This window comes from Pseudophryne corroboree, chromosome 10 (genome assembly GCF_028390025.1).
Source record: "Pseudophryne corroboree isolate aPseCor3 chromosome 10, aPseCor3.hap2, whole genome shotgun sequence".
Lineage (NCBI taxonomy): Eukaryota > Metazoa > Chordata > Amphibia > Anura > Myobatrachidae > Pseudophryne > Pseudophryne corroboree.
Genome location: NC_086453.1, coordinates 36372671 through 36444759, shown reverse-complemented (window position 1 = coordinate 36444759; position 72089 = coordinate 36372671). Strand labels below are relative to the sequence as shown.

Genomic DNA, 72089 nt, shown 5'->3' with positions numbered 1-72089 from the left:
GGCCACTCAGAGTCTTGGGTTCAAAATACAGAAACCAGAAATATAAATTATGGAATTTAATTTCAAGAAACACACAAAAGAACAGCGCTGGCACTTTTACACTACAAACTTATTGATTTAATATCATATATAAAAATACATCTTACACACCCATACCATATAAAACAATTAAAGTATATGACAATTAAGCTATATAACTTGCAGGATAGATCCTGCTTTATATACCAAACCAAAGAACTTTAACTGCCCCTCACACTGAGGAAGCCGCTGAGCTGTATATCTAAGCGGGGAAACGCGTTTGTCGGACGTACTGCTGAGGAGTTTTTATGAGACATCTCTACCCTATTACTGGCCGGCCAGAGACAGCTGTACATGCGGGTAATATCTGACACTAAACCTGCCATCCACCAGACAGTGGACTCCGGATAAGGCTGTATTTAAAAGTGACAGCTGGGAGAGGTATCAATTTGACGCGTGTAAAGCTGAACACTCTTGCGCAGATAATTATCCTTACTAAAAGCCATAATCACGATAGATTATAAGTGGAGTTCACACTGGTTGTGAGGAACTTTATCTGGATAGTATATCTAATTGGCTGCATGCTAAAGAACTGTAACCTGTGAGATTAATCCAGGCTTGCTGAGTGACCGGACAATCTCCTATTATAAACAATTAAAGAAACAGAGTCATAAATCGGACATATGTATTGAATGGTACCATTCAGCTTAAATACTCAGCTGCACATATATAAGTAACTAGTGAGGGGCAGTTAAAGTTCTCTGGTTTGGTATATAAAGCAGGATTTATCCTGCAAGTTATAAAGCTTAATTGTCATATACTTTAATTGTTTTATATGGTATGGGTGTGTAAGATGTATTTTTATATATGATATTAAATCGATAAGTTTGTAGTGTAAAAGTGCCAGCGCTGCTCTTTTGTGTATTTTAAGGCTATGAACCAAGCCTTTGGAACGTAGCAGCAGGCACTCTTACAGTAACAATAGCGCCAGACTATCTCTATATAATTTCAAGAAAATCTTCAAAGTTTACAGTTGCAAAAAAGGTTACAAGATTATAATAGTTTAAATAGTCACACAAGTAATAACAGTTTCAATTTAAATAAAATAGGGAGAAAACAATGTTCAAGTCACCTGCAGTACAGAACGCTGTAGAGTGAGGCCTCTCTTCATAACCTGGTGTCACTATAAGACCCAGTCTCTCACTGGACACACCTCAATGACAATGAACAATTCACATGCAGCCCCCACCCCCTTGGGATACCCTTTTAACCCTTCCAAAACCAGATTTGATTGATTCTAAGGTTTAGGCTCTGGGGCCTCTGGGTCATTTGAGCAGGGGCGGATTCTCTTATCTTTATGGCTTGTTTGAAGCTGGGGAACTGGTCTTGTAATCAGCCTGGACTAGTGTTTACAACATGCTCTGGGAATACCAAGCAGTACTGTGTTAACAAATTCTAGCCGTTTCACACTTTGATAGACATGGTGTCTTCTCTGGACTGCAGGCTCAACCCCTGCTGTGTTATTTACAGATTCCAGCCTCTGATCAGTGTCCCCTACAAGATTCCAGCCAAGAAATTACCTTCTCAACCATTTGTCATGCACAGACATTTAACTTGTACAATACATTGATACATCAATACACCACCCAATGCGAATAATACAATTTTTAATCATGCCCATTCCGATCTAAAATTGGATGTCCCTTATAGTCTTTAGAACAGTGGACGGGATAGGCTTTAGAACAGTGGATGGGATAGGCTTTAGAACAGTGGTCAGAATAGGCTTTAGAACAGTGGACAGTATAATCTTTAGAACAGTGAATGGAATAGGCTTTAGAACAGTGGACGGTATAGTCTTTAGAACAGTGGACAGTATAGTCTTTAGAACAGTGGACTGGATAGGCTTTAGAACAGTGGACTGGATAGGCTTTAAAACAGTTGATGGTATAGTCTTTAGAACAGTGGTCGGAAAAGGCTTTAGGACATTTGATGGGATAGTCTTTAGAATAGTGGACGGTATAGTCTTTAGAACAGAGGACGGGGTTGTATTTCTAATAGGGCATGACTATTCCTCCTGCAATAAGGCCATGCCCCCAAAAATACCTGGACCCAACCCAGCTTTCTTCACCCCTTCTTACACAATGTGCCACAAATCATTCTACATGAACTTTGTACACATATTAGTGGTAGGTGGAATGTCCTTAAGAAATACTATTGGGACATAGGCCAGAAGCTTAAGGCAAGGACATCTAAGGTAACATTCTCTGAAATATTACCTGTGCCACAGGCTAGCCCAGGGAGGCAGAGGGAGATTAAGGAGGTAATCGTATGGCTTAGAGACTGGTGTGGGAAAGAAGGGTTTGTGTTCCTGGAACACTGGTCGGTCTTCTCAGTCAGGCGTCATATTTTTGTCGTGATGGATTGCACCTGAATGAGGAGGAGGCTGCGGTGCTGGGGGGCAGGATGGTTAGAAGGTTGGAGGAGCTTTTAAACTAGATGTCTGGGGGAGGGTTTAGAAAGAAACTATAGGTTCTTTAGGGAATACAGGAAAGGGGGAGGTAGTAAGTATAATGGGGGGGAGAAAGGGGGAGAGGAAGAACAGCAAGAATTGGAAACCCAGGGAATACTAAAGTAAGAATGGAAAGGATACCAATGAATAGACAAGTAGATAAGGGTATCACTAACTTAAAATGTATGCTTACAAACACAAGAAGCCTTTCAGGCAAAATGGGGGAACTAGAAATGCTTGTAATGAAGGAACAATATGATATAGGTATCACGGAGACATGGTGGGATGACTCCCACAATTGGGTAACTAACTTGGAGGGATATACTCTTTTCAGGAGAGACAGGGCTATTAAAAGAGAGGGTGGTGTATGTCTTTACGTTAAACCATTTCTTAAACCATACTTAAAGGAGGGTATTTTCGAGGGAACTGGTGATATTGTGGAGACACTATGGGTTGAAATTTCTATGGGAAAGAAAAGTACAAAAAACTTTTAATAGGGACATGTTATAAACTGCCTGATATTAGAGCGATTGAGGAAGTGCAACTCTTGATGCAAATCGAGAAAGCTACAGGGCTGGGGGAGGTCCTAATCATTGGGGACTTTAATTATCCGGACATAAATTGGGCTAGCGAATCATGTAATACAGCTAGGGGAAAAAGTTTCTTAAGTATTCTAAAGGATAACTACCTGTCGCAAATACTCGAGGAACCAATCAGATTAGGGACTATACTAGACTTAGTACTAACAACATGGAGATAATAGTGAATACTGCAGTATGCGAGTCCTTGGGTAATAGTGATCATAATATGATCACATTCGACATTAGCATTCAATAGCAGCACTCTAAGGGTACAACTAAGACTCTTAACTATAAAAAAGCAAATTTTAACATGCTGAAACATGCACTAAAGGACATAGATTGGGAAAATTTGTTTCAGGGAAAAAACACGGCCGAAATGTGGGATGTTTTTAAAACGATGCTTGTCAAATATACCCATAAGTGCATCCCCTTGGGCAGTAAAAATAAGAGCACTAAATTTAAACCAATGTGGTTAAATAAAAAAGGAAGAAATGGATAAAAAGAGGCGAGCATTCAAAGCTTTCAAATCAGATGGGAAGGTGGAGTCAGTACAGTACTACAAGGAATGTAACAAAAATGCAAAAAGGAAATCAGAGCAGCTAAAATAGAAAACAAAAAACAAATCACTAAAGAGAGTAGATCTAACCCTAAAAAATTCTATAAATACATAAATGGTAAGAGGCTAAAAAAAGAGAATATAGGACCATTAAAAAGCGAGCTGGGATTCCTGATAAATGACGACAAAGATAAAGCTGAAATATTGAAAAAAAATTCTCATCCGTGTTTGCTAGAGAGGACCAGATTTTGGGATTAGTGAGTAAAAAAATCAATTGTATTGATAAAGGCCCTCTACTTAATACCTATCTGTCTGAGGAAGGAGTCCGTGAACGACTAAAAAAAATTAAGACTAATAAATCCCCGGTCCAGCTGGCCTACATCCTATGGTTCTGATTGAGCTAAATGCTGAAATAGCAACGCCACTGTATCTGATTTTCACTGAGTCACTTACTGTAGATCAGGCATGGTACCAAAGGACTGGCAAATAGCGGATGTAGTCCCAATATTTAAAAAGGGTATTAAACTTCATCCTGGTAACTATAGACCTGTTAGTCTGACATCAATAGTGGGGAAACTATTGGAGAGTATACTAGTGTTCTATCTTCGCTCAGCATGTAGGACCTGGAGCAGGTATTTCTGCTAATTACTCCTTTACTGCACAGATGGGGCGGGAGAACACTAAACTGTAGATGGGGGAATTGCGCTGAATGAAGGGTCCCTGGTACATGACTGCCAGGGTGGTAGGGGGTGTTTAATACGTAGGGGAGGGGTTGATAGTGGAGTGGGCTTAATGTTTATCATTTTCTGGTGGGAGGGCAGCTTGCTTGACTGCAGATATCTCAAGTTCCTGGAAATTTCTTAGCTTTGGATGGGATAAAAAAGCTGTAGAGTCCCCCCTTTCAGGATGTACTGGGAGCTCAGGGATTAGAGTTCAGGAGCCAGAGCAATCCACCAATGAAAATATAAAACTGCATACCAGGCATGTGGATATGGAGCAGGGACCAGCTGCTTGAAGGCTGATATCTCTGGTTCTGGGCATAGTAGATGCAAGCTGCTAAGTTCTACCAAAAGGGGAGAGACCCAGCTTTTGCAGTATATCCTCAGAAAAACTCTATGTCAGACAGAACTTGAGATATCTGGCTGGGAAGAGCAATTGACAGGCTTGGATGGGAACCACTGCTTAGAAGTCGGATATCTCCGGTTCCCCAGTGACGATTTTCAAAAATATGGTACCCCTGGAAATAGCTTACACTCCTGGGTCCCTTGGGCAAGTGCCCATGGAGCCCATATGAAAAGACGGCCCTGATTATGTTACTATGTTAGTATGTATATTGTCAAAAGCTTTCGTATCATCATAAGGTTAGACAATTGCATTAAGAAAATTTGCTAATTAAATTCATTCATTTTGCAGCCCGCAAAGCTTATCTGCCTCTGCCGGTCCTCAGGGTAAGGCAGTAGCACGAACCAGAGCCCACGCAGCATGCGCGATCATCCCTGCGGGAGTGCAGTTAGCGAATCAGATAATGCAGCAGCGGCACTTAGCCCCAGCGGCGGGCAGGCGGAGGAAGGCAGTGTCTGGCACCCCTCCCAGCTGGAGCCTTGGTTAATAGATGGGCCTCTAAATATTATTGTTAGATGCATTAAATAATACATTAATAAGAATATACCATTTCAATTGATATATTTTAGGAAAAAATTAAAACTTTCAACAACAAGTATGTACAGTATCTGTGGAATAATAAGTGTTATCTTCCATTACAGCTGGGAACATCTCTGATACTTTCATCAGAACCTGTGCACCACAGAATGAATGCAATATCACCGGGAGTAGTACCTACAGTGACCGCACACTCAGCCTTCGCACCGCGTGTTGTTCAAGTGATGACTGTGATCCTGAATTCCCCAGCGGTAAGTGAGGATCAGTGTTCTGCATGTGTCCACAATATCATGTGTTTTGCCTGCAGAAAACAAGTTGAATGAAAGAACAGCCTTCAAGGAACAATTATTCAGCTTCATCAGTTTGGCAGGAACTTCATATCACTATATTATATGCTGTAATTCTTTACTCACTATTCTCTCTCTCTCTCTCTCTCTCTCTCTCTCTCTCTCTCTCTCTCTCTCTCTCTCCCTCTCTCCCCCCCCCCCCTCTCTCTCTCTCTCTCTCTCTCTCTCCCCCCCTCTCTCTCTCCCTCCCTCTCTCTCTCTCTCTCTCTCTCCCCCTCCGGGAGGATGTGAATCAAGCTTTGAACAGAGATAAAGTACCAACCAGTCAGCTCCTGTCAGTTTACAGACATTGGTGGTCATTCCGAGTTGATCGCTAGCTGCTTTCGTTCGCAGTGCAGCGATCAGGCAAAAAAACGTCAGTTCTGCGCATGCGTATGTGGCGCAATGCGCATGCGCGTCGTACTCTTACAACGAACTATGTAGTTTCACACAAGGTCTAGCAAAGCTTTTCAGTCGCACTGCTGGCCGCAGAGTGATTGACAGGAAGTGGGCGTTTCTGGGTGTCAACTGACCGTTTTCAGGGAGCGAGCGGAAAAACGCAGGCGTGCCAGATAAAAACGCAGGCATGGCTGGTGAAACGTAGGCGTGGCTGGCCGAACGCAGGGCATGTTCGTGATGTCAAAACAGGAACTAAATAGTCTGCAGTGATCGCAAGCTAGGAGTAGGTCTGGAGCTACTCTGAAGCTGCACAAAATTATTTTGCAGCCGCTCCGCGATCCTTTCATTCGCACTTCTGCTAAGCTAAAATACACTCCCAGTGGGAGGCGGCTTAGCGTTTGCACGGCTGCTAAAAACTGCTAGCGAGCTAACAACTCGGAATGAGGGCCATTGTTAGAAAAATAACAACTACTGACTGGTTGTTATTTTATCTCATAGTTGCCTACCCTCCCTCATTGTGCTGGGGACTCCCTGAAATAGTAGCAATCTCCTTCACTCCCTGAATAAACAAGCAATCTCCCTGATTGCACCTTACACCCATTATGCAGCTATTACATTCTTGGGGGGAAATAGATCAGAGATACATACATTCAAATGGGATCATTAGTGCCATTTTCCTGCATTGGTTATAATGCACAATGATCCCTATAGCCACTTACAGTATATGGAACCTCTTGTAAAACACAATACACAAACAAATCCTGCAAAATATCAGTGTCTTTCTTCAACAAGCAGATCTTAAAAACTTTGCGGCTCATTTACATTTGGATGTGAGTTATTCTCATGACACGCCTCTCCGATGTAGCAGTACATGTCCGCACTGATAGGTGTTACTTTCACAATCTCCCTTAAATTCTTTTTCAAAAGTAGGCAAGTATGTTTTATCTATGTCAATTTTTTCTCTCTCCAAGATATGATACACCTCCCCCACCCCCTCTTTCTCACTCTCTTGCACTCCTACATTTATATACAGTATATAGGAATGTCTGTGCACTCACAGGTCCTGATTCATGTTTGCAAATAAAGGAAAAAAGAACACAACTGGGCAACACCATGCTTCAATGCAGGTGGGGCAGAAGCAACACGTGCAGAGAACTGTGAAGTAACTAGACATTTTAGCGCTGTGTGCAAGAAACAGCATCAAGCATCACCCCCTTTCCCATCATATACAAAACAGGGCTAGTGCGTGCTATTGTCGCATGCCAAAAATATAGGGGCGTGGCTTCATGGGGAAGGGCGTGGCCACTAAATAATACCAATTCATATTATGCTGTACAGAAGTTTCCATTCAAATTACGCCACACTACAGTGCCATTTACACACATTACTCCAGGTAGAGCCCCATTTTACACATTACTCCAGGTAGAGCCCCTATCACACATTATGTCAGGCAGAATCCCCTTTTTACACATAACGGTAGGCAGAGTCCTCCTTTATTCACATTAGGCAGGCAGAGTCCCCCTTTTTTACACATTACAGCAGCAGAGTCCCCATTTTTACACATTAGGCAGGCAGGGTCCTCTTTTACATAGTACGGCAGGCACTGTAGAGTCCCCTTTTGCACATAATGTCAGACAGAGTCCCCCTTTTTTACACATTGCAGCAGCAGAGTCCCCCTTTTTACACATTAAGCAGGTAGAGTCCCCCTTTTATACATTAGGCAGGTAAAGTCCCCTTTTACACATAACATCAGGCAGAATCCCCCTTTTTTACACATTAGGTAGGCAGGTCCCCCTTTTTAAACATTAGGCAGCAGAGTACTCCTTTTTTACACATTAGGCATGCAGAGTCCCCTTTATAATGGGCAGCAGAATATTTATAAATAATAAGTATTATATTCTTAATTTCAGGGGATATTGGATTAATGAAAAACTGTATGTGCAGGGTTGTTGGTTTTTTTTTTTACAAAATCCTACACTGATGTACTTTATCTAAAATGTCACTGAGACAGTCCAAAATGACCAACCACAAGGCTAATCACTCACGGTGTTATCTATTTTATGTAAAAAATTATTAAAGCACATACCTACAATAAGCAACAGTTGTATTGAGACCTTTGCAATATGACTGTGCACTGGACAGTCATTTGATTATATGTCTGCATGAGGGGGCGGTGGAAGGAGGGAGGGAGTAGGAGAGAGAGAACCAGACTGTCTTTATGGGCTGAGCAGCAGCAGGAGCCATCTCCAGTACCCGGAAGTCGCTGTACAGCCTGAACATTGCAGGAGAGCAGGAGGGGGGGGGGCAGAGCAGAGCACATGGGGGAGAGAGAGGAACTCACAGACAGCTCGGTGCTGCTGCTGCTTGCTGTACCTGTTATGTATATTAGCAGCATTGCCTCTGGTAGGGAAGGAGCCGGGCGCAATGCTACTAATATACTGTGCTGCAGCTTAGGCGGCCTATCAGTGTGGGTGCGGATGGTGCGCTGTGTGCTAAGCACCATCCGCCCACACCTAGTTATGGCCCTGGCAGAGAGAGTTTGATTTGGGTGCGGGGTTTTCAAACAGAAATCTAAATTGCAGTATAAAAATAAAGCTTTCTAACATTTGTGGGCTACATGCAAAAGCAGCCAGTATTGACCCTGCACAGAAATAATATAGCCCACTCAAATCTAAATCTCTCTGCACATGTAACTGTACATCTGCCCCACCAAGGGGTAAATTTACTGAGATGGGAGTTCTATTTAAGATTGGATTTTGTGCATAGCAACCAGTCAGATTCTACTTCTCATTTATCTAGCATCTTATAGAAGATAATAGCTGGAATCTGATTGGTTGCTACGGGCAACTTTCCATCTTAAATAGAACTCCCATTTTAGTAACTTTACCCCTAACAGTGCAACATGGTTTTGCCCAGCTGCTTTACTTACACAAATGAATCAGGCCCACAGTTTATGAATAACTGCAGGGGCGGTCATCTCAACAGATCTCAAAGTCCATCCTTTGGAAGTTTAACCATCACATTAATTAGTAAAAAGGTACTTTCCAGACTTTTATATTTTATTTCAGCAGCATACAGTATACTGTACTTAGAAATAGCAGTGCATGCAATGATCGATGTTTTGACCCTATATCATCTTCTTTCTTCTTCTCCTTCTTCTTCTTCTTCAGAAATAATTTAATCGTATCAATAAATAAATATTAGTTGATGAGCAAAACAGGTAAAAATTCTATCAGAAAATAGATCCAGTTCCTAAGTACCCAGACATTCTAAAGTAATTTGAACTTTGAAGTTAGTTAAATGAAGGCATTGTATAATACAGTAGTTATAATTCAAAGATAGCTGATATTAAATATAGTTCTCTCTAGTATGCAGCCAGCAACACCTTATTCTGCATATCCCTTTTGTTCCATGGACTTTTTATAAACCGAATGGTAGCTAAATGCTTTGGACACATTACTGAGCTGTGTATAACAATACAGAGGGTTAAACCTGTGTTCTTTGTTTTATCATTCAAGTACCAGACAATAGCACCAGCAACAAAACCAATGACATTGTCTGTCGATCGTGTGTCTCTGAAACATCAAACTGGTGTTACACTTCTGACACAATGACCTGTACTGGAGAAGAGAAGAAGTGTATACGGGAAGAGAGAAAAATAACGCGTAATGGTACGTCCATTGTAAAGTAATTGTGTCATAAACCTATACTGGTATAAGTAATAAGCAAAGCCATTATTTTACATGGATTAGGACCTACACAGGGCAGCTGAGACATTGGGTGGGCACCGGTTTGAGGGTGTGGGTGCGTCCATTTGTGGACTCTTTGAGGGGAATTCAATTGATTGAAAAGTCGGTTGGGTGTCTGTTTTTTTCCTGTCCATTAGATAGGAAAAAACAGACACCCAACTGATTTTCAAACAATTGAATACCCCCTTTAAGTATAGTGCTCAGAGGGGGGCGTGGTCGTGGTAACCCATCGGGTTTACTTTACATACATCTCTGCATCGGGTCCTAAGACAACATTGAAAAACACATTTCAAAAACAAATTGGGTCATTATTTCTTATCACAAGTGGAAAAAGGTATAATGACATAAACTTTTATAATGACATCATGTACAGGTATTGCTTTAAAATGGAAATAATCAGTTCTTGGGTTTCTGTTTATTGAGTCTGACATCACCAGCTGCAGGACTACACATCAATCTCGTCAGATATAATGTATGATGTGTATAGGAGATTATAGCAGAGTACCCTATATATCATTTATTCTTTTTCTAAATAATAAGTAAATTCCTGTATAATGGATTTACAAACATATCAATAAATATATTTTTTTCTTCTAGGATCAAATACTGAATTACTGGCATTCCGTGGCTGTGCCACCGCAAGCATCTGTAACGTTAACCAAAAAATTGTGGAGTATGGTGGAAACACCTTCGATTCAAAATTCATCTGCACTGATGGAAATATTGGTCTTCATAATCATGCTTTCACATCTGTCATTATCTCTTTTGTGTTGCTGAAATGTTTGTTTTAGGACATACACGTTTCAGAATGAGCAGATTGCTACTAACTGCAGATAAATCAAACCAAGAACAGTGAAGTTGATGGCCTGTGGTCAACTGAACAATTGAAACAGTTGACAAACAAAATTTTGTATATATATATATCTCTATATATATCTCTATATATATCTCTATATATATCTATATATATATCTATATCTATATATATATATATATATATATATATATATATAAGAGAGAGAGAGAGAGAGAGAGGGCACAACTGGACAACTGCAACTGAAATGGCACTCCAAGACTTTTAAATGGTTAAGAAACTGGTGTGTGTGTCCTGACGAAGGGGAAAACCCAGTAACGTAGATATTAAAAGCATCAGTTTCTTGACCGCTTAAAAGTCTTGGAGTACCATTCCTGTCACAGTTTTCTCTACGTAGGGGTGTGCCATCCCCAGGAAGAGGCACCCGATCAAGTATGTATTTGCGTACGTTTCACAGAGTGCTGGATCAGTGGTTTGCTATATATATATATATATATATATATATATATATGTTTTTTATTAAATTGTATCTGTGAAACAATTTCAACCTCATATGTATAGTTTGTTCACAAATTTGAAGACGTTTTCACTGTTTCACATGTCACGTATTTGCATTTGAAAATTTGCACAGTACAAGAAAATATATCAGGGTGACATTAAAATTAGCTTTTCATTAGTATAATGATACATTTTTGCAAGTACTGTATAACATTAATGTAGGTAAACCAAATGTCGCTCAATTCTGAAATGTAAGCTTGTGTGTGGTAACAGCAGTAAAACCTGCATGTCAAACTTTTGGAAGAGAATCATCATCATCGTCATCACAAAATAAGCAGTAAAACAAAAAGATTTAGAAAAATAGAATTACATTTCAAACTTCGTTATGCAAATTGTTGCAAATACACAATGGTTCTCCTTTTAATGGATAATCTACATCTTCTCAAAATGTATGCTTTAGAAGGCATGATCAGATACAATTCTAAACTTTCGCAATGAAAGACAGCTCTTGGTTGGATGCTTGTTTAGAAAATAGCTGGGCGTGCCAATCTTAAATCATTTGTGCCATTAAAGCTTTACGTATCAGTCCGAACGCTTGATGAGGGTTTATTTTCCTATTCCCTTGAACTTTGGCCCTCATTCCGAGTTGTTCGCTCGCTAGCTGCTTTTAGCAGCATTGCACACGCTAAGCAGCCGCCCTCTGGGAGTGAATCTTAGCTTAGCAGAATTGCGAACGAAAGATTAGCAGAATTGCGAATAGAAATTTCTTAGCAGTTTCTGAGTAGCTCGAGACTTACTCCTACACTGCGATCAGTTCAGTCAGTTTTGTTCCTGGTTTGACGTCACAAACACACCAGCGTTCGCCCAGACACTCCCCCGTTTCTTCAGACACTCCCACGTTTTTCCCAGAAACGCCAGCGTTTTTTCGCACACACCCATAAAACGGCCAGTTTCCGCCCAGAAACACCCACTTCCTGTCAATCACACTCCGATCACCAGAACGATGACATTTCTTCGTTAAGCCGTGAGTAAAATACCAAACTTTTTTGCAAATTTACTTGGCGCAGGTGCACTGTGAACGTTGCGCATGCGCAGTTTGCGACTAATCGCTCCGTTGCGTAAAAAACTTACGAGCGAACAACTCGGAATGAGGGCCTATGTCAGGTCAAGAAAGTAGATAACCAACAATACAGTACAGGAATATTGTGGGTCATAAAAGCAACTGACTAAATAAGGTGTATCGATTTGTAAACATTAAAGACTCCATACAATATAAACAGGGCATATATTAGAAATTAAAATGATACATTGGACAAACATTATTTTTTATTTATTACACGGGGGGGTATTTATTTATTTATTTATATAGAGATGGAGGCAATTTTTTTCCCCTGGTACCTACTGATCAGCAGTAACAGGATGGGTCCCATGGTACTTAGGGGGTAATTCCAAGTTGATCGCAGCAGGAAATTTTTTTAGCAGTTGGGCAAAACCATGTGCACTGCAGGGGGGGCAGATATAACATGTGCAGAGAGAGTTAGATTTGGATGGGTTATTTTATTTCTGTGCAGGGTAAATACTGGCTGCTTTATTTTTACACTGCAAATTAGATTGCAGATTGAACTCACCACACCCAAATCTAACTCTCTCTGCACATGTTATATCTGCCTCCCCTGCAGTGCACATGGTTTTGCCCAACTGCTAAAAGATTTCCTGCTGCGATCAACTTGGAATTACCCCCTTAGTATTCATTTGGGCCCTCAGAAGAAGTGATTCTGGGACTACTAAAGCCATTGGATGGTGAATGGTCTTATAATGTGTATTGCTTGTAGAAATCCAGACATAAATGAAAATATATATATAGCTTACACAAGGGCGTAGCTACCATAGGTGCAAACAGTGCAGCTGCTATGGGGCACAGAGCTGAGAGGGGCCACCTTCCCTGTCACAGTTACATGTGTTATATACAGGGTGTAGCTACCATATGTGCAGGGAGTGCAGCTGCTATGGGGCCTAGAGCTGAGAGGGGCCCACCTTCCCTGTCACAGTTGCATGGCGTTATATACAGGGTGTAGCTACCATAGGTGCAGGGAGTGCAGCTGCTATGGGGCCAGAGCTGAGAGGGGCCACCTTCCCTGTCACAGTTACATGTGTTATATACAGGGTGTAGCTACCATAGGAGCAGGCAGTGCAGCTGCTATGGGGCCCAGAGCTGAGAGGGGCCACCTTCCCTGTCACAGTTACATGTGTTATATACAGGGTGTAGCTACCATAGGTGCAGGGAGTGCAGCTGCTATGGGGCCCAGAGCTGAGAGGGGCCCGCCTTCCCTGTCACAGTTACATGTGTTATATACATTTTTCGCCATTGGGTGGTACGTAGGCGTCCTTTCAAACTTTTTCCTTGTGGCCTGCAATATATCTAGGTATGCCCCTGGACCTTATATTGTAGTGTGGTATAAAATGAACTGGAGGGCATTTTAATGTTATATAATATGAACCGGGGCTCTGTAATGAGGCACAATATGAACGGAAAGCACTATATATCATAATGTGAATTGGGGGTACTGTGTGTCATAATGTGTACTGGCAGCTCTGAAATGTGGCATACTGTAGGGTGAACTTAAGCACTACTGCCATTCATAAAATAAACTAGGGCACTATTATTGGGCATACCATTAACAACTGCTGCAGAGAAGTGTCTTTCTAGAAGCATTAGGACGGGGGCCCCTTCAAAATGTTGCTATGGGGCCCTCAAAGTTCTGGCTACGCCCCTGAGCGTACACCGTTTTTTATATGAAAGGTGGTTTGTGAGATATTCAGTATTACACTCAACCTCTGATGGTGGTAGGTAAGAGTAGCACAAACTCATACTATTGTCCTGTGGTGATTGCACAGGACATGAAGTTGAATGCGGGGCGTGGTACAGAGGTTCTGATATCCGATACCCAGAAACAATATATAGTATGCACTGTATTTTAAAGGAGACAATTCTTTAAGTACAGAACTCACCCTTTATTCCATTTGATGGGCACCATAGACAATCTTGCACCCTTATCCTAGGGTGGTTGCAAAGAATGTATGTATCCTTTCTCCTGGGTTATCCAAGATTTAAAGAGCATCCCAATGAGACTTTGCTGCCATTGCACAAAAACAAATTAAATGCTAAAATGTGTCAATAGGGGAAGATATGGTGCCTATTGCATAGCGTAAAAGTCCATTAAATATCTTTAATGTATGACAAAAATATTTCAGAGACTTAGAAGCGAAAATGACAATTGTGAAACGTGCACTTGTATTTACTAAAAATCTGTAATTCTATGAATAAAGATCCTGTGACAATGGCCTCCTATCTCTTAATGCACTAAATGAGGTCACACCTCTGACATGGCATTTACAAGCCCGTCAGACAGATTTAGGCTCTACCAACATGCAATATTAAAACTAATCAATTTATCTATCCCATTATTCAGTGCAGGGGAGCTTGGAGTCACCTATAGTGTTTCTTCTTATTTGTCCTACAGTTGGGTGCATTTAATAAAACATGGGTGCATGACATGACAGCAAATACATTTTGCAACTTCAAAAAGGAACCTTCATATTTCCTCTAACCTCTACTCATACACAAGTAACATGAACAAATACTGTATTTTCTTTTTCACTTTTCTGCAGAACATTTTTGAATTTTCATGTAAATGACTGAAATTTATTTCAGTGTAACATTATTAAAATATTTACATAACACCTACTATAAATTACCTCTACAGCATGTTAGATTTATTGGTATATATGTATTTATACATTTTACACACAGATAATACAATAAAATGACCTTTGAAAACAAATGGGGGAGATTTATCATTTATCTTAGAACATTTGATAAATACCAAATATTTTGCCCTCTTCTGGAGTGGATTTAAAATGTAAGCCATGTATGCAATGCCCTCTAGTGGCCAGTGCTTCCACTTGCACTGAGTTATCATGTTTCATGGAGACTTGTCTGTTACTAGTCCGCAGGGGCGGATCCAGAAGAAAATTAAAGGGGGGGGCACCATGATAGGGTAACGGTAATAGTTATATTTAGATGCACCTAAGGCACGCGTTCTCCCAGATAAGGGGTGTGGTATCACATGGGGCGTGGCCTCACAGAATACACCATCAGCTAATGATTGGCTGTAGGAGCGCATCCTGGTTTATTGCCAATGTTTCACCATGATGAAAAGGCTGATTGGGCCTTGAAATGTTGGTCACCTGTTCCATTAGGTATGGGAGCCTGGAAGGCACCCCAGCACAATATAATTATTATAGTGTTTAGTTGGTGGTGGCAGGTACATCATACCTTGTTTTGGGCACTGCAGTGAGACTCAGACTGCAGGACATGAACTGCCCATCTTTAATTAGCAGAAGCAGCCAGCTGGATCTCCAACAAGCAGCATAAGACATCTGCAGGACAACCCTGTCACAGTCACACAGCATAAGACATCTGCAGGACAGCCCTGTCACAATCACACGGGCCGCCTTCTCAAAGCTGAGGCTGAGTATGACTGCACCTAGCATGGTGGTAAAGGAAGTGGAGGAGGGAGCGCTGGGAAACTGTGCGGTGCAGTGAGGGCTAATGAAGCCTTCTGCTCCATCATAAGTAACAGTCTTGCTCGATGCTGGCATTTGAACCCCACGCCTGGGCTGGCTGGCTGGCAGTTGGGGAGGTAGGTTGCAGTGTGAGCATTGGGAGGCTGGAGCTGCAGCTCCAGCCTCCCCATTGGTTACCACACGGACTTGCTGCTTGAGCCGCGGCGGGTCCTAGTGCCTGCCGGCTCTGTTATCAAATCTGACTGACGGAAATAGCAGTAGTGCTGCTGCTGTTCTCCTTTTGAAAAAAAGAAGAAGTCAGAAATGACAGGGGGGGCGCACTGGCCCGAGTGCCCCCCCCCTGGATCCGCCTATGCTAGTCCTCTTTAGTATATCACCGCTTGTAATATTATATTGCAGAAAACCCAACTGATGATTCCTTTTGGATGCAAACTAAACATGTGGGATGCAATTCAACGTGTTACTAATGGCAGTGTTCCAACCCACGCAAATACTAGGGCATTGTGGGCCATTATTCAGAAAGCATAGTGTATGGTATACTACTGTATCTACACTGTAATTCAGAGACCTTGTGGAGTCCATGCCTCACCATGTTGGTGCTGTAATCCAGCCAAAACGAGAACCTACATGAGCTTCTTTGGTTTGTCATGGTCACTTGAGTGGACATTGGTGCTTATTGATTGTAACACATGTTTAATAAATATTGTTACTTTTATTCTATGAGAGTAAACGCTTTCATTTAACACACCATTCTCCCTTAATTAAATATTACTAATTTGTTTATTACACCTACTGTATTGTGCTGTTCATTTTAACTATACATATATGGCATTAATATTGCCACGCAGCTGTACATTTAACTGCAATGTAATGGTGTGCTGAGCATACAGTGGCCCCCATTTATCAAGCCTTGGAGAGTGATAAATAGCATTGTAATAAAGTACCAACCAATCAGCTCCTAACTGCCATGTCACAGGCTGTGTTTGACAAATGACAGGAGCTGATTGGCTGGTACTTTATCATCATGATATTTATCACTCTCCAAGGCTTGATAAATCTGGGCCAGTATATGAAAGTTTAGGGACTTAAATGTTTTGATCTAAATATGACCAAGTCCCCTTATATTTGCTACATACACACAGATTTGCAGCTTATTATTCATAGCGCTGATAGCAAATGTTTTCCTGTTTTATATAAATAGGGGGAGATTCAAATGTTTGAAAAGTCGGTTGGGAGTCTGTCTATTAGATAGGAAAAAACAGACTCTCAACTGACTTTTCAAACATTTGAATCTCCCCCATAGTGTGTATATACTGTATTTATATAAAATCGGATATATGTATGTATGTATGTATGTATGTATGTATGTTAGAGATGAGCGGGTTCGGTTTCTCTGAATCCGGACCCGCACGAACTTCATGTTTTTTTTCACGGGTCCGAGCGACTCGGATCTTCCCGCCTTGCTCGGTTAACCCGAGCGCGCCCGAACGTCATCATGACGCTGTCGGATTCTCGCGAGACTCGGATTCTATATAAGGAGCCGCGCGTCGCCGCCATTTTCACACGTGCATTGAGATTGATAGGGAGAGGACGTGGCTGGCGTCCTCTCCATTTAGATTAGAAGAGAGAGAGAGAGAGATTGACCTGATTTACTGGAGCTTAGGAGTACTGTAGAACTGTAGAGAGTGCAGAGTTTACTAGTGACTGACCACAGTGACCACCAGACAGTGCAGTTTTATTTAATATATCCGTTCTCTGCCTGAAAAAAACGATACACAGTGACTCAGTCACATACCATATCTGTGTGCACTGCTCAGCCCAGTGTGCTGCATCATCTATGTATATATCTGACTGTGCTCAGCTCACACATCTTATAATTGTGGGGGAGACTGGGGAGCACTGCAGTGCCAGTTATAGGTTATAGCAGGAGCCAGGAGTACATATTATTATTAAAATTAAACAGTGCACACTTTTGCTGCAGGAGTGCCACTGCCAGTGTGACTGACCAGTGACCTGACCACACTGACCACCAGTATAGTTAGTAGTATAGTATACTATATTGTGATTGCCTGAAAAAGTTAAACACTCGTATCTGACTGTGCTCAGCTCACACATCTTATAATTGTGGGGGAGACTGGGGAGCACTGCAGTGCCAGTTATAGGTTATAGCAGGAGCCAGGAGTACATATTATTATTAAAATTAAACAGTGCACACTTTTGCTGCAGGAGTGCCACTGCCAGTGTGACTGACCAGTGACCTGACCACACTGACCACCAGTATAGTTAGTAGTATAGTATACTATATTGTGATTGCCTGAAAAAGTTAAACACTCGTCGTGTGACTTCACTTGTGTGGTGTTTTTTTTTTTATTCTATAAAAAACTCATTCTGCTGACAGACAGTGTCCAGCAGGTCCGTCATTATATAATATATACCTGTCCGGCTGCAGTAGTGATATATATATATTTTTTATATCATTATTTATCATCCAGTCGCAGCAGACACAGTACGGTAGTTCACGGCTGTAGCTACCTCTGTGTCGGCACTCGGCAGTCCGTCCATAATTGTATACCACCTACCCGTGGTTTTTTTTTCTTTCTTCTTTATACATACATACTACTACTACATCTCTTTATCAACCAGTCTATATTAGCAGCAGACACAGTACAGTACGGTAGTCCACGGCTGTAGCTACCTCTGTGTCGGCACTCGGCAGTCCGTCCATAATTGTATACCACCTACCCGTGTTTTTTTTTTCTTTCTTCTTTATACATACATACTACTACTACTACATCTCTTTATCAACCAGTCTATATTAGCAGCAGACACAGTACAGTACGGTAGTCCACGGCTGTAGCTACCTCTGTGTCGGCACTGGGCAGTCCGTCCATAATTGTATACCACCTACCCGTGGTTTTTTTTTCTTTCTTCTTTATACATACATACTACTACTACATCTCTTTATCAACCAGTCTATATTAGCAGCAGACACAGTACAGTACGGTAGTCCACGGCTGTAGCTACCTCTGTGTCGGCACTGGACAGTCCGTCCATAATTGTATACCACCTACCCGTGGTTTTTTTTTCTTTCTTCTTTATACATACATACTACTACTACTACATCTCTTTATCAACCAGTCTATATTAGCAGCAGACACAGTACAGTACGGTAGTCCACGGCTGTAGCTACCTCTGTGTCGGCACTGGGCAGTCCGTCCATAATTGTATACCACCTACCCGTGTTTTTTTTTTTCTTTCTTCTTTATACATACATACTACTACTACATCTCTTTATCAACCAGTCTATATTAGCAGCAGACACAGTACAGTACGGTAGTCCACGGCTGTAGCTACCTCTGTGTCGGCACTGGGCAGTCCGTCCATAATTGTATACCACCTACCCGTGTTTTTTTTTTCTTTCTTCTTTATACATACATACTACTACTACATCTCTTTATCAACCAGTCTATATTAGCAGCAGACACAGTACAGTACGGTAGTCCACGGCTGTAGCTACCTCTTTGTCGGCACTGGGCAGTCCGTCCATAATTGTATACCACCTACCCGTGGTTTTTTTTTCTTTCTTCTTTATACATACATACTACTACTACATCTCTTTATCAACCAGTCTATATTAGCAGCAGACACAGTACAGTACGGTAGTCCACGGCTGTAGCTACCTCTGTGTCGGCACTGGGCAGTCCGTCCATAATTGTATACCACCTACCCGTGGTTTTTTTTTCTTTCTTCTTTATACATACATACTACTACTACATCTCTTTATCAACCAGTCTATATTAGCAGCAGACACAGTACAGTACGGTAGTCCATGGCTGTAGCTACCTCTGTGTCGGCACTCGGCAGTCCGTCCATAATTGTATACCACCTACCCGTGGTTTTTTTTTCTTTCTTCTTTATACATACATACTACTACTACATCTCTTTATCAACCAGTCTATATTAGCAGCAGACACAGTACAGTACGGTAGTCCACGGCTGTAGCTACCTCTGTGTCGGCACTCGGCAGTCCATCCATAATTGTATACTAGTATCCATCCATCTCCATTGTTTACCTGAGGTGCCTTTTAGTTGTGCCTATTAAAATATGGAGAACAAAAATGTTGAGGTTCCAAAATTAGGGAAAGATCAAGATCCACTTCCACCTCGTGCTGAAGCTGCTGCCACTAGTCATGGCCGAGACGATGAAATGCCAGCAACGTCGTCTGCCAAGGCCGATGCCCAATGTCATAGTACAGAGCATGTCAAATCCAAAACACCAAATATCAGTAAAAAAAGGACTCCAAAACCTAAAATAAAATTGTCGGAGGAGAAGCGTAAACTTGCCAATATGCCATTTACCACACGGAGTGGCAAGGAACGGCTGAGGCCCTGGCCTATGTTCATGGCTAGTGGTTCAGCTTCACATGAGGATGGAGGCACTCAGCCTCTCGCTAGAAAAATGAAAAGACTCAAGCTGGCAAAAGCAGTAGCACCGCAAAGAACTGTGCGTTCTTCGAAATCCCAAATCCACAAGGAGAGTCCAATTGTGTCGGTTGCGATGCCTGACCTTCCCAACACTGGACGTGAAGAGCATGCGCCTTCCACCATTTGCACGCCCCCTGCAAGTGCTGGAAGGAGCACCCGCAGTCCAGTTCCTGATAGTCAGATTGAAGATGTCAGTGTTGAAGTACACCAGGATGAGGAGGATATGGGTGTTGCTGGCGCTGGGGAGGAAATTGACCAGGAGGATTCTGATGGTGAGGTGGTTTGTTTAAGTCAGGCACCCGGGGAGACACCTGTTGTCCGTGGGAGGAATAGGGCCGTTGACATGCCTGGTGAAAATACCAAAAAAATCAGCTCTTCGGTGTGGAAGTATTTCACCAGAAATGCGGACAACAGGTGTCAAGCCGTGTGTTCCCTTTGTCAAGCTGTAATAAGTAGGGGTAAGGACGTTAACCACCTCGGAACATCCTCCCTTATACGTCACCTGCAGCGCATTCATAATAAGTCAGTGACAAGTTCAAAAACTTGGGCCGACAGCGGAAGCAGTCCACTGACCAGTAAATCCCTTCCTCTTGTAACCAAGCTCACGCAAACCACCCCACCAACTCCCTCAGTGTCAATTTCCTCCTTCCCCAGGAATGCCAATAGTCCTGCAGGCCATGTCACTGGCAATTCTGACGAGTCCTCTCCTGCCTGGGATTCCTCCGATGCATCCTTGCGTGTAACGCCTACTGCTGCTGGCGCTGCTGTTGTTGCTGCTGGGAGTCGATGGTCATCCCAGAGGGGAAGTCGTAAGCCCACTTGTACTACTTCCAGTAAGCAATTGACTGTCCAACAGTCCTTTGCGAGGAAGATGAAATATCACAGCAGTCATCCTGTTGCAAAGCGGATAACTGAGTCCTTGACAACTATGTTGGTGTTAGACGTGCGTCCGGTATCCGCCGTTAGTTCACAGGGAACTAGACAATTTATTGAGGCAGTGTGCCCCCGTTACCAAATACCATCTAGGTTCCACTTCTGTAGGCAGGCGATACCGAGAATGTACACGGACGTCAGAAAAAGACTCACCAGTGTCCTAAAAAATGCAGTTGTACCCAATGTCCACTTAACCACGGACATGTGGACAAGTGGAGCAGGGCAGGGTCAGGACTATATGACTGTGACAGCCCACTGGGTAGATGTATGGACTCCCGCCGCAAGAACAGCAGCGGTGGCACCAGTAGCAGCATCTCGCAAACGCCAACTCTTTCCTAGGCAGGCTACGCTTTGTATCACCGCTTTCCAGAATACGCACACAGCTGAAAACCTCTTACGGCAACTGAGGAAGATCATCGCAGAATGGCTTACCCCAATTGGACTCTCCTGTGGATTTGTGGCATCGGACAACGCCAGCAATATTGTGTGTGCATTAAATATGGGCAAATTCCAGCACGTCCCATGTTTTGCACATACCTTGAATTTGGTGGTGCAGAATTTTTTAAAAAACGACAGGGGCGTGCAAGAGATGCTGTCGGTGACCAGAAGAATTGCGGGACACTTTCGGCGTACAGGCACCACGTACAGAAGACTGGAGCACCACCAAAAACTACTGAACCTGCCCTGCCATCATCTGAAGCAAGAAGTGGTAACGAGGTGGAATTCAACCCTCTATATGCTTCAGAGGTTGGAGGAGCAGCAAAAGGCCATTCAAGCCTATACAATTGAGCACGATATAGGAGGTGGAATGCACCGGTCTCAAGTGCAGTGGAGAATGATTTCAACGTTGTGCAAGGTTCTGATGCCCTTTGAACTTGCCACACGTGAAGTCAGTTCAGACACTGCCAGCCTGAGTCAGGTCATTCCCCTCATCAGGCTTTTGCAGAAGAAGCTGGAGGCATTGAAGAAGGAGCTAAAAGGGAGCGATTCCGCTAGGCATGTGGGACTTGTGGATGCAGCCCTTAATTCGCTTAACAAGGATTCACGGGTGGTCAATCTGTTGAAATCAGAGCACTACATTTTGGCCACCGTGCTCGATCCTAGATTTAAAACCTACCTTGGATCTCTCTTTCCGGCAGACACAAGTCTGCTGGGGTGCAAAGACCTGCTGGTGACAAAATTGTCAAGTCAAGCGGAACGCGACCTGTCAACATCTCCTCCTTCACATTCTCCCGCAACTGGGGGTGCGAGGAAAAGGCTCAGAATTCCGAGCCCACCCGCTGACGGTGATGCAGGGCAGTCTGGAGCGACTGCTGATGCTGACATCTGGTCCAGACTGAAGGACCTGACAACGATTACGGACATGTCGTCTACTGTCACTGCATATGATTCTCTCAAAATTGAAAGAATGGTGGAGGATTATATGAGTGACCGCATCCAAGTAGGCACATCACACAGTCCGTACTTATACTGGCAGGAAAAAGAGGCAATTTGGAGGCCCTTGCACAAACTGGCTTTATTCTACCTAAGTTGCCCTCCCACAAGTGTGTACTCCGAAAGAGTGTTTAGTGCCGCCGCTCACCTTGTCAGCAATCGGCGTACGAGGTTACATCCAGAAAATGTGGAGAAGATGATGTTCATTAAAATGAATTATAATCAATTCCTCCGCGGAGACATTGACCAGCAGCAATTGCCTCCACAAAGTACACAGGGAGCTGAGATGGTGGATTCCAGTGGGGACGAATTGATAATCTGTGAGGAGGGGGATGTACACGGTGATATATCGGAGGATGATGATGAGGTGGACAGCTACCTCATTGCGCCTCTTTTTTTCTTTGCGTCATGTGCTGTTTGGGGAGGGTTTTTTGGAAGGGACATCCTGCGTGACACTGCAGTGCCACTCCTAGATGGGCCAGGTGTTTGTGTCGGGCACTTGGGTCGCTGAGCTTAGTCACACAGCTACCTCATTGCACCTCTTTTTTTCTTTGCGTCATGTGCTGTTTGGGGAGTGTTTTTTGGAAGGGCCATCCTGCGTGACACTGCAGTGCCACTCCTAGATGGGCCAGGTGTTTGTGTCGGCCACTAGGGTCGCTTAGCTTAGTCATCCAGCGACCTCGGTGCAAATTTTAGGACTAAAAATAATATTGTGAGGTGTGAGGTATTCAGAATAGACTGAAAATGAGTGGAAATTATGGTTTTTGAGGTTAATAATAATATGGGATCAAAATGACCCCCAAATTCTATGATTTAAGCTGTTTTTTAGGGTTTTTTGAAAAAAACACCCGAATCCAAAACACACCCGAATCCGACAAAAAAAATTCGGTGAGGTTTTGCCAAAACGCGGTCGAACCCAAAACACGGCCGCGGAACCGAACCCAAAACCAAAACACAAAACCCGAAAAATTTCAGGCGCTCATCTCTATGTATGTATGTATGTATGTATATATGTATATATCTGTGTATATATGTTCCAGCATAACTCTGGAATGCCTGAAGCAATTTATACCAAACTTGGTACACACATGACTTACAATCTGGACAAAAATACTGTGGGGGTAAAACACCCCTAGCACCCCTAGTGGTGGGGGTGGGAGGGGGGGTGACATGTAAAAATCCATAGTTTTCGCCATAACTCTGAAATGCCTGGAGCAATTTACACAAAGGCACACTTGGGTAGGGGCAGAGGCACCCACATGTCGGGGCAGAGGCACACATGGATAGGGACAATCGCACCCACGTGTAAGGGCAGAGGCACCCACGGGTAGGGGCAGAGGCACACATAGGTAGGGGCAGAGGCACCCATAGGCAAGGATAGTGGGACACACGGGTAGGGGCAGAGGCACACACAGTTAGGGGCAAAGGTAGAGGCACTCACAGGTAAAGATAGAGGCACACACAGGTAGGGGCAGAGGCACAGACGGGTAGGGGCAGAGGTACCTACACGTAAGGATAGAGGCACACATGGGTAGGGGCGGAGGCACCCACAGGTAAGGATAGAGGCACACATGGGTAGGGGCAGAGGCACAGACAGGTAAGGATAGAGGCACACATGGGTAGGGGCAGAGGCACACATGGGTAGGTGCATAGGCATACGGGTAGGGGCAAAGGCACCTACGGGTAAGGCAGATGCACACATGGGTAGGGGCACAGGAACACGGGGGTAAGGGCAGAGGCATACTTTAGTGTCAAAGCTAGGCAAGCAGACCTAGGGACCTGTGATAGAGTCAGCCTGCAAACCTAACATATGTAACATACAGCGGGCGGAGCTTGGCCTGTCATCCCAGCATGTACAGCACTGAGCAGGGCAGCATCAGAGGCGGGACGGGGCAGAGAAGGAGGAGGAATATTCTCCTCAGCACCAGCATTCTGACAGCATCAATCCGGGGAAGCCCAGAGGTGCGGCCTGACAAAGATTGCCATTATTCTTTAAATTCCGTAGCGAATAACTGGTATTCTGTGAGAATATATATATATATATATATACACACACACACACACACACACACACACACACACACACACACACACACACACACACACACACACACACACACACACACACACACACACACGTAAAATAATAGAGGGCACACTCAGTGAGTAACATGTAAGTATACTGTTACTAAGGAATAAAAGCTCACATACATCCCAGTTTAAAATCAACAGAGACAGGTGGGGCTGGAACAGAGACCGTCCAAGTGGGACTGCAGTCAGAGACAATAGCTTGGAAGCCCCTGGAGGCTAAGCAGCCTGTCTCTCACCTGCCGGAGGCAGGGAGAACCCGAAGATGGCCAGATGACATACAAGTCTGTATGATGATCTTGGATGCAGTGGCTGGCCTTCATAAGAAGATTAAAGAGCAGTGGCGGCTTCTGCCCCGGGCAGCAGTGCCAACCAAAGTGTGCAGGAGGAAGCTAGCCAGGCACATATGGACATACATGTGAAGTTGATGTACGGTAAACATATATGCTGGATTCCTTTTCCGGGGAACTGCCGTTGCTGCATGCACACACTGCTCAGCCTGTCTATCATCAATAAGCCCGCCCCCAGACTAATGTGAAACCAGCCAATGGGAGTCTGGGGACATATGTTACATTTATTTATTAACAGTTTCTTATATAGCGCAGCATATTCTGTTGCGCTTTACTATTAGAACAACAGTAATAGAACAAAACTGATTAAAACAGACATAGAGGTAGGAAGGCCCTGCTCGCAAGCTTATAATCTATAGGGAAATAGGCATTGATTGATACACAAGTATAGAAGCTATCTATTGCATAATGGTCCACCAGATTGCTAGGTTCTTAATGGGTTGTATGATATGATCAGTGATCACCCCGCAATGTTGGGTATGTGATGTTATGTGTACTGTACATAGAGGATGTAATTAGATAGGGAAGCACTGAAGGTTATATGGGTGGGTCTGGAATTTGATAGGCTTGTCTGAAGAGGTGACGTTTCAGGGAATGTTTAAAGGTTTGGAGACTAGAGGTAAGTTTTATTGTGCGTGGAAGTGTAAGAGGGTGGCGGTGCGCGTAGTGCCTGCTGCCGTGCAGGTGTAGGTTCACCACTTACCAGGCGCCGCACTCTCTCACCTTCAGGTAGCGGAACCTTCAACGGACCTGGAATTCTGCAGTCGCACCCGGACACGATGACCTAGGAGGAAGGAGATTGCTGAGTGCCGTCCTCCTGACTGTGGACCGAAACGCCCTCCGGAACCCAGGAAAATAACGCTTTCGGGCTAGGTGAGGGTCATCCCAGGCGTCCGCCTCAGAGTCCGAATTTCACCTATTGGCACTCTCGCACCAGGTGGAAATTCTACCTTGCACCGGCGTGCAAGGCTCACCGTTCGCCCTGAAGGAAGGGAGACAGATAGGGACACACAGACAGATGTTACTCACCGTCCTACGTCTTGTACACCGATCTTCTCCTCTTACAGGTCCCTGTAAGGAGGCAAAGAGAGAAACAGCCGTGCAGGGCCTAACTCTAACCTAGTGTGCATCTGCTACACTAGCTACATAAACAAGGCCCTCAAACTGGCTCAAGGTGTGGGTGGTGCAACACAAACTATGCACAAACTCTAAACAACACTTTGCCCTGCACGGTAACAACACACATACCAGAGTACAACATCAAATGGTGCTGTTCCTTCAAATCCCTACCTACCGCTGGAAGGGGGTGGGCGCCACACAGCCTGCCCACCTCTTGTACACTTCCTCCTATGGGGCTCAGGTCAAGCGGACCTGCCTACCTAAACACCTCAGGGTGGCCTGGGCCTAGTGCCCAGTGCCACCTTTATTCACCTCGGGGGGGGGGCACTTATTCACTGGGCCTAGCGACCCCTGACTGCACACAGGCCGTCGGCCTGACTTCACCCACGGGCCTAGCGCCCGCCTAACTTGTCGCCCATTGGGTGACCTGGGCCTAGTACCCAGCGTCACCTTATTTTCACCTAATTGGCCAAATACACTAGGGCCTAATGCCCTCTAATGCCCCACAGGCCTATTGCCTGATGTGCCCCGGGCCTAGTGCCCGCCTATCTTGCCCCACGGGCCGGGGGGCCCGACTAGCGTGGCCACGGGCCTAGTGCCCGGCTAACAGGGCCACGGGCCCGACAGTGCCACGGGCCGGGAGGGCCCGACTATGTGCCCACAGGCCGGAAGGGCCTGACTGTGCCCACGGGCCTAATGCCCGAACACCCGGTGGTCTAGGGAGGAGCGGGTACAGGGGCACCTGAGAAGGGCCTACCTGACCCGCTGGGAGAGGCACAAGGGGGGAGCTTCGTCAGCTCTTTTCCTTTCCAGCCCTGGTGACCTCTCCGGCGCTCCGTTTCAATCTTCGGCCGCTGGCCTGTCCTGGCCAGCGGCGCCGCCGGCGCCTCGCCGCTTCCAGCCGCCGCTGGACATCTTCTTTCCCGGGCCTGGAGTCTTCTGGCCTCTTCCCCGGCCACCTGAGCTCTTCAGCGCTCTTCCGTGCGCCCTCTTCTTAGGCTCCTGCCCGGCGTCTGACGTCAGATGCCGGGGGTGGGGCCCATGACGCGGCGAGCGCCGATTGGCTCGCCGCACCCGCTTCCAATTGGCCGGCACCCTGCGAGCCGCGATTGGCTCGCGGACGGCGCCGGGTTTGAAAAGACGCCGGCGGCGCTTCTTATTGGCGGCCCAAGTGGCGCCAAGTTTAAAGCGTCGCCGCACCGCTACCCGCTGCCGACAGTCCGGTGCAAGGAAATATCTGGTCCCTGCACCGGACACCCGCCGCTGCAACAATGTGCCCTGTAGTACAGGGCATATCTCCAAAGAAGGGCATTCTACGGAGTGAGTGAAGCCCGGATAAAGTCCTGTAATTTTGAGTGTGAACAAGTAATGCGTGTGGATGAGAGACGTAGATCTTGTGCAGAGCGGAGAGGTCGGGTAGGGAGATATTTTGAGATGAGTGAGGAGATGTATGATGGTGCAGTTTGGTTAATTGCCTTGTATGTAAGTAAAAGTATTTTATATTTAATACGGTAGAATACCGGGAACCAATGGAGGGACTGACAGAGCGGATCTGCAGACGATGAACGTCTAGCGAGGAAGATTAGCCTCGCAGCTGCATTAAACATGTATTGTAGTGGTGAGAGCCTATGTTTGGGAAGACCAGTCAGGAGACTATTACAATAATCAATGCGGGAGATAATGAGAGCGTGGATTAGAAGTTTTGCTGTGTCTTGTGTAAGATATGGTCGTATTTTGGATATGTTTCTTAGATATATGTAACATGATCTTGAGACAGATTGAATGTGGGGAACAAAGGACAGTTCTGAGTCAAGAATGACACCCAGGCAGTGAGCTTATGGGGTAGGGATGATTGCAGAGTTATCAACAGAGATAGAGATATCAGGTTGGTAACTACTATTGGCTGGTGGAGATACAATTACCGTATATACTCGAGTATAAGCCGACTTTTTCAGCACCTTTTTTTGTGCTGAAAAAGCCACTTCGGCTTATACTCGAGTGAGTATTTAGGAGGGACACGGAGGGCACAGCGCGCGGCTCCCCTGTGTCCCTCCTGCGTCTCCGGTGGCAGCGGCGTGTGTGTGTTAAAGGAAGTGCACGAACCGGCACTTCCTTTAACACACACACACGCCGCTGCCGTCGGAGACGCAGGAGGGACACAGGAGAGCCGTTCGCTGTGCCCTCCGTGTCCCTCCTTCAGAAGACAGCGATGGAACAGCGCGGGAGCGATGGAAGGTAAGTAACAAACTGGCACTGTTGGGCATATCTGGCACATCTGGCACTGTGGGGCATATCTGGCAGCATGAGGGCATATCTGGCACTGTGGGGCATATCTGGCACATCTGGCACTGTGGGGCATATCTGGCACATCTGGCACTGTGGGGCATATCTGGCACATCTGGCAATGTGGGGCATATCTGGCACATCTGGCACTGTGGGGCATATCTGGCAGCATGAGGGCATATCTGGCACTGTGGGGCATATCTGGCAGCATGAGGGCATATCTGGCACTGTGGGGCATATCTGGCAGCATGAGGGCATATCTGGCACTGTGGGGCATATCTGGCAGCATGAGGGCATATCTAGCACATCTGGCATTGTGGGGCATATCTGGCAGCATGAGGGCATATCTGGCACTGTGGGGCATATCTGGCAGCATGAGGGCATATCTGGCACTGTGGGGCATATCTAGCACATCTGGCACTGTGGGGCATATCTGGCAGTATGAGGGCATATCTGGCACTATGAGGGCTGTGTACGGCTAGAGCTGCATTTCCCACCCTAGGCTTATACTCGAGTCAATATGTTTTCCCAGGTTTTTGTGGTAAAATTAGGTGCCTCGGCTTATATTCGGGTCAACTTATACTCGAGTATATACGGTAATTCTGTTTTGGAAATATTAAGTTTGAGGTGGTGAGATGTCTTCCAAGGTGAAATGGCAGAAAGGCATTCCGTGACATGGCCCAATACAGAAGGTGACAAATCTGGGGAGGATAGGTAGACTTGAGTATCATCTGCATACAGATGGTACTGAAATTCGAAAGAGTTGATTAGTTTGCCAAGCGATGTGGTATAGATAGAGAAAAGCAGAGGACCTGAGACTGAGCCTTGTGGTACTCCAACTGAGAGAGGTAGCTAAAAGGAGGTGGAATCAGAGAAACAAACACTGAAGGAGCGATTAGGTAAGTAGGATGAGAACCAAGAAAGGGCTGTGTCCCGAAGACCCTGGGATTGTAGTGTTTGTATGAGAAGAGAGTGGTCAACAGTATCAAAAGCAGCAAAAAGATCAAGGAGAATAAGTAGTGAGTAATGTCCTTTAGATTTAGCAGTGACCAAATCATTCACTACTTTAGTCAGTGCTGTCTCTGTGGAGTGTTGGGCACGAAATCCTGACTGAAGTGGGTCCATTAAGCTGTGCGAGTTATGAAAGTATGTGAGGCGAGTGTAGGCAAGTCTCTCAAGTACCTTGGAGGGGCATGGGAGCTGAGAGATGGGATGGTAGTTTGAGAGAGAGTTAGGTTCAGAGTTTTGTTTTTTTCAGAAAGGGAATAATCACTGCATGCTTGTACAGAGAAGGAAATATACCAGTAGACAGAGAGAGATTACAGATTTTCGTTAAGGTTGGGATGAGCACAGCAGACAGAGCTTTTAAATTTATGAGGGTATAGAGTCAAGGGGAGATGCAGTAGAGTAGGCAGATGAGAAGAATGCAGATATTTTACTTCATCTTCATTTGTGTGATAAAATGAAGAGAAGGTGTTGGAGGGTTCAGGAAGGGAATTGAGCAGGTCACTGGCTGTGGAAGAGCATACCATTTCATTTCGGACCTTATCAATCTTGTCCTTGAAATAGGAACCAAGATCTTGCGCACTGATAGTGGCTGATGGGTTGGGGGAGGGTGGGACAAGAAGTGATTTAAATGTATTAAAAAGTGGCTTGGGGTTAGAGGCTTGAGCAGAGATGAGAGATTGGAAATATGTTTGTTTGGCAGTGTCCAGAGCATTACGATAAGAGTGGTAAATGGTCTTATATGTGAGAAAGTCACTTGAACTACGAGATTTATGCCACTGGCATTCTATTGAGAGTTTTTGTAGGTGTCATGTGTATTTAGAGTGCCATGGTTGACATCTAAGTCTATGTGGAGTGTGACATATATATACACACATACACTTTATTACTAGATCTAGCCATATTTAGTGGGATATAGCTACAGCATATGAAAAATTCAACTCCATTTATGCAGGAAAGTAAGAGACAAATTATATTAATTTGACAAATTTTATTACAGTTAGTCATTTATTTTATAAATCTCTTCACAGCCATGGATATAAAGAAAAAAATATATTATTATTTATATAATATTTTTAATCATTTTTTTTTCCTGATCATTTGTTCTATATTTTGACATACTGTATTAAAAAACCCATGCTAGTGTCTTATGAACTAGATTGTCAAGGGAAACTATTACATACCGTAATATAACGGTGTAAATATTGAAATGTCCAAAGCCCAGTACATTTGTGGTAGACTTTATATAAAGAAGTGAAATGTGTGGGTTCCTTAGGGAATATAAATTATTAATAATAAAGTGTGAATTTGCCCATTGGGGCAGATTTATGAAGCCTGGAGAAGTGATAAAGCAGTGATAAGTGCAAGGTGATAACAGACCAGCCAATCAGCTCCAATATGTAAATTGACAGTTATCACCTTCCACTTATCACTGCTTTATCACTTCTCCAGGCTTAGTACATCTGCCCTGATCATTTCAAAATATAAAAATAATCATGGACCTGTAGTTTTATTCATTTTATACATTTTCTAAAGCAGCAATTTTGCCAACAGGGTAGCAAATATGGAATACAAGATGCCAGAATTTAGACCAACCGCTCCATCGCTGCAGTACATCTTTGCGTCAACATTTAACCCACTGATAGAAGCCGATTGGGGGCCGAGTACATCACAGAAGCTTTTGGTGGAACAACCACGAATGGCTTCATTTAGGTTTATTGTTCCTGTGAGGAAAAGAAAAAGGTAATTCAATGAACTTATACTGTCAGAGTGCAAAGTGAGTACTATACAATGTATATTGCATTGTTTCTCAGGGAGCATGCACAGATCTGTGGCATACAGATGTCCTCCCTCATCATTGCTGCAGCCACATTAAGCAGCCCTTCTGGTCGCTCCTAGTCTCAAGCACATTTACTAAAGCTGAGCATCTTTTTGTGCGTCTTTTTCCAGCGACGGTGCATCTTATTAGTATCGTTCTGTGAAAAAAAGACGCACACGCAGACAACTCTGATTCAAATGAAATGTACATGTGTATATTCTGTGTGCGACTGCAGCTGCACATGAAATGCTAAGTTACAGGGTTTTCCACAATGATGCGAATGAGACATTTTTGGCAAAAAATAATCCTGGATGACTGGCACGGGAGCTAGCGGCTCATGCACCCTGTGTGCCGCCAATCGTTATGTTTGGAGGATAGATGAGGAGGAGGACGCATCTGTAGGCATTCTTACTGCCATTTGCTGTGCTTAAGCTTGGATGGGCAGGACTCTGGTGTACTAGGTATACAAGGGCAAGTCTGAGCAATTACATAGGCATGCACACAGAGAAAAAGATGCATATGCACTTGAGAAAGGCAAATTTGCTAGTGGTTCAGTGCCAACAGCAGACGATGAAGACGAGTGTCAATGATACAAATAATTACATTTGATTGGCTGCTATTGGACATTCCTCTGAAAATGCTTGATGCTTTCGTCATCCCTATGGCTGGAAATATAGTGTTTTTGCATTCAACAGTTTCAGTCAAGTTATCTTGATTTTGCAGCCAACTCTGCATCAAAGCCAGTGTATTTTATGCAGAGGTGTCACCGGGTGTGGTGACAACCGCTGCACACCTTGGATCTCCCAGTGCGCCGGAGGAGCGCTCACTTCGAAAAGGGGTTGTGGCCGAGAAGTTTGAATTACTGCACCACTCAAGTGTGTAGATAAAGCGGATTATTACTGGAGTAGGAATCAGGATCTATAGAACGCCTAGATACAATATAAGTTTAAAAGAAATAAAAAATCCTAGTTCAGGTAATTGAACCATAGCTACAATTGCCCATGGATGTTATTTTCCAAAAAGAAGACAATTTCATATTACCTGTTAACTTTCTTGACATAAGGCCGCACTTGGTCTCTTCTCCATTGCATTGCAAAGTGTCTCCATTGTAGCAATAGTCGGATTTGTCAGAATAGCAGGTTCGACAGGTCAGGCCATTCTTCTGTGAGCTGAGAGCTGGCACTTTAAAAAAGAGCAATTATGCAGTATATAGAAATATTATAAATTGTGCTAAATGCTCACTTGTTTAAGCTCAGATGGTGCAGTATTGGACATGATTGAATAAGCATTCAGTAACTGTTTGATGTAATATGTTAGACTCCACGTCGGCTGACACTTACCAGGCAATTGACCATACACACAGTTATCTATAATACCATCACAGAACAAATATTGTTGGGGGGGGGGGGGGGAGGGAGTGGGGGGCCGTGTCAGCTTAATTTAATATTAAATTAATGTAATTAAAGGAAGCCCTACTGAAAGTATCACAGTATCTGCCACATCAAAATGCCAGGCCTATATAGGAGCCTTCTGCCAACCCATCATACTGCACTCAAAGTATCCAACTCCCCTCCCAGTAACACAAAGACATAAGGCCCATTTGGACCATTGGTGCCGCTGACCCCAGTAGGGCAGAATCATCCTAACCCGTGTATTGGCAAGATAGCAACAAAATCCAACAACAATTAGGGAGGGATGTCCAACAGTCAAGAAGGACTGGAATACTCTATACCTAACCTAATGCAAAAAAATAATAATACTTATCAGTATTTTATCCTGAGAACTATATTTTTGTATTATTTTAATCACACTCCACCTACATGGCACTTATGTGCTTCTTATTAACCCTTATTCATTTTCACCTGTGTTCTGACCTGGGTTGGCTGACCCGTGCCAATGTGATGGGGTCCTGCACCCTGGACCCATACCTAGTATTAGGGACCCCCAGTGACGGAGACGCCTTGCTGATCGGCCTGGTAGCCGATCTGCAGATATATGCAAATAAGATCTCTGTATTATCTGATTATTATGTAGTATTATTTTTCACTCATTGTGCATTAGGGATAACAAAATGTTTTTTCCTGAGAACTCATACTGCTGCCTCACAGAACTTACACGTTTTTCATGTGACATTATCTGTCCTAACACCCTCTGACAATGATGGAGCTGTAAAAGCCCATGAAAAACCATAGGGAAAGTGGCACTGTTCCAAGTGCCTCGCTGACAGGGACACCACCCCCATGTCAGCGAGGCACCTGTGATTGGACAGTGGATCCAGGACTGGATCCGCTTGTCCAATCATCCACATGCGGCGCTGGAGGCGGCGGGTCCCGGCGTTAATGATAGCCGGGAGTAGCGGTGGGACTTCAGCGTGTGCCCCCCCCCCCCCCCCGTCCTCCTGCTCCGGCTCCCGCTCACCTCACTGCCAGCAGCGGCGGTCCTGCGGAGTGTGCAGCTCTCCCCCCGTCCTCCCCTTCTGGCTCCGTCCTCCCGGCTCCCGATCACCTGGCAGGCAGCAGCGGTGGCCGTACAGTACGTGCGGCTGTCCTCCTCCGCCGGCTCCAGCAGCTGTTGGAGCTGTGATGGTTAAGGGCAGAGCCAGATTAACATTGGGGCAGATGGAGCTCAGCCGTCCACACAATGGCAGTATGATGGTGATCAGTCACCCACCTGGCCACACTGTCAGCCATAAATCATAATTATTAAAATTGATTTTCTAGGTCTCTCAGAAATGTATGCAATTTTTGTATTTTTATATACGTAGGGAAACAGTGCAGCTGATAGTTTAGGTGTGTACGCGCGCATGTAGCTCTGGCCCCATCCACACTGATCACAGCTCCTCCACATCTCACAGTAGGCCCTTCAACATTTTCAGCTCTAGGCACATGTGGCCCTTAATTCGGCCCTGGTAATGGGACCAAAAGCAAGAGGGGCCAGATATCTGTTCTACTGGGGATGGTCAGCACATGGACAGGGAAGACTCCATTTGATTTTCATATTAGCATCCGCAAGCCCAAACAGAGCTTCAGCTTGTACGCCGCAGCACCTGTGCCTGAAGATCCCAGCGGAGCATTTGGATGATGAATCAATGTCCAACATTTTAATATTGTTTGTGGCTAAGGAATATTCCACCACTGTGTTCATAGCAGGGACGTGCAGTCAGGGGAGGCAGTGCCTCCCCTGTGATAAGAAGATACTTATGACACATATTCTGTGTCATAAGTATCTTCTTTATTGAATCCTAATCATTTTTCTGCTTTAAAGTACTTTGGGAGGCACTGATAGCAGTACCTCCCGTGGATAATGGGAACGGGGACAGTTCGGGGGGCGGAGCCTAGCACTGGGCTGTAAAAGCCCATGAAAAACCATAGGGAAAGCGGCACTGTTCCAAGTGCCTCGCTGACAGGGACACCACCCCCATGTCAGCGAGGCACCTGTGATTGGACAGCGGATCCAGGGCTGGATCCGCTTGTCCAATCATCCACATGCGGCGCTGGAGGCGGCGGGTCCCGGCGTTAATGATAGCCGGGAGTAGCGGTGGGACTTCAGCGTGTGCGCCCCCCCCCCCCCTTCCCCGTCCTCCTGCTCCGGCTCTTGCTCACCTCACTACCAGCAGCGGCGGTCCTGCGGAGCGTGCAGCTCTCCCCTGTCCTCCCCTTCTGGCTCCGTCCTCCCGGCTCCCGATCACCTGACAGGCAGCAGCGGTGGCCGTACAGTACGTGCGGCTGTCCTCCACCGCCGGCTCCAGCAGCAGGTTAGTTTCTCTCTCTCTCTCTCTCTCTCTCTCTCTCTCTCTCTCTCTCTCTCTCCCTCCCTCCCTCGATCATATGTCAGTATAATGTTCATTTTTACAGGTGCCTCTACCCCTTCGGATTCTACTGGACAAGTGGACGTGACCGGCGTGGGATGTAGGTAAGTCATCTCTCTCATTTTTACAGGTACCCCTTTGGATTCTACTGGACAAGTGGACGTGACCGGCGTGGGATGTAGGTAAGTATGTGTGAGTGTGTAAGTGTGTTTTAATAAAATTTTACTGTCACGGTGTGTGTGTTTGTGTTTTTATTTGGGTATTTTTGTTGTTGTAGAACTACAGGTACCAGCGAGCCCGTTATTTCCCCGCCTGCTGGTACTTGAGGTTCTCCAAGTACCAGCAAGCGTGGGGGGGTTGCTGGGCCTTGTAGTTCCACAACAAAAAAACAATATTATTTTTTTACACACATGGCAATCAGCCTGGCACCCACCGCCCAGGGGTGCTGGTAACAGCCCCGGGCTTCACCCCTGGCCCTTTGGTGCCTGGAGGGGGGGACCCCTTGATTTAAGGGGTCCCCACTCCTCCAGGGTACCCCGGCCAGAGGTGACTAGTTGGGGTGGGGGGTAATGCTACGGCCGCAGGGACCTACATAAAAGTGTCCCCCGGCTGTGGCATTATCTCTCTGACTAGTGGAGCCCGGTGCTGGTTTTAAAAATACGGGGGACCCCTACATCTTTTGTCCCCCGTATTTTTGGAACCAGGACCGGACTAAGAGCCCGGTGCTGGTTGTCTAAATACGGGGAACCCCTGTCCATTTTTTTTTCCAGTATTTAAACAACCAGGACTGGCTCAAAGAGCCCGAGGCTGGTTATACTTAGGAGGGGGGACCTCACGCATTTTTTTTTATTTTTTTTTTACCCATTCAGACCCTTCTCCATTAAGTTAATGGAAGCCCTGGACAACAGAATTGCATTCATGTCCTCCTCCCACTCACTTCCCAGTCCCAAACACTAATTTTTTTTTTTTTTCTATAAATATGAACAATATATCACAAGTATGATGAGCAGGCAGGCAGCGGGCATTGGCAGCATCGGACTGAGATAGAAATTAGTGGCGGAGGGCTGGGTCAGTTGTTTGTGGGCGAGTTTGTAAGCCATTGTCAGTGGCAGCGGGTACCAGCTCAGAGGCAGTAGCGCGCATTAGCTAGGGGTCATCGGCAGGATTCGGCGGACATTATGGCTATAGTGCCTAACTAGCCACTGACCTCACCGCACGCCACTGGTTCATAGATCAATATAAACTAATTAAATGTTATTCCGATAATATAGGATGTCAATACGTAGGGGGGCAATTTAATTAGATGTGAGGTGTCACATACGTTATCCCAGCGGGCGGGATGCCGGCTGTCAATATCCCGACAGTGGCTTCCCGCCTGTCAGAATGCCGGCAGAGCGGCGAGCGTTAAGAGTCTCCTTACGGGCTCGCTGCACTTGCCACAGGATCTATTCCCACTCTATGGGTGTCGTGGGTACCCACGAGTGGGAATAGCCCTGTTGCGCCAAGATTCACGGCTTTTAGTATTGTCGGCTGCTGGGATTTCAGCCTCGGTATCCTGAATGCTGGGATCCCGACAGCAGTCATTTTAACTGCATCCCGATGCGAGGAGGGCGAGTTGGATACACTGCCGGCAGCCCCGCAGTTTTTAGAAAGGTAGGGATGAGCGGGATCGGTTCCCTGAGAATCGAACCCTATCGAACATCACGTCCCAAGCCCGGAACCAAGTCCGGCTCAGGTTTTCCCGCGAGACTCTGAAACCAGAACGAGGCAAAACGTCATCATCTCACTGTCGGATTCTCGCGGGTTTTGGATTCCATATAAGGAGCCGCACGTCGCCTCCATCTTAACTCCAGTCCTGGAGAGTGTAGCGAGAGGATGTGTCTGCTCAGTGTCTGTGCGGGAAAGTGGCGTGGTGCGTAGGGTGGCGAACTGCTCTAATGTGTCATTCCAGTGCTGCATCAGTCCAGTGGTGGTGTCTTGTGTTGCATCAGTCCAGGGCCGTCTTTTCATATGGGCTCAATGAGCACTTGCCCAAGGGCCCCAGGAGTATAAGGGCCCTAGGTTGATAGCTTTGGGTCCCCTTTTTCCAGGGGTACCAGATTTTTTAAAATCGGCACTGGGGAACCGGAGATATCCGACTTCAAAGCAGTAGTCCCCATCCAAGCCTGTAAATACTCTTCCCAGTAAGATACCTCGGGTTTTGTCTGACTTAAGGTGCATACACACTGAGCGATTTTCACCCAGCCCAGCGATTTTCACGGGGCTGAACCAGTTTCCACAGTAGGAGACTGGTCAAAGGATGGTGGCGGTGGCCAGCGATGATGCAGGAGTGCGCATTATTGCTCATCGACCGCCATACACACTAGTCGATTTTGAGCTCAAAACGCCAAAAATGAGCTACTTTGAGCTCAAAATCGCCTAGTGTGTAATGTATGCACCTTTAGAGTTTTTCTGAGCATATACTTCAAAATCTGGGACTCTACCCTTTCAGTGGACACTGGCAGCTTGTCTCTATTATGCCCAGAACTGGAGATATCAGCCTTACAGCAGCTGGTCCCTGCTCCAGCTCCACACGCCTGGTATGCAGTTATCTATTTTCGTCAGTAGATTGCTCTGGTTCCTGAACTCTGATCCCCAAGTCCCCAGTGCCTCCTGAAAGGTGGGACTCTTTAGTTGTTTATCACATTGAAAGCTAAGAAATCTATTTTCAGAAACTGGAGATAGCCGCAGTCAAGCAAGCTGCCCTCCCACCTGAAAATGATGAATATTAAGCCCACTCCAGTATCTACCCCTCCCCTGTGTATTAAACACACCCGACCATGTACTGTGGCCCCTTCATGCAGCACAATGCCCCCCTTCTACAGTTTAGTGTTCTCCCTCCCACCCCATCTCCCACCATCTGTGCAGTAATGGAGTAATTATCAGAAATTACTGCTCCAGGTCCTACATGCTGAGCGGAAGATAGAACACCCCCTACCGCCTGCGGGACATCAAAACTGCTGCTGATAGCACCCCCCACCCATACCGCTGGAGGATGGTAGGGGGCCTAGTGCATTGCTTTGCCCAGGGGCCTACACTGCTGTTAAGATGGCCCTGCATCAGTCCGTACTGCTGTATAAGTCCAGTCCAGTGCAGTGGTGCTGTGTTGTGCTGCATCATTCCAGTGGTGGTGTCCTGTGCTGTCATAAGTCCAGTGGTGGTGTCCTGTGCTGCCATTAGTCCAGAGGAGCTGCTGTATATGTCCAGAGGTACTGCTGTATACGTCCAGTCCAGTGATGCTGCCGTATAAGTCCAGGGGTGCTGCCGTATAAGTCCAGGGGTGCTGCCGTATAAGTCCAGTGGTACTGCCATATAAGTCCAGTGGTACTGCCATATAAGTCCAGTTGTACTGCCATATAAGTCCAGTTCAGTGGTACTGCCGTATAGGTCCAGTCCAGTGGTAGTGCCGTATAAGTCCAGTGGTACTGCCGTATAAGTCCAGTCCAGTGCTGCAGCCATATAAGTTCATGGGTACTGCCGTATAAGTCCAGTGGTACTGCCGTATAAGTCCAGTCCAGTGGTGTAGCCGTATAAGTTCAGGGGTACTGCCGTATAACTCCAGTGGTACTGCCGTATAAGTCCAGTCCAGTGGTACTGCTGTAAAAGTCCAGTCCAGTGGTACTGCTGTAAAAGTCCAGTCCAGTGGTACTGCTGTAAAAGTCCAGTCCAGAGGTACTGCCGTATAAGTCCAGTGGTAGTGCCATATAAGTCCAGTGGTACTGCCGTATAAGTCCAGTCCAGTGGTGCACCAGTATAAGTCCAGGGGTACTGCCATATAAGTCCAGTGGTACTGCCATATAAGTCCAGTCCAGTGGTACTGCCGTATAAGTCCAGTGGTAGTGCTGTATAAGTCAAGTGGTACTGCCGTATAAGTCCAGTGGTACTGCCGTATAAGTCCAGTCCAGTTGTACTGCCGTATAAGTCCAGTTGTACTGCCGTATAAGTCCAGTCCAGGGGTACTGCCGTATAAGTCCAGTCCAGGAGTACTGCCGTATAAGTCCAGTGGTACTGCCGTATAAATCCAGGGGTACTGCCGTATAAGTCATGGGGTACTACTGTATAAGTCCACCAATATTGTGCGTGCATTACATCTGGGCAAATTCCAGCAAGTCCCATGGTTTGCACATACAATTAATTTGGTAGTGCAGAATTTTTTGGAAAATGACAGGGGTGTGCAGGAGTTGCTGGCGGTGGCCTGAAAATTGCGGCCCACTTTCGACATTCAGCCACTGCGTGCCACTCCTAGATGTGTTATGTGTTCTTTTCAAAAATCATCCAGATCCAAAACCAAAACCCGAAAGGGTGGTTTTGGCAAAATCAATCCAGATCCAAAACACGAGCAAGGATCCAAATCAAAAACCAAAACACAAAACACAAAAAAGTGCCCGCCACACATCTCTACTGAAAAGCACAGCGTTGTTGATCCCTGGGGACAGGCAGTCACATTTTACATGTATGTTTATATGTGTCAACCGGCACCACCTCATGCATGTGTGGTCGGAGCTGTAGTCCATGGGCAGCAGCCGACAGTGGCCATAACTCTCTGCCTATAAGTAATACCCCTTTCACATCGCAAAAATTACCCAGTATTAACCCGGTATACTGCTGGGTGGACACGGGTCAGTGTGCAATGTGAAAAGGCCTATGGAGAATTTCCGGGTCGCTTGACCCGGTAATTCAACCCGGGTTATAAGAAGGGTTATTCCCGGGTTGAATACCGGGTCAGTGGCAGTGTGAATGGGTTGCCGGGTCGATGCGACCCGGTACCCATTCACAGCGCATGGAGAGATGGGATGCAGTCAAGACTCCGCTGGATGGGATCCCGGGGGTCGGAATACCGACACCGGGATCACGATCGGCACAATCCTGACATATTTTCCCTCTGTGGGTGTCCACGACGGGTGTGGTTCATCAAATCGACAGTATCTAGATCGACAATGTTTAGGTCGACCACTATAGGTCGACAGTCACTAGGTCGACATGGATGGAAGGTTGACAGGGTTTCTAGGTCGACATGTGCTAGGTCGACAGGTCTAAAGGTCGACATGAGGTTTAATTTTTTTTGGGGGGTGTCGTTTTCTTCGTAGAGTGACCGGGAACCCCAATTAGTGCACCGCGTCCCCTCACATGGCTCGCTTCGCTCGCCATGCTTCGGGCATTGTGCCTTCGCTCCACTACTGCTTCGCTCGGCACAGATTACCGTTCCAATTGTAGTCCACGTGGATCGTAAAGTATGAAAAAATTCGAAAAAAGAAAAAAAAATTGAATGAACTCATGTCGACCTTTAGACCTGTCGACCTAGCACATTTCGACCTAGAAACCCTGTCGACCTTCCATCCATGTCGACCTAGTGACTGTCAACCTATAGTGGTCGACGTAAACATTGTCGACCAAGACAGTGTCGACCTTCAGACCGGATCCCGTCCACGACACCCATAGAGGGAGAATAAATTAGTGTGGCGAGTGCAGCGTCGAGATTTTGCCAGTCGGGATACCGGTGTCGGTATTTCGACTGCCGGGATTCCGCCTGGCGGGATCTCATACTGATCACGGAGAGACAGCACAGAGATGAGCTCATCTCCCAGCGCAGCCTCCGCCCCCGAAAGCAGCTCTTGCAACCCGACCCGTCATATTGCCGGGTCGGGAAGCCAGCTGTCAGGGTCCAATGCCGGATCCCACTCGGGAAGGACCAGTTTCCAATTCCCGGGTGGGATCCGACATTGGAGATGTGAAAGGGGTATTAGTTGCAGCTCCCCACTGAAAAAGAGACACCTTTGTATTATAAATCTAGACAATGGCCCTCATTCCGAGTTGTTCGCTCGCTAGCTGCTTTTAGCAGCATTGCACACACTAGGCCGTCGCCCTCTGGGAGTGTATCTTAGCTTAGCAGAATAGCGCATGAAAGTTAGCAGAACTGCTACTAAATATTTTCCTGCAGTTTCTGAGTAGCTCCAGACCTACTCATAGACTGCGATCACCTCAGTCTGTTTAGTTCCTGGTTTGACGTCACAAACACGCCCTGCGTCCGGCCAGCCACTCCCCCGTTTCTCCAGCCACTCCTGCGTTTTTACCTGGCACGCCTGCGTTTTTTAGCACACTCCCTGAAAACGCTCAGTTTCCGCCCAGAAACACCCACTTCCTGTCAATCATACTACGATCACTCGAGCGATGAAAAAACGTTGCTCAAACTTGTGTAAAACTACAAAGTTTTGTGTGAAAGTACTTAGCGCATGCGCGATGCGTACCGTGCGCATGCGCATTTTTGCCATTTTTTTCCTAATCGCTGCACTGCGAAAATTGGCAGCGAGCGATCAACTCGGAATGACCCCCATTGCTCTGTACAGACAGCCTGGAGCCAGTTTTACAAATTACACATGCGAATTGCAGTAAAATAATAATGGCCCTCATTCCGAGTTGATCGCTCGCTATGGATTTTCGCAGCACAGCGATAATGGCAGAACAGGGCTAATCTGCGCATGCTCCATAATGCGCACGCATGTCCTACGGGTACAGTGATCATCGTGGTTTTGCCCAGGTTCTAGCGACGCTTTCAGTCGCACTGGCGAATGCAAGGAGATTGACAGGAAGTAGGAGTTTCTGGGTGTCAACTGACCGTTTTTGAGGAGTGTTTGGAAAAACGCAGGCGTGGCCGGGCGTTTGCTGGGCGGGTATCTGACGTCATTACCGCGTCACTCGTCGCAGCAATCATCGCACAGAATAAGTAACTACAGGGCTGGTTTTGTTCTGCAGAAAATGTGTTTGCAGGCGCTCCGCTGCACAGGCGTTCACACTCCTGCTATGCTAACATACACTCCCCCGTGGGCGGCGACTATGCGTTTGCATGGCTGCTAAAAGTAGCTAGTGAGTGATCAACTCGGAATGAGGGGCTATATGTGTAAATCTGGGACCCTTCCTATTCACAACACAAAACACAACCCTGCCCCAACCTCAGTTGTTACAAATAAAGGGACAGCTTCAATGTTTATACAGTGCACAAAGTTCTATTCAATATTAAGTGCCTACAACTGCCATATGCAGCAGTATTCTATTATCTGGGACTATTGTGCCAGATTCTGTTAACACTTTCAATGCTGAAAATTACAGAGATACTCAGCAAACTCCTGAGAGTAATATTACGTGAAATTGTCTCTCTCTGCATTTGACGTACACTGACGAAAGCCTGGTCAGTGAAGATTCCGAGGTTATTACGTTAGTACTGGACTCATTTTGTAAAGGTTATTTTCATACTTTGCGGGACTTGTTGCTCATAATTTGGCGACCTGCTAAGAAACGTATTGCTTGTGTCTGTTAACCTTTCCTATTGTGTATTTGTTCTTGCTACAGTAAATAATTTAATCTAGGTAACGTGGCATTTATTACATGCCGGAGGTATAGCATGTTACAGTAAATCAGAGTAAAGTTAACCCTTTGAGAAACGTGCCACTTATTGGTACTATTGGTGGCTTAGTAAAGCTGAAGCTCGTGAACAGAATTATTTTATTGATATTGTGGTCATAAAACAGAGGGCAACTTAGTAAAAAGATAAGCAGACGGATGGCTAGAATCAGACAGTATACTCCTAGCTCTATTTATCAGTCTTGCTGCAAAGAGATCTTTAACAGTCTGCAACTGGACCCCAATAATTTAACCAGCTGAGGAACCAAGCGCTCTAACTCTCCTTGCTCACGGATGGTACAGATTCCGTACCAAACTATAATTCCATAAGTTAAAACACTCTCAATAGCGCATCTATAAAAATTAATTAACGTACCAATGCCCACACCTGCAACCTTAAGACGGCGAAGGAATAATAAGTGTTGCTGTATCTTTTTAACTATTGCTTCAGTATTAACCACCCCAATAAACTGGAGGAAACATGGATGCCTAAAAATGTAAAAGAATGAACAACATCAATATTTAAACTGTTTATAGATACTGGGAGTAGTGAAAAATCACTACTACGCCTAACATCCATCACCAGTTCCTTGGTTTTATCCACATTTAACAGAAGGTGATTAACCTCACTCCAGGCCACCAAATTCTCAATTTCCCTATGATAACTCACCTCATTCTCACCAGAAATTAATCCAATGACTGCAATGTCCTCTGCAAATTTTATAATTTGCACACTATCAGAGGAAGACACGCAATCATGGGTGAATAGCGAGTAAAGAAGAGGACTTGGGCCCTCATTCCGAGTTGTTCGCTCGCTAGCTACTTTTAGCAGCTGTGCAAACGCATAGTCGCCGCCCACTGGGGAGTGTATTTTCGCTTTGCAAGAGTGCGAACGCCTGGCAGCCGAGCAGTTAAAAACACATTTTGCGCAGAACAAGACCAGCCCTGTAGTTACTTATTCTGTGCGATGATTGCTGCGACGAAGGCCCCGGAATTGACGTCAGATACCCGCCCTGCAAATGCCTGTCCAAGCCTGCGTTTTTCCAAACACTCCCAGAAAACGGTCAGTTGACACCCAGAAACTCCCACTTCCTGTCAGTCTCCTTGCGAGCGGCAGTGCGAATGGAATCGTCGCTGGAACCTGTGCAAAACAACCATGCTCTTTGTACCCGTACGCCGCGTATGCGCATTGCGGCACATACGCATGCGCCGTTTTTTAAAATGATCTCTACGCAGCGTACAATGGCAGCTAGCGATCAACTCGGAATGACCCCCTTAGTACACAACCTTGTGGGACTCCCGTACTAATAGTTACAATCTTAGACAAAAGGCTACCTAATTTTACATACTGAGGTCTATTTGATAAAAAATCTAGTAACCAATTACAACCAATACCTAAATCAGATAACTTTCCTATAAGTGACCGGGGAATTACGGTATTAAAAGCTAAGCTAAAATCGATAAAAATAATCCTTATGTAACACCCTCGCTGCTCAAGATGACTGAGAGAGGAGTGTAAAACTGTAAGAACTGCATCCTCAGTACATCGGTTTTCTCGATAAGCAAATTGAACGGAGTCAATGTCCTGGGGATAAAGGACTTAACATGCTTCAATACGAGACGTTCAAAACATTTCATAATAAGAGAGGTCAGCGCAATGGGACGATAATCGTTACAGCATTTCACTGGACCTTTCTTGGGAATAGGGACAATTATGGCGGTCTTTAAACACATAGGGACACTACAATTTGTCAGATGCCTAGCGTGAGTCAGCTGGCAGCTCTGCTAACGTTGGACGCCTTTTTTGTTTTTATGAAATGCATCTTATTTGCATTACTATGTGGCTAGGATGCACAAGCAGCTTCTGCTGTGATATGCGGCATGCCTATATTCTATGAGGGACTATGACTGTATCTGTATATGAAATGCTACGTTACAGTGATTTCCAGAAATACACTGTAACATTGCATTATGTATGCTGATACAGCCGCAGTCACACACAGAATATAGGCATGCCGCATATCATTTTAATCAGCAGAAGCTGCATATGCCCCTAGACATACCAAATGCCCTAGGCATTTACCTTGTTTGCCTATGCCTAGGGCCGGCTCTGCAGTCTAATAAAACAGTCATTAATCCACCAACATTGTCATCATTGTATTGGGGAACTAGGGGAGTCTCCTGTCCCTCTGCTGTGATATAGGGGTCCTGAAGAGAAGGTATGGTCCACACTAACACATGACTACACCACTAGGGGTGTTACAAGCATTGCACAGATTCCACACTCCCAGCTAATCAGGGTTCCCCACTCATTTCAATGTCAGTGTCCGCAGTCCTAAGATTTGTAGATGCATACATGGACTGAAGAGGAACAAAACAAAGGATTTTGTGAGTATTAAATTGGAAAACAAGGGGAGAGTTTTAAAATAAAGTAGTACATTTGGTGTGTGTCTCCTGTCTTTCATTTTAATATTTTATTTTTGTTACAGGCAGACTACTAGCACCAGCAGGCCCTTAATGTCTGTCTGGGCATGCTGACACTTGTGGTTATATGTGGTCTATCATGAAATCTTCTAAGTACTTACATATAGGAGTAGGTGGGGTGCAGTCATCTGTATCACAACACGAAGTTCCCGTCCTTACAGTGCCATATATAAAGGTCATACTTCCAGTTATATTACAATGATCCCTCAATCCGCATGATATGGAGTACTGTATCTGTGGTGTGCTTGAAGTCACTATGTATAGTAAATGAGAGAACAAGAATTGTTATTTGACTTACGTACAATGCAGCATACATATTCATTGTTTTAGTGTTCACTTACATAGCATGAATAATAATTGTTTAACAACTCATAATTACTAGACCTCTTTAATAGTAAATTGACGTAAAACAGGAAATGCAACCCAATTAAATGTGTAACCTTGCTCATGCTTTTATCTTGGATAAAGGGCCTTACCCAGACCTGATCGTAGCTATGCACGGCTACGATCAGTTACTCAGACATGCGGGGGGACGACCAGCACAGGGCTAGTCTTCCACGCATGTCTGCCCCCCCCCCCCCCCCCCGCATAAGTACAAAAGCATCGCACAGCGGCGATGCTTTTGTACTTGACGAGTAGCTCACCGCCGCTGTACGGGTCGCAGTGGCTGCGTGTGATGTCACGCAGCCGCCACGGCCCGCCCCCTGCACTGTCCAGGCACGCCTGCATTGCCCGGACCGCGCCCCCAAAACGGCGGCCAATCGCCGCCAGCCCGCCCCCCCTACCGCCCAGCGACCACCTCTACCTGTTGGTCGCTGGGCTGAGATGGCCATCGGCTGTCTGGCATGCGCCGGCGAATGTGCAGTTCAGACCTGATCGGCTGCTGTGCGAAACAGGTCTATATTAGGCCCAAAGTGTTCTGAACAATTCAATTACAGTCCCACAATCAGTATAAGTTCTGACTTGTTCGCACCTGGTGCCTAATTCAGACCTGATCGTGGCTGCACGATCAGTTACTCAGACATGCGGGGGGATGCCCAGCACAGGGCTAGTCCGCTCCGCATGTCTGGCCCTAATCCCCCCCCCCCCCCCCCCCCGCACAAGTATAAAAGCATCACACAGCGGCAATGCTTTTGTACTTGAAGAGTAGCACCCTACCTGCGCAGCTACTGTGCACTGGCAAGGATCTACCCGACACTGTCCGGGTCGCAGCGGCTGTGTGTAACGTCATGCAGCCGCCGCTGCCTGCCTGCATTGCCCAGACCACGCCCCCAAAACGGCACCCAAACGGCGCTGGCCTGCCCTGTGACTGTCTATGCCTGTCAATCAGGCAGAGGCAATCACTGGGCTGAGGTGTCTGGCATGCGCCGGTGCACTGCGGTGCCGACGCATGAGCAGTTCAGACCTGATCGGCTGCTGTGCGAAAACGCACAGCAGCGATCAGGTCTGAATTAGGCCCAAGGTTCAAGCAAACACAAGTGTTTTTAAACTCTATTGGGTGGTATTCAGGGTTGGACAGGCCCACAGGGATACAGGGGAAAGCCCCCGGTAGGCCCCCCTTCCTCAGGGCAACACCTCCTCTTCTAAGGATCAGGTTCCAGACTGTGTACTTGAATTACACATTATACATAAGTTACCTTTATACTGCAGAGGGTTATGGTGTATTTTCTGAAGTGCCTTGGTGATAATATGGTACACTGCACGCGCTATCAGCATTTACTATATATTTATCAAGGGGTCCAGATGATGCACCCTCTAATGGTTAGCCTAACCTTTATGGTGACTGCCCACACCCCCTCTGGAGACTGTGCGCACCCCTACCCGTGTATTCCCACGGTGGGCACTTCATGCCCCAGTCCGACACTCAATGCCTCTGTCCATGCATTTTACCATATAATACCACCAAAGTCTCTTGGGCACAGAAAGGCATATTGGTCTATTGCTAGGAACCAAGGGGTCTTTTACTAAGCTAAGTTAAAGTACCAGCCAATCAGCTCCCAGCTGCCATGTTTCAGGCTGTGTTTGAAAAACGAGACTTAGTAGCTGGTTGGTTGTACTTTTCCTCCGGCCACTTTATCTCTCTCCGAAGCTTAGTAAATAGACACCCCAAGAGCCTAATTAAGAAGTGGTGGACACTTTCGCACAGAAGCTGTGTCTGTGGACACAGCTGCTGTGCGAGAATATGCCAATGCCTGCAGGACGCATCTGACGGAAAAAGACCCCTCCTCCCAGCATCTCAGATCCGAGTGTTGCATCCGAAGATGCAGCACCGTTTCACCGATCGCTACGACTAAGCTTACTCAGTATGGCCGCCTCCTGCCCGCTGGCAAGCACAGTAATTCTGCTATGGAAGATGCTGACACTGGACTCGCCGCTCTTAGAAATGGGATCGACGTGCCCTCTTTTTCTGGAATCACAGGCAGTGCTGTACCAGGCATCAAATAGCAGCAACATGTCAATCATGCTGCAGTTTGGGGGCACTGCAAGCGATCTTGCATGAGATTTGCACCTGTGCAGAACTCTCATTATAGATGTACGCAAAGTCCATCAGGCCCCAAAGGTCATATGCAGAAGCTACATAGAATTCTGCTGGTCCTGCGTAATAGAAGGGAACATCATTTAAGGAGAGAAAACGTCACTTTTACACTGCAACAATTGGCTTCTTAATGGATGGCAATAAGTATATCTGTGTTCTGATATAACACAGTTAGGATTCTCAGTGAGAATACATAGCATTTTTAACAAAACAAACAAACCATTGGTATATATATATATATATATATATATTAATTAAAAAAACTATATGAATATTGTAAAATAAACCGTTCAACAATATAGACACATTAGGTATATAGTCATCTGTTAGAAAGTGTAAGAAAGTTCTTTAAGGAACTCCGCTATTAGAAAAAATAGAATCCTCCAATACATTATTGGAGTCTGGTACAATGGAGGTCATTCCGAGTTGTTCGCTCGCAAGCGGATTTTAGCAGATTTGCTCATGCTAAGCCGCCGCCTACTGGGAGTGAATCTTAGCATCTTAAAATTGCGAACGATGTATTCGCAATATTGCGATTACACACCTCGTAGCAGTTTCTGAGTAGCTCCAGACTTACTCGGCATCTGCGATCAGTTCAGTGCTTGTCGTTCCTGGTTTGACGTCACAAACACACCCAGCGTTTGCCCAGACACTCCCCCGTTTCTCCAGCCACTCCTGCGTTTTTTCCGGAAACGGTAGCGTTTTTTCCCACACGCCCATAAAACGGCCTGTTTCCGCCCAGTAACACCCATTTCCTGTCAATCACATTACGATCGCCAGACCGATGAAAAAGCCGTGAGTAAAATTCCTAACTGCATAGCAAATTTACTTGGCGCAGTCGCAGTGCGGACATTGCGCATGCGCATTAAGCGGAAAATCGCTGCGATGCGAAGATTTTTACCGAGCGAACAACTCGGAATGAGGGCCAATGTACAGAGTCTACAAAGAAGACAAGATAACCCTGGTAGGGAGCACTCTTATCTGAGGTAACAAAATTAATTAATGTGTATTAATGAAATAATCTTAAAATTACAAATTTTATTAGATATGCCTTAAAAAATGTTGTCTACACAGTCCATGTGAATTCACTAATAAGTATGTGATCATTTGCGAAAATATGTTGAGAGATATGGTCTTATCTAGATGACCTCAGTCAGAACAATTCTATATGTTCAAGTCCGTCTGCGTAATAATTCCCTTACCACTGGTGTGTGGCTAAGTAAGAATGTGTTAAAAATTAGACAATGTGACCATCATCTTTATCAATTGTATAGCCCATATATAAATTCTCAGGGCAATAAGTTTGAATCATAGGTCACTGATAGATTATTTTTAGTTGGGTCACCTATACACCAGTATGAGGCCCAATTAACATAGAGAAGTGTCTGTGAAGCCGTTTCTCAGAAATATAGTGGACATGGGCATGCCATCAGTCAGCCATGTAATGGTGCCACCTGTGTGAAAAAAAGATAATTAGTTTATGTTAAATCACACGCATATACAAAATGAAGGGGTGTGAGGCACCAGTACTTGAAAACCCTATTTGTTCTATGCCAAATAGTCCTGTGTTAATCACCCAGAAGGAAATCAATTTACCTTTAATATGGATCACAGTCGCTGCTATGTAGAGGTATGAGGTACATGTGCCTCCATTTTCAGCAGTTGTCAACCATTCCGCTTACTGGGTTAAGGAAGGGGTGTGAGGTATCAGTGCTTAAAGACAGTTATCTGGATAATCAGTTGCTTCGTATCAAACAGTCATGTAGTGATCGCACCAAGAAAGTTATGCCTCAGTTATCAACAGCTAGATACACCCATGTCTTGAGAGACAATTATTTTCTAAAAAAAAACCCCACGCCGTATCACTCCAAATCTCTTTGCCATAATTTCTTTCACATACATCCCAGCAGTTTAAGCAGGAGAACTACAATTGATTTGTCAGTGCTTGATGACAGCTATCTGGAGAAAACAGTTGTTTGATGTCAAATGGTCATATGATGATTGCACCAGAGAAATTGTACCTCAATGATCAACAACTGGATCCACCCATATCTGAGAGATAATCCACTTCTAAGGAACTCACAGCATACTCACTAAGATACCTTTTTTAGAGTTGTTAATTACAATCATGCTTTAACAGAGGTATGAGGCACATATACCTCATTTTTTCAGCAATTACCTAGCAATTTCAGAATGCTGAATTCAAAAACAGGTGTTAATTACAATCATGTCTTGACAGAGGTATGAGGCACAAATACCTCAATTTTTCAGCAGCTACCAAACGGTTTCAAAATGCTGAATTCATGTAATCAGAGGTATGAGGCACAAATACCTCAATTTTTCAGCAGCTACCAAACGGTTTCAAAATGCTGAATTCATATAATAGTGAAAATTGATTACAATCACACTTTGACAGAGGTGTAAGGCATATATATCTCAATTTCTCAACAACTGCCAGCCAGTTTAGAAATGCTGAATTCATAACATGGTAATTTGTTCTTTAAACACATAGAGGTGTGTGAAGTGGCCAAGATACAGATAGACCTCCCTTCTGCTGTTCTCCCGTCTTGCCAGCAGGTATAGAACGAGGAATGAGAGAGGGTAGGTGCACCCAACTTGGCCAGAAGGAAGGAAGAGGAGGTATCAAGCAAGGAGACTATAGCAAGTACTCTCTGGTGTCTAACAGGTAGTGCAGAGGTTTGAACCTGCACATAAGCCTCTGATGCGGTACACTCCTGAATGGTTACATTTTTACATTTTTAAGAGAGATAAGGGAGAACTGACCACTAATGGCTATTGCCAGTAATAAAGCAAATTAATTTCTATTGTATATTACTCCATCTCTCTTTACCAAAATGTCTTCCTTCATACACCCCAATAGTTTAAACAAAAGAGAGATAGTAGAGATAATCACAGCCACTATTAGAGCTCACTAAATATCATAATCGGCTGTTCCCTCCTATGCAATTTTACAGCTACTGCCAATAATTACAGCCACTATTAGAGCTCACTGAATATAACAATCAGCTGTTCCCTACTATGTATTTTCAGCTACTGCCAGCAACCTAGTAACAAATTGTAATTAAATGTTGATCCTATGTCAAAAAAATGATACATTGTCAAAAGACATGTTGCTGTTCTGAGGTTGCCCACTGAGAATAGCACTGAATCAATTTTTATAAGCAATTTATGTCCTCATGGCTATAACCCTGATATAATGGAATGAAACAGGGTATTTTCAGCGTTATGGAAGAAATCTATGGAGCCGTTAATAAATTCACCGGCCACCACCTTGTCTGTATAGTTACCACTCTTGAAATAGATTGTAGAGAGAAGAGGGGAATGCCGCCCCAGAGTCCCACATGTAAGCGTCTTTAGTTAAAGATGATCCCCGCCGCTCATCAGCCGCATGGGGTCTCGTCTGCCTGTGGCCGCTCTGATCAGCGGCAGCCAAACGCTCCCTCCGTTTCTGCTGCCACAATGCTGTTCCGCTGACAGACCAGTGGGTCACGTGTGCGCACCACGTGACTCTCCCACTTAGACCTTACGTACGTTTCACAAGGCTTGATCACAGGTAATTGCTGAAAAAAATGAGGTATATGTGTCTCATACCTCTGTTAAAGCATGATTGTAATTAACACCTGTTTTTGAATTCAGCATTCTTAAATTGCTAGGTAATTGCTGAAAAAATGAGGTATACAATTTCTCTGGTGCAATCATAATATGACCAATTGACATCAAACAACTGTTTTCTCCAGATAGCTGTCATCAAGCACTGACAAATCAATTGTAGTTCTCCTGCTTAAACTGCTGGGATGTATGTGGAAGAAATTATGGCAAAGAGATTTGGAGTGATACGGTGTGGGTTTTTTTTTAGAAAATAATTGTCTCTCAAGACATGGGTGTATCTAGCTGTTGATAACTGAGGCATAACTTTCTTGGTGCGATCACTACATGACTGTTTGATACGAAGCAACTGATTATCCAGATAACTGTCTTTAAGCACTGATACCTCACACCCCTTCCTTAACCCAGTAAGCGGAATGGTTGACAACTGCTGAAAATGGAGGCACATGTACCTCATACCTCTACATAGCAGCGACTGTGATCCATATTAAAGGTAAATTGATTTCCTTCTGGGCGATTAACACAGGACTATTTGGCATAGAACAAATAGGGTTTTCAAGTACTGGTGTCTCACATCCCTTCATTTTGTATATGCATGTGATTTAACATAAACTAATTATCTTTTTTTCACACAGGTGGCACCATTACATGGCTGACTGATGGCATGCCCATGTCCACTATATTTCTGAGAAACGGCTTCACAGACACTTCTCTTTGTTAATTGGGCCTCATACTGGTGTATAGGTGACCCAACTAAAAATAATCTATCAGTGACCTATGATTCAAACTTATTGCCCTGAGAATTTATATATGGGCTATACAATTGATAAAGATGATGGTCACATTGTCTAATTTTTAACACATTCTTACTTAGCCACACACCAGTGGTAAGGGAATTATTATGCAGACGGACTTGAACATATAGAATTGTTCTGACTGAGGTCATCTAGATAAGACCATATCTCTCAACATTTTTTCGCAAATGATCACATACTTATTAGTGAATTCACATGGACTGTGTAGACAAAAATTTTTAAGGCATATCTAATAAAATTTGTAATTTTAAGATTATTTCATTAATACACATTAATTAATTTTGTTACCTCAGATAAGAGTGCTCCCTACCAGGGTTATCTTGTCTTCTTTGTAGTCTTCTTTATGATTTGTGCTTCTATACCCTTGGGAGCACCACTGACCGTCAAAATTCATTGTTACCAACCATACCGTTTTGGTTATAGGTATACAATTGACCAATAAAAGGGAAAAATATCCCAAGAGTGTCAGTTAATTCTGAGGTAGTTATATTTTGTCCAATTAGTAATCCTGTGCGGCCTTCCCCAAACCTTCCCCCCACCTCCCCCTTTTTTTGTAACAATGTATAGAGTCCACAGGTCTCTTTCCCATGTACTGTAAGTAAGCCTCTGTGCTTGACAGCCTGCAAACAAACTGCACACGAAGTATCGATTCTCAGGCTACTGTTCTGTAATATGCACAGGTTTCCTCACACAGCCAAAAGCGAAACAGGTATTGATTGTGGTGTCGACCCGTTTCACATCCTGAGTGGACACTTTTTCAAGAAGTGTCCAATAAGGATATGAAATGCACCTTGAAAGTGTCCAATCAGAATACAAAATGCATCATTGGAAGAAGAACACTATGGGGTAATCTCTTGACTGCTCAAACAAACCCCAATGTAGCTAGGGAAGATATAAAAGTACAAGGCTCATGGAATAAGAAGCCACATTTTATCCAGTATATTGTCCAATATGTACGTGGCTGGAGTGGTCTGCATGTGTCCACTATAACCCATTCCACCCTCCTGCAGAGAAGTCAGGCTTGTCTTCTGGCTTATTTGTCTCTAAAGTGCATTTACAGTATCACCATTGCTACCCGATTACCACCCAGTAATGTTCTTTCAGTCATCATTGAAAAGCTGCGGAGATGCATCAGAATTGCTCGTAGCACATGTGCAGTTTGCTACTAATATTGTATCCAATATTTCAAATTCATAATCATTATTTAGAAATTGCGGCAGACTAGATTAACAGACGTGCATTATATGGTATGCGCTGGTGTAAGTTCTAAAGATAATAGAAATCAATGAGGCTTTCTATGACAAAATAAGCAGTGGTGTATTTAGTGGGGGTTGGGGGGGAGGATTTGAACACCTAGAAACCCCCCCTTACTAAAATTGGAGCACTGCCCCCTTGCAGTGTAATACCAGGAATAATGGCTCGGTATTTTAGCTATGCCCCCTCCCATACTGTTAAAGCCGCAAATCATGGCACAATGGTGCAAGAAGGTAGGGTATAATTACAATGTACCTGGCCCCACGCTCCAAGAAGACTTGCTGCCTCTGAAGGTAAGTGTGTGAGAATATATATACATATATACACACAACTTGCAAATCCTGAGTTTGCCCCTGAACTGTACAAGGCTATAAAGGGGAGTTCATTTTCTTTAGTATTTAGTATGATGTACAGTATAAGGTGCCTTGTTCCATTGGAAATACATGTTTTGTTATTGAACAGTTTACTCGTATGTTACCCTAACTTATGTTTTATGGTTACAACCGTTAACAGTGGGTGCCTATAACCTCTATGTAATTCACCACCCAGTCACTGACTTACCTGTTTGAACTACAGAGTATGAAGAAACACAGACATTTCCCGCAGGACAGCTCACTGTAGGAGAAGTGCAGGCTGTAGCGAATTGCCAACAACTTTTACATGTGATGGAATAACCTAGAACAGAGAATACAAACAAATTATCATCCAGAATTTTGAATTGAACGTTAAGGGTTCTTTACATTTTAGAGATACATTGTTAAAAAAAACAACAAACAAAAAAACAAAACACCACAACTACTATTATTAATAATAACAACAACAACAACAACACTTTCCAGATGAAGTGGAAATTAAAATGAAAACATTACATTTATTAAATAAACCACAAATATACTGAATATATGAAAACAACCTACAGTTTTAGAACTCTTTCTTTTTATACTATTAAACTTCTGTATTTTAAATGCATGAAAAGTGTGGGACCAAGTGTCACGGACCTGCTGGTCACTCCTCCAGAAACACCAATCTGAGAAGCGCCGCCTGTGACGTGGGGGTCACTTTGGACACACGGGTTTATACAAACACATTCACCGCCACCAGCAAGAGGTATTTAGCTTCTAAAACACAAGGTAGCCTTCGCTTCTACCTGTCACACACACTGCAATACTTAGAAAAAAATAGGTAGAGGTGGGCCACACAAGGCCTTTTGTTTTAAGAAGTACAGAATCAGGAACTAGAATTTAAATTTTAATTCCAAGAATACTTCAGAACTTTAGTTACAAAAAGGGTTACAAAGATTATTAAGCATATTTTAAGAATACACACAGGAGTATGGTACAATCTCAAACAAAAATAAAAGGAGATAACAATTCAGAAGCCTAAATTTACACACAAATTTAGGATCCGGCTGTGGGGCTGACACAGTTGAGTTTATCGGTTCACTTCTAGCCGCAGCTACACCCCATGAGAATGAACACCCATATTACAGTGACGGGGATAGTTATACCCTCTGCCGCCCCCACTCCCCCCCCCACCCTTGGGGTTTTTAACCAGCTCAATGCTGTCATGCACAGTTTGTTTGAAGATGGGGACTGAATGATGCAGTCTTCCACCCCTCAAACATTTGGTCCAGGATGAGAAATCACTGTTGTTGAACGTAAATTTCTTTTTCCATTTTATCGTCCCTACTAAACATATTTCTGGCTTCCGGACCTAGTGGCCTGGTGAAATGCACTCAGTGATAACCCCAGGGTGGCGAGGAGGTTATGTGCACAGTATTTACAAGCTAGCAGAGGGGAAAGGCATGCAGCTCATAGAAAAAAACATTTTATATCACATACAATAGGAGAAATAAATCCTGGGATACAATCATGTGATGGATCCTGACAATAAGTCTACCCATTTTTTTGCATAGATGGTAGGCCAGAGGGTTTATTTACAAAGCATTGGGTTGTAAAACCTGGCACTTCTGTTTGTATTTAAAGTATGTCCAATATTTAAAAAGGACAATACTGAAGACCGGCGCCGGAATTCCGATTGTAAGTATTCCAGGGAGGTTTAGGATGCTCGAAGAGAGGTTAGGTTTAGCCTGCAGGGAGGGAGGTTAGGGTTAGGATGTTAAGGGCTAGGCTGCTGAGAGAGAGGTTAGGGTTAGGCTGCTGAGAGGTTAGGGTTAAGCTGCAGGGAATGAGGTTAGGGCTAGGCTGCGGGGAGGGAGGCTAGGGTTAGGCTGCTGAGAGAGAGGTTAGGGTTAGGCTGCTTGAAGAGAAGTTAGGGTTAAGCTGCAGGGAGGTTAGGGTTAAGCTGCAGGGAGGGAGGTTAGGGCTAGGCTGCAGGGAGGGAGGTTAGAGGTTAGGGTTATGCTGCAGGGAGGGAGGTTAGGGCTAGGCTGCATGGAGGGAGGTTAGAGGTTAGGGTTATGCTGCAGGGAGGGAGGTTAGGGCTAGGCTGCAGGGAGGGAGGTTAGAGGTTAGGGTTATGCTGCAGGGAGGGAGGTTAGGGCTAGGCTGCATGGAGGGAGGTTAGGGCTAGGCTGCTGAGAGAGAGAGGTTAGGGCTAGGCTGCTGGAAGATAGGTTAGGGTTAATCTGCAGGGAGGGAGGTTAGGGTTAAGCTGCAGGGAGGGAGGTTAGGGTTAAGCTGCAGGGAGGGAGGTTATGGCTAGGCTGCAGGGAGGGAGGTTAGGGTTAAGCTGCAGGGAGAGAGGTTAGGGCTAGGCTGCAGGGAGGGAGGTTAGGGTTAAGCTGCAGGGAGGGAGGTTAGGGCTAGGCTGCAGGGAGGGAGGTTAGGGTTAAGCTGCAGGGAGGGAGGTTAGGGCTAGGCTGCAGGGAGGGAGGTTAGGGCTAGGCTGCAGGGAGGGAGGTTATGGCTAGGCTGCAGGGAGAGAGGTTAGGGTTAAGCTGCAGGGAGGGAGGTTAGGGCTAGGCTGCAGGGAGGGAGGTTAGGGTTAAGCTGCAGGGAGGGAGGTTAGGGCTAGGCTGCAGGGAGGGAGGTTAGGGCTAGGCTGCAGGTAGGGAGGTTAGGGCTAGGCTGCAGGGAGGGAGGTTAGGGCTAGGCTGCAGGGAGGGAGGTTAGGATTAAGCTGCAGGGAGGGAGGTTAGGGCTAGGCTGCAGGGTGGGAGGTTAGGGTTAGGCTGCAGGGAGGGAGGTTAGGGTTAAGCTGCAGGGAGGGAGGTTAGGGCTAGGCTGCAGGAAGGGAGGTTAGGGCTAGGCTGCAGGGAAGGAGGTTATGGCTAGGCTGCAGGGAGGGAGGTTAGGGTTAAGCTGCAGGGAGGGAGGTTAGGGCTAGGCTGCAGGGAGGGAGGTTAGGGCTAGGCTGCAGGGAGGGAGGTTAGGGCTAGGCTGCAGGGAGGGAGGTTAGGACTAGGCTGCAGGGAGGGAGGTTAGGGCTAGGCTGCAGGGAGGGAGGTTAGGATTAAGCTGCAGGGAGGGAGGTTAGGGCTAGGCTGCAGGGAGGGAGGTTAGGGCTAGGCTGCAGGGAGGGAGGTTAGGGTTAGGCTGCTGAGAGAGAGGTTAGGGTGAGGGTGGTGGAAGGGAGGTTTAGGATTAGGGTTTGGAGAGGGCTAGAATACTTACCTTCTAGGTGCTGGGATTATAACTGGCAGGATGCCAGTGAGTCATGTGACCGCTGGCATAGTCAGCGCCGGTCTCCCGTACCCACTCCAGTAGAAGCATTGTCCTTTTAAACACTGGGCATACAGATGGAGCCTCACTCATCTAGCCTTCTCTGCTGCACCTAGGTGCACCAAGGCATATTAGCATAAGCGTTTCATCTATTGTTCTCAGCTGCCATACAATACAGAGAGAACAATACAGCAGGGGATTAAGTGATTACAGCAGGGGATTAAGCACCGACTGGCCTGGCTCAATTAATCCTATTAAAGGGATAAATGAGCATGGCTCCATCTGTACAGTAAGTGCGAACAGAAGCCCCGCGTTTTGCAATCCGACACCTCACAAATAAATCCCCTTATCTTTTCCCCTCCTTAACAAAGACACAGCTGGACAAAGAATAGAAGGATGTCTCAAGTAGTGGAAAAAAACTTTTTAAAACGTGAAAGCCATGACAAAACCCTTCATCTGCTTCCATCTGCTATAGACCAGGCTTTTTCATCTATACACAGCCTTCATATCAATGTGGAAGCACACTTGTCCTGTTATGCAGGTGGGACCCCCGTCTAGCAGTTGTGTAGTAACTCCACCTTATTTGCTCACATTACTACATTTACTTTCTGTTCCAGCAAACCTAACAGCATGCAGAGGAGAACACTGAGCGTTGTATGTGATGAAGATTAGATTGTCTGTAGTTTCCTCCCTAAATACCATGTTTGCCACATACAGTACATACCCAAAGAGACAGAAGTTACAGGTGTCTATATACTAAGCCTTGTAGTAGAGCCGGCCCTAGGCATAGGCAAACTATGCAAATGTCCAGGGCATTTGGAATGCTTAGGGGCACAAGCAGCTTCTGCTGATTAAAATGATATGCTGCATGCCTATATTCTGCGTGTGACTGCGGCTGTATCTGCATACGAAATGCTACGTTACAGTGTATTCCTGTAAATCACTGTAACATAGCATTTCGTATGCAGATACAGCCACAGTTGCATTTCCGGCACAAAAGGTGCCCGACTTTTCGGCAAAAAAAGCATCTCCTAAAGCATGGTGTATTGAGGCAAGATGTATGAGGATACCTCTGTATCCAAGCAGAGGCAGAGGTCACAGTATTAGCAGCCGGGGGAGTGCTGTGTGCAGGTAGGTTGGTTGTGCAATAGTGTTCAGTATATGTGTAAGGGGCATTATATGTATAAGGGCATTAATAAAGGTTGGGATAATGTGTAAGGTGCATTATGTTTATAAGGACATTAATAATGTGTGTCATATGTGTAAGGGGCATTACTGTGTGGTATTATATGTATAAATGCATTAATAATGTGTGGCATTGTGTACAAGGTACTCTATTGGGTGGCGAATAGAAAGGACAATACTGTGTGGTCTAATGTGAATATGGAGCAATTCAGTGTGATGTAAAGTGTATATAAGGGGCACTACTGTGAGTAGTAATGTATATAAGGTAAAGTAGTACTACTGTGTGATGTAATGTGAATAAGGGGCACTACTGTGAGTAGTAACGTATATAAGGTAAAGTGTTACTACTGTGGGATGTAACATGAATAAGGACACTATCACATGATAAAATGTGAATAAAGTTGCACTACTGTGTGGCGTAATATGAATTGGGGTACTATTGTGTGGCCATGCCCGTTTCCAGCAAGAACACGCCCCTTTTTGGGATGTGCGCCGAATGTGCGCACTGTTCCTATTTAAAATATAGGGGGTAGGAGCACCAAAATGAGGACTGAATGGGTAAGGGAAAGGGGTGCAGCGTCATTGGTGAAACTAGTGGCAGTGCTAGGGGGCACTAGCCAAAAAATTTGCCTAGGGCATCATAATGGTTAGGGCCGGCTCTGCCTTGGAGAGAGATAAAGTGCCAGCCAATCAGCTCTTAACTGCCTTGTTACAGGCCGTGTTTGAAAAAATAACAGTTAGGAGCCGACTGGCTGGTACTTTATCTCCATAAACATTATCGCTCTCCAATGCTTAGTACATAGATCCCTAAATCTCATGTACCTATTGCTGGTAACTCTCTTTTCTGCATACTGGGCCTGACTCAGAGTTGTACGCAAACCAAGTCCGATGGTGGGTGGAGTGTGCATGAGCCGGAGCCACAGTGCATACAGTATGCATGGCGATGCAGGCGTGGGTTCCTGTCGCAGTGTTAGGGAAGCTGCAGCTTGATCGACAGGCTGAAGCCATTTGGGGGTGGAGTTGCCATTTCAGAAAAGGGGGCATTTTGGCCGTTTTCTGGGCAACACGCAGATTTACTGGCCTTGGCTGCAGAGTTCGGGCTGAATTAGCTTAGAGTGCCTGATGGTGATCCGATGCCGCATCTTCAATGCTGGCAGTGGGTGTCTTTTGTCATCCGATGCTTTCTGCAGTATTATCATATACTCGCTTCGCTGCTGTGCCCAAAAATACATCAGCGAGGCAAATAGCCCCAACTTAGATCAGGCGCACTGTCAGTGCAGTGACACTAGGAGAAGTATGTACAGTAGATGACACTGAGGTCCTAGAGAGGAGACTCCTAGGTAGAGACTATAAGGAGTGTCCTGTCCTGTCCTGTCCTGTCCTGGAGACAAAGTGGATTTACTTCATACGATGATAACATGGAAGAAAAGACTTTTCCACTAAATGTACATTTTACTGTACAGTGTGGCCATAATTTAAGTTGTCCTATTCAGAACAGTCTGCAGCTTCACACCATTCACCCACTTAAATATACCCATGTACAGTATGAGACCCTTTATAGGGATACAAAAGGGAACATCAAAGAATCAAATAAGAATTATAAATCACAAATTTGTCACTGGCAGAGCCCTGGATACCGCAGCCTGATAGACATTTGGAGGAAGGGCAGGGGTGGCAATGGGGAGTTTTACAAATTGAGGCGCGTCAGCCTTGTTTCATATTCTTAACGAGGCCAGGGTCTGCATCTTCCGACGCAGAGTTACTGGCCTCAGCATAGTGATTTAACCGGCCAGATGTCCGATGGTCAAACAGTTGATTCAATGCTGTGTCCTTGGACGCCTGCAGTGAGCGTCTTTTAAGTCGAGACTCCTTGGGGGTGATTCAGATCTAATAGTAGATGTGCTAAATGTAGCACATCTACGATCAGCTACTCAGACATGCGGGGGGACGCCCAGCACGCGGCTAGTCCGCCCCGCATGTCAGGCCCGACTCCCCCACCATTCACACGGGTGCGGCAGCATCACACGGCGGAGATTCTTTTGCACCCACCGAGTAGCTGGCAGGCGGCTACCCGCCACATCCCGGGTCGCACCGGCTGCGTGTGACATCATGAAGCCACCGCTGCCCGCCCCCACAGCGGTCCGGACACGCCTGCATTGTCCGGACCGCGCCCCACCAACGCCGTTCTAACGCCGTTGGCACACTCCCTCCCGCCCCGCAATCGCCTCTGCCTGTCAATCAGGCAGAGGCGATTGCAGCCTGGGCCTCCCCGGGTGCACACGCGCAGTGCGCTCGCTGCGCCGGCGCAACCTCCAAAGGGCTTCAGACTGCGATCGCTGCCGCTGCCGCGATCCAGTCTGAATTAGGCCCCTCTTGTGGCTTTTGCATGTTTAGTACAATGACCCAGTGGTGGGGCAATTAGAATCCCACTGTGAATCAGCCCCATAATACACACATACACTTTCTGCTTTGCTTTCTTCCTTGCATGCCATCTCGCACATGAAGTGGGCACGACAAGATGTTGAATTCTACACTTAAAAGGTTTTTATTTTTAGCGCTCTCCGAGACTCGTCAAAGTATCGCCAGGAGTGTAAGGTTATTGCACTAACATATGCCTGAGAATTTAGCAATAGGAAGAAGTATTACCTGTTGCTGCAAGTGCTGAAAGCACAGCCAAGAATCCCAGCGACTTCATCATCAGAGTATTTCCCAGGGTTTATGGATCGGTGTAAGGCTGTGCTACTCACAGGTAATCCTCATTAGGGAACTCCCATATTTATTGTACATTGACTTATGAGGCGGGGAAAGCAGGACAATAAAATAGAGGAGAGTATGGATGTAATGGAAAGAAGATACGAGCCCATTGCAACATTTCTTTCTATCTGATTTGATACTTTGTTGACTTATTCATATAAACCACATTTAGGATTATATCCTGAAGCAATTATACTGTATTACAGACAATGGGTCTTGCAGAGGTGAATGTATGACTGTTTGCGGAGAGTATCTTGCGCGAATATGTACTGCTAATGCTCCGCAGATGGGCGTACATAGGGGGTCATTCCGAGTTGATCATAGCTGTGCTAAATTTAGCACAGCTACGATCTTTTCCCCTGACAGGCGGGGGGGGGGGGGATGCCCAGCACAGGGCTAGTCCGCGCCGCATGTCACTCCGGCCCCCCCTCGCAGAAGTGCAAATGCATCGCACAACGGCGATGCCTTTGCACTTCAAGAGTAGCTCGCGGCCAGCGCAGCTTTAGCGTGCTGGCCGGGAGCTACTCATCGCAGTGATGTGTAACGTCATGCAGCCGCTGCGGCCCGCCCCCCATTCGGTCCGGCCACGCCTGCGTTGGCCGGACCAAACCCACGAAACGGCGGCCAAACGCCGCCGTTCCGCACCCTCCCACCCAGCAATCGCCTCTGACTGTCAATCAGGCAGACGCAATTGCATCCCTGCTACGGCCTTCAGCTGTCTGGCATGCTCTGGCGCACTATGGCGCCGGGGGATGCGCAGTAGAGACCCATTCGCTCAGCTGCATTAAGACGCAGCGAGCGGGTCAGAATGACCCCCATAAGTAGGTCCGGAGCAGAGCAATTGTCGACTTCATCTTGGCCCCGCCCCTGAACATGTAACGTTATAGAGTGTAAGCTTCACTGGGGCAGAGGCGTACGCGTCTAGTTTCCCTCCACAGCGGCCAGCGGGGGGCACAGCAGCAGTGGATCTTGCCCTGGTGCTGCGCCCTCCGGGAGGCGGCACCCCGGTCAAAAGTCCTGCTTGCCCGTGGCAAGATCCGCTACTGGTTACACTCCAGTCCCCTGCTGTTAGCACAAATCTCGGCTGAGACTGACAACCCATCAAGTCTGACCAAACACCATCACACAGAGACAAACATAAGTAAATACAGGACAAGTCATTGAAGCGGTGAGCAAAGGACTGGCTAAAGGGAAAAAAGGAACATATAGATGTATCCTCCCTCATCCTTGCTGCGATCAGTTTGCGTATGCAAATGGATCGCGGCAGTGACAATTCGCACCCGCTTGCGAATAGTCGCGGGTGTGCACGCACCAATGCATTCCTATGGATGCGGATGCGTACGTACGTTCCCTCGCACAGCTGCGGCTACACTTTTTTCGGCAAACAAGTTGAGTTTGCCGCGAATAGCCGCACAGATGAGCTATGACTCATCTGTAACAGAAGAAAAATACAATGGAGAGACAAATACGCATTGGTACCCATGTCTTTCCACAGGATGCAGTTAGGAGACCACCGGTCACAACACCTCCCCCTCCATCCCGCCCCCTGAGAACGCAGACAGTTGGCATGCCGACGACCAGGGACTATTCCCACTCGTGGGTGTCCATGACACCCATAGAGTGTGAAGAGAACCTGTGGCGACCGCAGGGGGCTTCATATGCTTGCCCCCCCCATGCCAGCCTTCCGCTGCCGGGATCTCGGAGCTGGCCTCCTGACAGCCGGTCACGCATACCCAACCCCTTACCACACAGGGTTCTTTAAGTTCAGAAGTCACTTCCCTCATATTACTCAATTCCCATGGAATTCCACAAGGTCAGCGGTTCTCCACCTGGGTTACAAGTGCCCCCAGGGCTACTCACTGTGACACTCTGGGCTACTAGAAACATTTTGAGCATACTTGCATACTCTCCCAGAGAGGCCGGGAGGCTCCCGAAAATTGGGTGGCACTCCCGGCCCCCGGGACAGTAGGCAAGTCTCCTGGAATGCCGCTCACCCGCTGCCACATCCCCCCCGCTCAACTCATCTCCTGGCTTCCCTCGGCTAAACGGCAACCTGTCAGACAGAAGGGGGTGGGGTGATGACGCGATTAGTGCTAAATCGCATCATTGTAGCCCCGCCCTCCGCTTTACAATGCCGGTAATGTAGGCATTGTAAAGTGGGGGTGGGGCTAGGATGATGCGTTTGCGTCACCATGCCCCTGTTCCACCTCCTACACGCCCCCTCCTTTGTGACCTGGCTGCTCCCTGTAGGTAGATGGGGGTAGGGGTGGTTGGTGATGAATGTCAGCGGCTCATGTGCCCTTAAGATATAGAAATCTGATCACAGTAGATTACGCACCTGAATGTGTGGCCATGTTTCCGCCAGCCCCACCACCCTACACCTGATGCTGGGACAGTATGACTGAGATGAGGGTCAGGTCTAATGGCCGTAAGTGGAAGCCATGGTCTAACTGCTCTGGCCTGGTGGGAATTAGGATGATCTAGAGAACATTACACATGTGAGAGGTCTTGTTACCTTATTTATTGTACCACCCTCGTATATTATACTTTAGAGTGCCCCGGGAAGCTGAGCATTACTTAGACGCCAAGGTGATACTCTTTTTTCTCTGACGTCCTAGTGGATGCTGGGAACTCCGTAAGGACCATGGGGAATAGACGGGCTCCGCAGGAGACTGGGCACTCTAAAAGAAAGATTAGGTACTATCTGGTGTGCACTGGCTCCTCCCACTATGACCCTCCTCCAGACCTCAGTTAGATTTCTGTGCCCGGCCGAGCTGGATGCACACTAGGGGCTCTCCTGAGCTCCTAGAAAGAAAGTATATTTTAGGTTTTTTATTTTACAGTGAGATCTGCTGGCAACAGGCTCACTGCATCGAGGGACTAAGGGGAGAAGAAGCGAACCTACCTGCTTGCAGCTAGCTTGGGCTTCTTAGGCTACTGGACACCATTAGCTCCAGAGGGATCGACCGCAGGACCCGTCCTTGGTGTTCGTTCCCGGAGCCGCGCCGCCGTCCCCCTTACAGAGCCAGAAGCACGAAGATGGTCCGGAAAATCGGCGGCAGAAGACTTCAGTCTTCACCAAGGTAGCGCACAGCACTGCAGCTGTGCGCCATTGCTCCTCATGTACACCTCACACTCCGGTCATTGATGGGTGCAGTGCGCTGGGGGGGGGGGTGCCCTGAGCAGCAATAAAAACACCTTGGCTGGCAAAATAATCACAATATATAGCCCCAGAGGCTATATATGTGATAAATACCCCTGCCAGAATCCATAAAAAAGCGGGAGAAAAGTCAGTGAAAAAGGGGCGGAGCTATCTCCCTCAGCACACTGGCGCCATTTTCTCTTCACAGTGCAGCTGGAAGACAGCTCCCCAGGCTCTCCCCTGTAGTTTTCAGGCTCAAAGGGTTAAAAAGAGAGGGGGGGCACTAATTTTAGGCGCAATATTGTATATACAAGCAGCTATTGGGAAAAATTCACTCAATATAGTGTTAATCCCTACATTATATAGCGCTCTGGTGTGTGCTGGCATACTCTCTCTCTGTCTCCCCAAAGGGCTTTGTGGGGTCCTGTCCTCAGTCAGAGCATTCCCTGTGTATGTGTGCGGTGTGTCGGTACGGCTGTGTCGACACGTTTGATGAGGAGGCTTATGTGGTGGCAGAGCAGATGCCGATAAATGTGATGTCGCCCTCTGTGGGGCCGACACCAGAGTGGATGGATAGGTGGAAGGTATAAACCGACAGTGTCAACTCCTTACATAAAAGGCTGGATGACGTAACAGCTGTGGGACAGCCGGCTTCTCAGCCCGCGCCTGCCCAAGCGTCTCAAAGGCCATCAGGGGCTCAAAAACGCCCGCTCTCAGATGTCGACACGGAGTCTGACTCCAGTGTCGACGAGGTTGAGACATATACAAAATCCACTAGGAACATCCGTTACATGATCCCGGCAATGAAAAATGTGTTACACATTTCTGACATTAACCCAAGTACCACTAAAAGAGGGTTTTATGTTTGGGGAGAAAAAGCAGGCAGTGTTTTGTTCCCCCATCAAATGAGTGAATGAAGTGTGTGAAAAAGCGTGGGTTCCCCCGATAAGAAACTGGTAATTTCTAAAAAGTTACTGATGGCGTACCCTTTCCCGCCAGAGGATAAATTACGCTGGGAGATATCCCCTAGGGTGGATAAGGCGCTCACACGTTTGTCAAAAAAGGTGGCACTGCCGTCTTAGGATACGGTCACTTTGAAGGTACCTGCTGATAAAAAGCAGGAGGCTATCCTGAAGTCTGTATTTACACACTAAGGTACTAGACTGAGACCTGCAGATAGTGCTGCTGCAGAGTGGTCTGTGACCCTGTCAAACAGGGATACTATTTTGCGAACATAAGAGCATATTAAAGACGTCGTCTTATATATGAGGGATGCACAGAGGGATATTTTGCCGGCTGGCATCCAGAATTAATGCAATGTCCATTCTGTCAGGAGGGTATTAGAGACCCGACACTGGACAGGTAATGCTGACTTTAAAAGGCACATAGAGATTCTGCCTTATAAGGGTGAGGAATTGTTTGGGGATGGTCTCTGGGACCTCGTATCCACAGCAACAGCTGGGAAGAAAAATTTTTTTACCTCAGGTTTCCTCACAGCCTAAGAAAGCACTGTATTATCAGGTACAGTCCTTTCGGCTTCAGAAAAGCAAGCGGGTCAAAGGCGCTTCCTTTCTGCACAGAGACGAGGGAAGAGGGAAAAAGCTGCACCAGTCAGCCAGTTCCCAGAATCAAAATTCTTCCCCCGCTTCCTCTGAGTCCACCGCATGACGCGGGGGCTCCACAGGCGTAGCCAGGTACGGTGGGGGGCCGCCTCAAAAATTTCAGCGATCAGTGGGCTCGCTCACAGGTGGATCCCTGGATCCTTCAAGTAGTATCTCAGGGGTACAAGCTGGAATTCGAGGCGTCTCCCCCCCGCCGTTTTCTCAAATCTGCCTTGCCGACAACTCCCTCAGGCAGGGAGGCTGTGCTAGAGGCAATTCACAGGCTGTATTCCCAGCAGGTGATAGTCAAGGTGCCCCTACTTCAACAAGGACGGGGTTACTATTCCACACTGTTTGTGGTACCGAAACCGGACGGTTCGGTGAGACCCATTTTAAATTTGAAATCCTTGAACACATACATAAAAAAATTCAAGTTCAAGATGGAATCGCTCAGGGCGGTTATTGCAAGCCTGGAGGAGGGGGATTACATGGTATCCCTGGACATCAAGGATGCTTACCTACATGTCCCCATTTACCATCCTCACCAGGAGTACCTCAGATTGGTGGTACAGGATTGCCATTACCAATTCCAAACACTGCCGTTTGGACTGTCCACGGCACCGAGGGTCTTTACCAAGGTAATGGCAGAAATGATGATACTCCTTCGAAAAAAGGGAGTTTTAATTATCCCGTACTTGGACGATCTCCTTATAAAGGCGAGGTCCAAGGAGCAGTTGTTGGTCGGAGTAGCACTATCTCGGGAAGTGCTACAACAGCACAGATGGATTCTAAACATTCCAAAGTCACAGCTGGTTCCTACCACACGCCTACTGTTCCTGGGGATGGTTCTGGACACAGAACAGAAAAAAGTGTTTCTCCCGCAGGAGAAAGCCAAGGAGCTGTCATCTCTAGTCAGAGACCTCCTAAAACCAAAACAGGTATCGGTGCATCACTGCACACGAGTCCTGGGAAAAATGGTAGCTTCTTACGAAGCAATTCCATTCGGCAGGTTCCATGCAAGAACCTTTCAGTGAGACCTCTTGGACAAGTGGTCGGGATTGCATCTTCAGATGCATCGGCTGATAACCCTGTCTCCAAGGACCAGGGTATCTCTACTGTGGTGGCTGCAGAGTGCTCATCTTCAAGAGGGCCGCAGATTCGGCATACAGGACTGGGTCCTGGTAACCACGGTTGCCAGCCTTCGAGGCTGGGGGGCAGTCACACAGGGAAGAAATTTCCAAGGACTTTGGTCAAGTCAGGAGTCGTCCCTACACATAAATATTCTGGAACTGAGGGCCATTTACAATGCCCTAAGTCTGGCAAGGCCTCTGCTTCAAAACCAGCCGGTACTGATCCAATCAGACAACATCACGGCAGTCGCCCATGTAAACTGACAGGGCGGCACAAGAAGCAGGATGGCGATGGCAGAAGCCACAAGGATTCTCCGATGGGCGGAAAATCACGTCTTAGCACTGTCAGCAGTGTTCATTCCGGGAGTGGACAACTGGGAAGCAGACTTCCTCAGCAGACACGACCTACACCCGGGAGAGTGGGGACTTCATCCAGAAGTCTTCCAACTGTTGGTAAACCGTTGGGAAAGGCCACAGGTGGACATGATGGCGTCCCGCCTAAACAAAAAACTAGATATTGCGCCAGGTCAAGGGACCCTCAGGCAATAGCTGTGGACGCTCTAGTGACACCGTGGGTGTACCAGTCGGTTTATGTATTCCCTCCTCTGCCTCTCATACCAAAGGTACTGAGAATAATAAGAAAACGAGGAGTAAGAACGATACTCATGGTTCCGGATTGGCCAAGAAGAGCTTGGTACCCAGAACTTCAAGAAATGATATCAGAGGACCCATGGCCTCTACCGCTCAGACAGGATCTGCTACAGCAGGGGCCCTGTCTGTTCCAAGACTTACCGCGGCTGCGTTTGACGGCATGGCGGTTGAATTCCGGATCCTAAAGGAAAAGGGCATTCCGGAGGAAGTCATTCCTACGCTGATAAAAGCCAGGAAAGAAGTAACCGCAAACCATTATCACCGTATTTGGCAAAAATATGTTGCGTGGTGTGAGGCCAGGAAGGCCCCAACAGAGGAATTTCAGCTGGGTCGTTTTCTGCACTTCCTACAGTCGGGAGTGACTATGGGCCTAAAATTGGGTTCCATTAAGGTCCAGATTTCGGCTCTGTCGATTTTCTTCCAGAAAGAACTGGCTTCACTGCCTGAAGTTCAGACATTTGTAAAGGGAGTGCTACATATTCAGCCCCCTTTTGTGCCTCCTGTGGCACCTTGGGATCTCAACGTGGTGTTGAGTTTTCCGAAAATCACATTGGTTTGAGCCACTTAAAACTGTGGATTTGAAATATCTCACGTGGAAAGTGGTCATGTTATTGGCCTTGGCTTCGGCCAGGCGTGTGTCAGAATTGGCGGCTTTGTCATGTAAAAGCACTTATCTGATTTTCCATATGGATAGGGCAGAATTGAGGACTCGTCCCCAGTTTCTCCCTAAGGTGGTATCAGCTTTTCACTTGAACCAACTATTGTAGTGCCTGCGGCTACTAGGGACTTGGATGATTCCAAGTTACTGGACGTAGTCAGGGCCTTAAAAATGTATATTTCCAGGACGGCTGGAGTCAGGAAAACTGACTCGCTTTTTATCCTGTATGCACCCAACAAAATAGGTGCTCCTGCTTCTAAGCAGACTATTGCTTGCTGAATTTGTAGCACAATTCAGCTGGCGCATTCTGCGTCTGGATTGCAGCATCCTAAATCAGTAAAAGCCCATTCCACGGGGAAAGTGGGCTCATCTTGGGCGGCTGCCCGAGGGGTCTCGGCTTTACAACTTTGCCGAGCTGCAACTTGGTCAGGGGCAAACATGTTTGCTAAATTCTACAAATTTGATACCCTGGCTGAGGAGGACCTTGAGTTCTCTCATTCGGTGCTGCAGAGTCATCCGCACTCTCCCGCCCGTTTGGGAGCTTTGGTATAATCCCCATGGTCCTTACGGAGTTCCCAGCATCCACTAGGACGTCAGAGAAAATAAGATTTTACTCACCGGTAAATCTATTTCTCGTAGTCCGTAGTGGATGCTGGGCGCCCATCCCAAGTGCGGATTGTCTGCAATACTTGTATATAGTTATTGCCTAACTAAGGGTTATTGTTGAGCCATCTGTTGAGAGGCTCAGTTATATTTCATGCTGTTAACTGGGTATAGTATCACGAGTTATACGGTGTGATTGGTGTGGCTGGTATGAGTCTTACCCGGGATTCAAAATCCTTCCTTATTGTGTCAGCTCTTCCGGGCACAGAATCCTAACTGAGGTCTGGAGGAGGGTCATAGTGGGAGGAGCCAGTGCACACCAGATAGTACCTAATCTTTCTTTTAGAGTGCCCAGTCTCCTGCGGAGCCCGTCTATTCCCCATGGTCCTTACGGAGTTCCCAGCATCCACTACGGACTACGAGAAATAGATTTACCAGTGAGTAAAATCTTATTATATAATGTACTATACATGGTAAATAGACATTCAGTAGCATAGGTGAGCTTTCACTAGCAACTCGTAATGCTGGTAGGATTATCCTTGGGGAGAACAATGTTAGTGCTATGAAAAACCCCTTTGATTGATAGGGGGAGGCAATAAAGAGCCCTATAGCTGGCGCGCGCGCACACACACACACACACACACACACACACACACACACACACACACGTACCTTGTTATCATTGGCAATAGGGCTTTCACACTTTAACCTTTAGATACTACTGTTACAAAACAGGCAGCAACGGCTGGGTGACTTGTTATATATGTTCCATGCATCCTGCCTAAAGGCTAGTTTCCTATTGCACTTAATGCCTCCAGAGAATTGCTACTATGTAATCAATATGCTTATCTCCGCAAGGATTATTTATGGCATTATATCTCTGTATCTGAAGTCAGAGTGTAAAGTCCCATTTGCCTTCCATATGATAAATATTTTCCATTATTCTAGAACAAAAAGATGTAGGTTTGTGAAACGGGGAACATTCGCTGAGAAAAGACACATCTAAGAGAATCACACAAAGTAGAAAGAATTCCGAAGTTAAATCCAGAGAACTATTAAAATCTACTTTAAAAACTTTCAGCTAGCTTAATATTAAACATTTGATATTCATTAAAAAAAAACACAGCAAAAGTGCAACTCGAGACAAAAAACAAGTTACAGAGGTATCAGTAGAAATGTATACATGTAATAAAATCCTTATTTTAAAGAGTGGGCTGCCATCACGGGGAGGGGGGCTAGGATTACAGTACTGGGACCTGGACCAAGATAGGGGCCTACACAATGTGGTGTGGGTCCAGGGGCTGGATAGCCACAGGTGCTTGTCGGCAGCTGCCTGGTACTTTGATTGAAGGTTTTGGTTTTTTTTGAGACAAGGCAGGACATCACTCGTGCTGCATCGCAATCACACAGAGGAGGTTCCCGGCAGCCAGCCTCACTGCGCAGAGGACAGCCGCAGCCAGAAGACACAAGAGAAAGTAAGTGTCTGTGGCCTGCAGGGCCTGGGTGCAGGCGCCGGCTGGAGCTGGAGACACTGAGCGGGACTTGGAGACACAGAAGGAGGGGGACCGGCTGAAGAGACAGAAAGAGGTGGGGGGCTGGCTGGAGAGAAAGAAGAAAGGGTGGGTGACTGGAGAGAAAGAAGGAACGGTGGCCGGCTGGAGAGAAAGAAGGAAGGGGGGTGGCAGCTGGAGAGACAGAGGGAGGGGGCAGTCCCACCTCCTCTGTAAGTCCCAGGACCCACAATTTCTGATGACAGCCCTGATGACTTATCAAATATACATAAATTATATGAAAATAAAATTGCTAACAAATTAGTAGTGATCCCCAAATCTCCTTTATGCTTACACAAAGGTCAATGAAGTAAATTATGTAAGTAACGCCATTACGTTTGTAGTTCAGAAATTTAGTGACTTCTTAATTTTAATACACCTGCTTTATATATATATATATATATATATATATATATAGGCAGAGTGAAGAAGATCCGGCACTCAAAGGACTTGCTATGAAGCAAAAAGCTGGTTTGAATAACGAGCTGACAGCGCAGCTTCAATGAGTCAACGTTTCATTTATTTTCATAAATTTTGTCAGGACAAGAATAACTTACAATACAAACAATCTTACCTTATATAGCCCACCACACAAACCATCCTGCACGCTGTGTGTGCTTCCTGGACGGGGTTCGATGACGTCACCCCTGGGCGACGCGCGCTCTCCAGCGCCGTTTCCATAGTAACCCGCCGGAGGCATTCACAGCGCTGCAATAATAAAGAGTAATCACCTTGAACAGTGTCTAAACAACGTGAAAAACAACAAGTGCGAAAAAAACTACTGCTAGAAGTGATATAGAGGCAGGGCATGCATTAAATGTATAAACTGCGATAGCAATGATATATTAGCATAAAAAGACATACATCCATTGGTATATACTAATTTCTAGTGGCATAGAAAAAAGAACTAATTAGCTCTATAATAATTAATAGCCTGGTTTTATGATAAATACTCAGACACTATGAAAAAAGCATTTGGCCTGTTAGGGAGGCATATACATAACTACAGAAAGCACCCCAAATTATTGGACTCATTGAGACCGTACGGTGAAAGTGTGCGGAGCTCAAAGATCCAACGGGCTTCTCTACGTAATAACAAGGTACCCCGGTCACCACCACGTAGATTGGCAGGAATATGGTCAATGACCTTGTGTCGTAAACTTGCCAATGTATGTTGTGCTTCACGAAAGTGGCGGGCGACCGGTTGTTCTTGTGGGGTGCCAGAGAGGGCCGAACGTATGGCTTGACGGTGCAGTGCCATCCTTTCCTTAAATTGTCGGATGGTCTTACCCACATACATTAAGCCACATGGACATTTAATGTAGTAGATGACAAAAGAGCTTTGACAGGTTAAGACATGCTTGATATTAGAAAGAACCACATTCCATTGAACGACATGTAGTGCAACCTAGGCACTTGTAGCAGCCAGGCCGTCGTGTTAGAAAAGTTCTGGGAACAGATGTATCCATATGTGAAATGTCATTCTTGACGAGTATGTCACGAAGATTACGGTTCCGCCTGTAGCTTGGCATCAGCTTACAATCTTGAAGAGATTTTAAATCCGGATCTGCCGTTAAAATCTCTTCAAGATTGTAAGCTGATTCTGGATCTAAAATTAATATCAAGCATGTCTTAACCTGTCAAAGCTCTTTTGTCATCTACTACATTAAATGTCCATGTGGCTTAATGTATGTGGGTAAGACAATCCGACAATTTAAGGAAAGGATGGCACTGCACCGTCAAGCCATACGTTCGGCCCTCTCTGGCACCCCACAAGAACAAGCGGTCGCCCGCCACTTTCGTGAAGCACAACATACATTGGCAAGTTTACGACACAAGGTCATTGACCATATTCCTGCCAATCAACGTGGTGGTGACCGGGGTACCTTGTTATTACGTAGAGAAGCCCGTTGGATCTTTGAGCTCCGCACACTTTCACCGTACGGTCTCAATGAGTCCAATAATTTGGGGTGCTTTCTGTAGTTATGTATATGCCTCCCTAACAGGCCAAATGCTTTTTTC

At 45.9% G+C, this 72089-nt stretch overlaps 2 protein-coding genes across 4 annotated transcripts in view; one reads left to right on the top strand and one right to left on the bottom strand.

The window, feature by feature from the left end:
• LOC134966966 (phospholipase A2 inhibitor NAI-like) overlaps positions 1-12481 on the top strand; it is a 15505-nt gene extending 3024 nt beyond the window's left edge. For all 3 annotated transcript variants that reach the window (XR_010188753.1, XM_063943975.1, XM_063943974.1), the window contains exons 3-5: positions 5428-5574; positions 9567-9719; positions 10395-12481. Coding sequence is in view for 2 of the 3 variants with exons in the window: in XM_063943975.1 (XP_063800045.1) it covers positions 5428-5574; positions 9567-9719; positions 10395-10588 (494 nt within the window). In the remaining variant the exon portion in view is untranslated. The remainder of the gene's footprint in view (positions 1-5427; positions 5575-9566; positions 9720-10394) is intronic.
• An 18010-nt stretch (positions 12482-30491) lies between these two features.
• LOC134966965 (phospholipase A2 inhibitor gamma subunit B-like) lies at positions 30492-60706 on the bottom strand. The gene is made up of 5 exons (XM_063943973.1): positions 60625-60706; positions 53732-53845; positions 45040-45192; positions 32254-32394; positions 30492-31117 (listed from the first exon to the last, which is right to left on the bottom strand). The coding sequence occupies exons 1-5, from the start codon at positions 60674-60676 to the stop codon at positions 30924-30926; spliced, it is 654 nt and encodes a 217-aa protein (XP_063800043.1). The 5' UTR covers positions 60677-60706; the 3' UTR covers positions 30492-30923.
• Positions 60707-72089: the final 11383 nt, after the last annotated feature.

Coding starts and splice junctions, on each gene's coding strand:
- LOC134966965 (XM_063943973.1), bottom strand. CDS start 60,676: ATGATGAAGTCGCTGGGATTCTTGGCTGTGCTTTCAGCACTTGCAGCA. Junction 32,395..45,039: donor CACCCCACCTACTCCTATAT/GTAAGTACTTAG, acceptor TCTTTTTTAAAG/TGCCAGCTCTCAGCTCACAG. Junction 31,118..32,253: donor TATGTCAAGAAAGTTAACAG/GTAATATGAAAT, acceptor TTTTCCTCACAG/GAACAATAAACCTAAATGAA.